This window comes from Mauremys mutica, chromosome 2 (assembly GCF_020497125.1).
Source record: "Mauremys mutica isolate MM-2020 ecotype Southern chromosome 2, ASM2049712v1, whole genome shotgun sequence".
Lineage (NCBI taxonomy): Eukaryota > Metazoa > Chordata > Testudines > Geoemydidae > Mauremys > Mauremys mutica.
The window spans coordinates 222,711,180-222,783,268 of record NC_059073.1 but is presented as its reverse complement, the minus strand read 5'-3'; the positions used below and the strand labels follow the sequence as shown (position 1 = coordinate 222,783,268).

At 41.6% G+C, this 72,089-nt stretch overlaps 1 protein-coding gene across 5 annotated transcripts; it reads left to right on the top strand.

The window, feature by feature from the left end:
• Window positions 1-11,941: 11,941 nt before the first annotated feature.
• LRRC3B (leucine rich repeat containing 3B) lies at window positions 11,942-66,851 on the top strand. Of its 5 annotated transcripts, XM_045007290.1 has the most exons (3): window positions 12,936-13,366; window positions 31,183-32,568; window positions 65,619-66,851. In XM_045007290.1, exon 3 carries the CDS (start codon window positions 65,782-65,784, stop codon window positions 66,559-66,561), a length of 780 nt encoding a protein of 259 aa, XP_044863225.1. In that variant the 5' UTR covers window positions 12,936-13,366; window positions 31,183-32,568; window positions 65,619-65,781; the 3' UTR covers window positions 66,562-66,851. The 5 variants fall into 5 exon arrangements, with proteins under 5 accessions (XP_044863228.1, XP_044863225.1, XP_044863227.1 ...); XM_045007293.1 differs by lacking the exons at window positions 12,936-13,366; window positions 31,183-32,568 and adding an exon at window positions 11,942-11,958; XM_045007292.1 differs by lacking the exons at window positions 12,936-13,366; window positions 31,183-32,568 and adding an exon at window positions 44,711-44,812.
• Window positions 66,852-72,089: the final 5,238 nt, after the last annotated feature.

The window sequence follows — 72,089 nt, the reverse complement described above, 5'->3', positions numbered from 1 at the left end:
TGGGGTGCGGAAGGGGGCTCAGGGCTGGGGTAGGGAGGGTTGGTGTAAGAGGGGATGCAGAGTGCAGGCTCTGGGAGGGAGTTAGGGTGCAGGAGGGGGTTCTGCCCTGGGGCAGGGGGTTAGGATGCAGGGGAAGGTTCAGGGTGTGGGCTCCGGCCAGGTGGTGCTTACCTCAGGTGGCTCCTGGTTGGTGGCGAAGCAGAGCTAAGGCAGGCTCCATGTCTGCCCTGGCTCCGTGCTGCTCCCAGAAGCAGCTGGTATGTCCAGCCCCTGGGCGGATATATGGCTAGGCAGCTCTGTGTGATGCCTGCACCTTCAGGCACCATCCCCATAGCTCCCATTGGCTGCAGTGGCCTGCCAATTGGAGCTGCGGAGTGGGGGCTGGAGGCAGCACATGGAGCTTCCTTGATGACCCCTGTGCCTAGGGGCCGCAAGGACATGCTGGCTGCTTCTGGGGAGCTGCACAGAGGGCTAATAAGCAGAATCTACTATATTTCTCTGGTCCTCAACTGTCTTCTTTTCTTTTAGTTCATGATCAGTTCTCATGAATCACAATGAATGTAGCAAAAGCATCGGTATTCCAGCTTCAGAAATCAGCCTCTCAAGAATCCCCTCATTGTGTTTTTCTCAGGTTATTCCATACAGGTAGCCACACTTGTCCCCATCCACAAAAGGGGCAGCAGTTCTGCTCCCAAATTAGGGTTTATGGGAGATGAGGGCCCACCTCATGGAGGCTCTGTCTCTGCAACAATTTTCAGGGGCCCCCTGTCTTTACCTGGTTCCCTGATAGTGTGGCTTCATTGGAATTGCACGGCTAGAGTTTAATACAACAGGTGTTGCCCCGGGACACCCCTTTGAGGGTGTTTCCCCAGCATGGAGGGTGCTGCAGAAGAATTAATGCAATTCCAAATTAGGTTAACGCTCTGCTAGCTTTTCTGCAGGGCTTGGGAGGAGTGAGGAAAAATGTATGTTTCCTCCCAGCGGCAGCCCTGGCTCCCCGAGGGTGAAGAACAAGACTGCCATGGTGATGATTGACAACCTCTTGTATGTGGAAAGGAGGGAATCTGCATAGGTGAGACTCCCAGTAAAGGTTATACTGGTCAGATGATATGTCCCATAGTAATTACTACACCAGAACAGATATTCATCTAGCCCAGTATCCTGCCTTCTCAGGTGGGAACTAATGCCTGATGATTCAGAGGAAGGTGGAAATACCCCATAATTCATCACACTCTGATGAGGGAAGTTCCTTTCTGAGCCCAGCTAACAGTGATCATCTCATAATAGTAGCAATATAATAGTTCTTTTTGTCCATATGTCTCAAGGTGCTTCATGTAGAGGGGTAAGTAGTATCATTTCCCACATTTAATATGTGTGGAAACTGAGACTCTGAACATGAGTATTGAAAGTCTTTGTAAATTTTGTCCTCCTAGGGTACCAACAGGTGCTATCATTACTAAAATTTCAATCCTGCAAAGATTTATGCATGTGGTTAGCTCTATGCATTCTAAATCGTCCCATTGAAGTCAATGGTAATATTCCCAGGCCCAGATCCTCAAAGGTATTTAGGTACCTAACTATGGGAAGTAGGCACCTAAATACCTTTGAGGATCTGGGCCTCAGTGCATGATTTAGAAAACTTGATGTATAAAGAAAGTTTTAAAAAAACCTGGGTATGTTTAGTCTTGAGAAAAGAAAACTAGGGGGGTGGGGATCTGAAAACAGTCTTCAAATATGTTAAGGGCTGTTATAAAGAGAATGGTGATCAATTGTTCTTCATGTTCACTGAAGGTAGGAGAACAAGTAATGCACATAACCTGCAACAAGGGAGCTCTAGGTTAGACATTAGGAAAAATCTCTAACAATAAGGATGGTTAAGCACTGGAATAGGCTTCCAATGGATGTTGAGGAATCCCTGTTTTAAGAACAGGTTAGACAAGCATCTGTCAGGGATGGTCTAGGTATACTTGGTCCTGCCTCACCCTAGGACAGTGGACTAGATGACTTTCCGAAGTCCCTTCCAGCCTTACATTTCTATGATTCTATAAAGTTAAGAACATAAGTCTTTGCAGGATCAGGCCCTTACGTTGTAAGCTCTTGCAGGTCAGGGACATCTCTCTCTCTCTGTGTGTAATGTGCTATGTAAAGGTATAGCAATATAGACATCTTTAATAAATAAGAACAATTGTGTAATAATGTGGTTGGGTAATAGTTCTCCAAGGAATATTAAACTTTGGAATAAAAAATGCTATAGAACCAACTTGATTGATTTGAGAAGACAGACAAAAACAGACCATGGGTACCATATGAGTTCTGCCTGCTCAGTCGTGGATTTTGCTAGTCCTCTTGATATTACACGCAAAGTAAGAAATCTTCAGTCTCAGATGTACAGGTCTAGAACCAATAGCTTTTTGTTATTGTTAACTGGTGTGGGCCTTCACTTTTTTAAAGCCTTTTTTTCCTGTTCCAGAAACATACTAAATCTATCAAAGTTTCTCATTTATCACCTAGATGCCCTGCACAATAATTCTGGGACACGGTTGGTTGCTTCTTACAGCTCACATCATAAACAATGGCTCTTTAAACAAATATTTTGTGAGCTGGGTGACAACAACAGGTAGCATTATGCAAAATAGAATTCACATGGAAAAGGACTTCAGATGCAAGATGAACTGTATTTGCAAAGTTATTCATATATTCACTCAAGCCGCAGAAGGAAGTTCAGGTCTACTGTACGTACAATACATAAAGCATCCTGATTATGGCACTGATTCAGGAACACATTTAAGCATATGCTGACTTTAGTGGGGCTTAAACATATGCTTAAGTGCTTTTCTTAATAAGGATTCTTTCCTGAATTGGAGTCTATATTCTGGTCCTTTCTAGAGATCCACTGAAATGAGGTGTGGTATTGTTGATATATAAATAGCAATAACTATGTGTGGTCATTGCCCAAGGAACCAGGTGGAATATAGCATTCCGGGTACCTCCATTTCTGGGTCTGAAATTCTGACTGCCCTAAAAAAATCCTCTAATAAGACCCTGGTGACTCTACACTGATTTACCAGGAAAAGTGACTGGATTCGTCTTTTCTGCCAGCCTAGTTCCATGAGCTATATGTTGTACACAATTTAACTTCATGAACAGTACAGCTCGTTGTTTACCTTTCAGATGGGATTCATTAATGTTGTAGAGGGCAGTGCATTCTCTATATTATCCAAGGAACTTTACAAGGGACTCTTTATTAAATACACATGGCATTTCCTGGGTCACTCAAAGTGAACATGTAGTTGTTGGCTAAGGTAGATTTTTACAGTTGCCTTAGAGAGGCCTAAATCCTGCCCCTGTAGTAGTTATTGAAAATCCAGCTGCCATTGTCATTGGGAAAATCCTCAGTACCTCTTTGTTTTTAAAACAACCTAGATCTACTGAATACTATCATGTTAAGAAATATATAAATGGAAAAAAATAGTTCAGTTAATAAGTACCTCATAATGGCATGGGTCATGCTGACTGCTGATAAGGCAGCAAAATGGAGTGGTTTCACTTTTAAAATAAACCTATATTGAAAATAAACTCTGACCTAATGTCCTCACTTCAGTTTTTTGAATGAAGGCTGATAATTTATGCCTGACTTATACCCTTTGAAAGCAAGATACTGAATGAGTTTTGTGGTGTTGAGCTTTATCAAATTGTATATTCCATGCACTATGATCGCCAAGAAGAAAACATTTTTCAGGCTTACATACTATTATTTATTATTTAAGGTATTTTAATGTGTTTAATGACCAATACAATTCTGTAATGTTTACACTTATATTCTATTCAGAAGTAATGAGTCATTTAGGTGTCCCACTGTATTGGTGTTCGTTGTAGCTGTTTTTTCTGCATCATTTCACAAGTCAGAGCTGTTTTTCCCCTCCTCTAATCCTGTAGATAGGCTTTTAGAAATAGCATTCACTAACTGTATAAATACAGGGACAGAGCTTAATTGTTACATTGTAATGTGCTCTATTTGGGGCTGCCATTTACTTGTAGATTGCAGCCACAGCAAAACACAAGAGCCTCTGTTCAAATGCCTTCTCCAAGAGGGTGTAAGTAATGTCATCAAGAGATGCTGAACTGTTGAGCACACTCAGCTGTCATTGACTGTAATGAAGACACCCAGCATCTCACAGCAGGCACTCAACATCTCATAGTATTGGGCCCTTAATTCTTCTTCAGCACGAGGTTTAAGTGAGATTTAAGTGTTATAGATGATTTGTGCTGGCCTTCTGCAAGGGTGGATTTTCTTCAAAATTAGTCTTACTGGGGCAGAGCCTCAGTTGGTGTTAATTATCGTTGCTCCATTAGGATTTACATCATCTGAGGATCAGCCCCCACTAACATCAATATGATTAATATCACTCACTTGAGTAGAGCTGGTCAGAAAATGGACAATATTACAAGGCAATTTTTATTGCACCTTTATGGAAAAACTTGAATTGGATGAATCTTTTCTGACCATCTCCACATGAGAGGAAGCATTTTGAAAGTTGGTGCCCAATGGCTTGGTCCTGAGAAGTCTGGAGCACTTGTAGCTCCCAGGGAAATGAATGTTCAGATACCATGATTATGGTTGTGAGTTAAGAGCCTAGTTAGAGAGCAGCTTGCAGGAGCAGACACGCAAGTAATTTTATTTGGGAAAATGGCTACAATGCAGGCACCACAACTACTCGTCATTAAAAGTGTTAGAAGGAGTTTTAGCATTCCAGTATTACAACATTCTGTGGTTCTTGCTTTAATGGCTTGGCATGGAGCAGACGGAGTCTGTTATTCCTGTAGGCCAGGACCCTAGGAAATGGAGCAGCACCTAGGGATATTGGCTGGGATCCATGAAAGGACTTAGGAGTTACAATGCTGAGCATCATAGCACTTAACTTTTAGGGACCGACACAATCACAGGTACAACACTGTGATCCACAAAGCCTGGTTAGGCTCCATATACAGTGAATGGGGAGAGATGGGTGCCTTAGAATAGGAGCCATAAAAACCAGCATGCTAGCCATGAAGTCACTAAACTAGCCAATGAGAGATGCTGATGACCGAGGTGCGTGCTAAGCCCACTTTCATGGAGATAGATGCTTAAGTCCAGGCTGCAAGGAGCTGTCTATGTCTTCTTGTGATCCATGAATGGGAACCTGCTATCTGGAGAATTGGCAAAGCTGCTTCTTGCAGGAACGACTTAGGTGCCTGACTTGTTCTACACAAAATGGCTGGAGGAGGAGGAGGTGGTTGTGCCACAATCCACATTATTAGACCCATGGTTAGAACTCTTGCCTGGGATGTGAGATACCAAGGTTCAATTCCACACTCTCTGCCAGAGTGGGAGAAGGGATTTATTAAAAGGCTAAAAGTTATGTGGGCAGCATCAGCTCCTCCTTTGGACAGATTTTGACTGGGGCCTGATCATATAGGCCTACCAGCTTGGCCCTACAAATGACTTAGGCAGCTGAATGCCTATCTTCTCCCAGTTGGTGAATCAATCTGGGGCTTAGGCAGGAAATAGGAGTCAGGACATCTAGAGTGAGGCAGCACTGCCTGTGCCCCAGGGCCTAAAACTTAGGCCCCTAGGGACCTTTTACAATGGAACATTAGGTGCTGAGTGAGTTTAGGCACCTACAGGGTTAGGCAGCAGCCAAGTGGCAATTTAATGGATTGCAGTGGCACCATGCCTCGTGATTTAGGCACCTAACGCTGGAGTGTAGGATCAAACCCTTCTGTGCCCATCTTAGGCAAAATCTCTGTGATGCTCCTCCTGGAATACCGTGGCTTTGCACTGCCACCTGTACAGGATTGTGGCACAAGAGCTCCAATCTTGGCCTTAAGCAGAAGAGATATTACTACCAAGTTCTTGAGAACATGTTCCTAGAGGTGAGCCAGTTGGAAGTTTCAGTTCATTAGTGCATCAGCTAGAATATGAATTTTATGCCATTGTTTGAAGTGAAAGGATTAAGCCTCTATTAAAAATGAATAAAAATTAATGAATAAAGAGAAGGTCATTTGGCTTCTCAGCACAGGAAAAAGCTGTATTATTTGCTGACTTCTGCACCCATAGCTATGAATATTTCGGAGGCTAATAGAATAGATTGTATTAGATAGTTCCTTAATTTACCCTGTGAAATAATTTTAGTTAATATTTATAAAATGTTAAGGACAAATCCAGCAAACCCATATTCATATGAAAAATCCTTACTTACATGTAGCCTTGTTGATGTGAACTATTTACATGAGCAAAGCTTACTCATCAGAGTAAGGGTTTGCAGGATTGGACCCTTGAATATTTATAAATAGCAATCATAATTATTTTATGAGGTAAGTTAAAGAACCATCTGTTACCATCTATTATTTTATCCTCTCTAATTTTCATAGTTATGTGTGCAGAAGTCAACATGTATTACAGCTTCTTCCTGTGCTGAGAGAAGCCAAATGACCTTCTCCTGATCCATTAAACTTATATTCTTTTTAATAGAGGATTAATCCTTTCACCTCTAACAATGGCATAAAATTAACATACTAGCTGATGCGCTAATGAACTAAATCTTCCAAGAGGCTCAACTCGAGGATCATGTTCTTAAAAATTAAGTATTTTCTTCTGCCTAAAAGAACAGCATATTCCATCTACTCCATACAGAGCCAAAGGAGGGATCATGACATGGGCCATATTTAACTACTAAAAATCCGTATGATATTTTTAGCACTGCAGCAGCTAGCTCTGGTGCTTACACTTAGTAATTTCCCCATATTACTTTTTTCTCTAGAGATGCTGAATGCTCATCAACTTCAACTCAAGTTAAAATGCTCAGCTCCTATCAGGAGCAAGTCCTGGAGTGCAACCCTGAGAAACCTACACTCATGTAGAGATGGTCAGAATATTTTCACTGAATTGAAATTTCAACAATAGAAGCAGAAATAATTAATTTAGTTTTGACTATTTCTACTCATGTGAAAAGTCCTTACTCGTGCAAATAAAATCAATTCAAGTGACTGGATTAATTGTATGAATTAATTGTATGAGTGTTAATCTGGTGAGTCAAATTTTGCAGGATCAGGTGTGTCACCACTTAATTTTTATTTATTTTTTACAAAATCATAGAAGTTGATTAGATTGCAGCATACTGGCAGAACTGCAGTTTCAAAGGGACACTGCCACATTGGTAAATTATATTTTTACCATTCAAGGAAACTATTTCTTTTCAGCCAGCAAAGAGCATATATGATTTGTTTCTTTACAATGAAGGGCTTCCGCTTAAAATATTCAACAGTAAGTAGGCTTGGAAGGATTAGCTTTTTATTGGTAAATGTCAAACATCAATTTCACTATAAACACAGGAACCAACTGACAAATATTTTATTGATGATCAAAATTTACAGATAGGCAGAGTTCTCAAGTAACATTTTTCTTACTTATTAGAGTTTGATTTAAGGCTAAAATTTGACCAAGGATGTTGACAGTTTGTGTTTTAATGGTTATAAAGCTTTAATATTTTGAATCTCAATGTCTGTCATTAAATGATGTCTGACCACCCCATTTTTCACAACTGTGAAAATTTAAATTGATAAAAATGAAACCCCATAATTTTGCGCTACTGTGAACATTTAAATTGATAAAAATTGATTAAAAACTAAATATAAACATTGATATTATGTCAAAATTATTTTAAAAAATACAAATTGAATTCTGCCAAGCCTATCACTAAGCCACACTAAAATAGTTTTGAAATTTTTTGATAGAGGTTCTCAACTTTTTTCTTCCTGAGAACTCTCTTTCCCCCCCCCCCCAACACACACACACATGCTATAAAAACTCCACAGCCCACCTGTGCCACAACAACTATTTTTCTGCAAATAAAAGGCAGGGCTAGTGTTAGAGGGTAGCAAGCAGGGCAATTGCCCAAGGCCCCCTTTAGTGTGGGGCCCCGGGCAATTGCCCTGCTTGCTAAGTTGCGCAGGCTCTGACTTCAGCCCTAGGTGGCAGGGCTTGGAACCCCAGGCTTCAGTCCCATGCGGTGGGGCTTCAGCTTTCTGCCCTGGGCCACAGCAATTCTAATGCTGGCCCTGCGTGGTGGACCGCCTGAAACCTGCTCAGGCCCCCCAGTGGGCTCTGGGCCACTGGATGAGAACCACTGGTCTATGCTATGAATACCAGGGACGTGAGCATGAAAAGGTATTCCAACTGAATACATACATACATAATGGGTGTGGTACACATTTGTCCAGTGCTGATATCCTGGAGACTGAAAACCTAAACACAAGCTGGATTTTGCTGCAATTGTCCCAGTATGCTAGCTTCTGGTTTGTTCTCAATTTTGATTAATATTTCTATACTTTCAAGATTGTCTTAAAACTGATCCAAAATCAGTGAGTCTCAGTCCAAATGAATGCAACTTGGCAGGTCTGAAAATCATTTAACATTTAGGGTATGTCTACACTACCAGATTAATTCGATTTAACTTAATTCGAATTTGTGGAATCGACCTTACAAAGTCAAATTTGTATGTCCACACTAAGGACACTAATTTGACTTTGTGAGTCCACACTAACGGGGCAAGCGTCGACATTGGAAGCGGTGCACTGTGGGAAGCTATCCCACAGTTCCCGCAGTCCCAGCTGCCCATTTGAATTCTGGGATTTCCCCACAATGCATGCTGGGGGGGAAAAATGTGTCGAGGGTGGTCTTGGGTAACTGTCATCATTCAATGTGCTTTCGGACGTCTCAAGGGGAGATGGAGGAGCTTACTGACTCGCTCGGATCTCAGCGAAACCAATATCCCCATTGTTATTGCAGCTTGCTGTGTGCTCCACAATCTCTGTGAGAGCAAGGGGGAGACCTTTATGGCGGGATGGGAGGTTGAGGCAAATCACCTGGCTGCTGATTATGCTCAGACAGACAGCTGTGAAATTAGAAGAGCCCAGCGGGAAGTGCTGTGCATCCGGGAGGCTTTGAAAGCTAGGTTCCTCAGGGAGCAGGGTAACCTGTGACTGTTCAGTTTCTTTACAGAGAAGCTGAACCTGCCCCTGCTTCAGTTACTGTTGACTTTCTTCTGCGGTTACATACCCCGTACACCACGTTTCCCCCCTTCCAACACATGTTTAAAAATAAAGTTAATGGAACATTGTTAATTAACAACGTTTTCTTTATTAATGAATTCGCGTTAAAGGGTTGAAACAGGGACACAGACTGTGGTGGGTAGGGTGTGCAGTGATGTTAACACCGCTTCTACACTTGAGGAATGATAGGCTCCTGCTCCTAGAGCGGTCTGCAGTGCCAGACTGGTTGTTTCAACGGAGCCTGCCATCCCTCCTTTTCGGGACTCTGTGTGCCGGGGCTACGTGACCTTGTGGCGGGGGAGGATGGTTACAGATTCCCCTGCTGCGTGGCTCTGTGGTCCGGGACAAGGACCGCTGCATAAGTTCTGTAACCGCCCTCCCATGCCACAAAGTCACGTACCCCCCACCCACCCAGAACATGGAAAACACCTCCCAGACTGACCAGGGTGCCTACTGACTGCACTGTCTGTGTGACCTGCTGTTGATCCTGCCCCCGTGTCTGTACCCTGATAAAGGTGACTGTCCTATGCAATTAACAACCCCCTTCCCCCCCTCCACTTCACAGACAGTCTTCTGTAGAAAAACTTGACGGAAATAGTAATTAACAGCAAACTACTTTTAATAATCAACTACACAGTTAGGGGATGAAACTGGGATTGGGGCTTCGGTGAACCAGGAAGGGAAGGACTTCTCAACATTTAGGGAATGAGAGCCTTCTTGTATTTGTGCACTCTGCAGGGGTGCAGTGACAGTTTTCACGGCCCCTGTCGCCCCTCCTTGTTACTTTGGGTGAGGGGGGTTTGGGACTTTGTGGCGGGGGAGGGCGGTTGCAGATACAGTGCAGGGGGGCTCTGTCCTCCTGCCTGCGGTCCTGCAGAACATCCACAAGGCGCCGGAGCGTGTCAAATTTTCCCTGGGCATTTCCTGTGTGGCTGGTCAGAACATCCAAGCTCGGACTGCTGTCCAGAGCGTCAACAGAGTGGTGCACTGTGGGATAGCTCCCGGAGCTACTAAGGTCGATTTCCGTCCACACATAGCCTAATTTGACATAGCCATGTCGAATTTAGCGCTACTCCCCTCGTCGGGGAGGAGTACAGAATTCAAACTAAAGAGCCCTCTAGGTTGAACTAATTAGCTTCCTGGTGTGGACGGGTGCATGGTTAAGTCGAATTAATGCTGCTAATTCGACATAAACTCCTAGTGTAGACCAGGCCTTAGTCACCTAAACATTTTTTTTTCAATCAAATGATGACCACTTTTGGTCACTACCTGCCTAGAACAAGGACTGAAGAGGTGAATTGAAGGTTGAAAGGATCTATAGCCCTTTGTGACTAGGCATTCCCCAAAGCATTTTAGTTTTAATGATAGCAAAGCACATCAGCTAGGCAAAATCTAACAGAGTTCTAAATGAGAATGCATATTCATGTATTTTTATACTGGGCAAGTTTTTTGGGATAAATGAAGGCAAGGAGTATGAAGAAGACCTAAGAATTTATTTCTTATTTCTCATGCAAGCTGACAAAAGTTATATCAATGCCCCTCTTATTTATCATTTAGTTTTAGTGTACATAAGAGATGACACATGGCCAGTTTGGACTTCATTAGGACTCTTCACATGAGTAAAGTAAGTATGTATCCCACAGTTTTTGACAGAAAGAATTTACAATCTAAAGACCTGATCCTGCAAACCATTGCTCAGATAACTCAGAAGGACTAATCACATGATAACTTGTGTGAAGATTGGCAGTAGTGACCTCTAAATTATACAATAACCAGATGAAGGAAGAGAGAAGATCCAGTTCATATGATCTAACATCTGGGATACCTTGTCCTCTAGTCAGCAGGAACATAGGAATTGGCATAGCAGTGGTCTATCTACTCCGGCATCCTCTCTCTCAACAGTGGCCAAAGTATATTTAATGAAATTATTATATAATTAGACTAGAGGCAATCAACTGCATGTATCCAAACCAATAAACTTTTCCATTAACTTTATTTAACATTTTGTGAAGAGCACACTTAAAAACAAACAAAAAAAGCATCTTCCTCAGCCCTTTCTAGGCAGATGCAATAAACTAGCCTCAGACAACAAAATTTCCAACCAGGCTGTGCAAAACATGGCAAATATGAGGTTTATATTGCACGGTACTGAGTAATAATTTGAAAAAGTCAGGGAGAAATAAAGTGTTTATTGGGGACAGTGAACACAAGAGAAGAAAATGCCGTGTTTTGGTAAGCCACGCCATGTGATGGGCCATGGGTGGTGCACTTCAAAGTATTTTCAGGAGCTAGGACTGAAAATCATCCCAGGCGGGAATGGACTCAGGAAGGGGGATGAACAGCAGGGCTCGGGGTCACTTGCACCGCTTTTACACCAACACCGGTGCCGTGAGGTTAGCGGGGAAACCCTTCCCCTCCCCCGGGGGAACCAGAGGAGGTGATTCCCGGCGCGGGCTGCGGTGGAGGCTGGCACGGTCCTGGGGAGCCGCAGGGGGCGCTCCTGGCACCCCGATCACCCCGGAGCCTGGACCAGCAAACCCCACCCCCCAAAGCCAGCCGGGCGCTGGCATGTGGCAGGCGGGGGCAAGCAGCGCGTGCCGCCCGCAGCCTGGGAGGCAGGCTCCTCTCCATCGCCGCCGCCGGCTCCGGGCTCTGCAGCAGCCCTCGGCTCGCTCCCTCGCTCGCCCGCAGGCGGTGGCAGCTCCCCGCCCTTCAAGATGCCAGCGCGGCTGCTGCCCGCATTGCCCCTCTCGCCGGCCGGCTGAGGGGGCCGCGCCGCGGGGACAGTCCGTGCGCGGCCCTTGCATCCCGGCTCGCCGCCGCCCCGATGGAGCCGCGGCTGGGCAGGCACCGGACGCGCCAGGCGAGGTAAGGCGCCGCCGCCGCCGCCTGTTGCATTGCCCCGCCTGGCTGCCCGCCGGCTCCCGAGCGCCCTTTGCCCTGTCCCGGGCACGCGGCGCGCGGGGGCGCTCGCAATGCAACTCCGGGAACTTTTGCAGGCAGGCTCGGCTCGGCTCGCTGCGCCCGCTGGCCCCGCTTCCCCCCCGCTTCCCCTTTCTGTTTAGTTCTTAATTGGATGTGGCCGAGCCCTGCCCCAACTCCGGGGGGCGGGCGAGCTCCTGGGGGAGGCTGGATGCTCAGGGCTGGGAGGGGCAGGGGGACGCTGCAGGGAAATGGAGCTGGCCTCGCCAAGGGCTAGCAGGGCTCGATTGGTCTCCACCAGTAGCAGCCAGGCGAGCCTGGGGAGGCTGCAACCGGGCTGCTCCCTTGTGAGCCGGGGAGGATGCTGGGGGCTGTGTCGGGGGAAGGGGGCAATAGCAGGGAGCAGGGCTCTGTGACCGGCAGGCTTGGGCGGGGGAGGGGGGCTGGGTAGCTAAGCGGGGAGGAGGGGGGGGGGCGCGAAGAGCAACTCCGGGAGTTGGTCTCGAGGGGAGAAGAGCGAAGCCCGGGGCTGTGGGAGTGGGTGGGCTGCAGCCCCCTCCCCCCAGCTCTAGCAGCGGCTGGGGGGGAGGGGAAGAGGGCAGGAGAGCGTGTCCTGGGAGGGCTGATGAGGGCACATCCCCCCACCTGGAGTGAAAGGCTCTGGGGAGAGGAGCAGGTGGAGTCAGACACCCGCCGGCCGACTAGTGCAGCTTGCAGCTCTGCGGGCCACCTAACTAGCCATCCGCGCGTCTCCAGCGGGAATCCCGGCCAGCCCTGCTGCAGCCGGGCCGGAGCCCTGCTGCTTCCCAGAGCTAGCTGGGGCTGCGGGTAGAAACTCCCCGGAAGGGCCCGAAGGCGGTAGGTGGGCTGAAAGGGTGGGGTGGGGCTGAATAAAGGAGCGGAGTCTGCAGGAACTAGGGGTACTCCCCATCACCGGCCTTGGAGCAAGAAGAGATCCCCCCCCCCCGAGCATTTTCAAGGCGTGTCTTGTTACATTTTTTGCAAGCTGGTGGCACACAGGGGTTGCAGAGTGTCAAGCTGATCAGCATTCAAGTGGCGATGAGTGAGCCAAGTGAAGTGAGAGAGGCGCGTGCAACTGGCAGTGGAAGCTGAGGATGGTGCATGGGGAAAGAGAGAGAGAGATGGGAAGAAGCTGTTTGTGTTGCCTTGGGATTTTTCCACTTTGAAACCTACCAGGACCAGTTGCTACGAAGCATGAAGCAGGCGGTGATGGTTGTGATGATGAGGAAAGGCTGTTTCTAAATGATCGGGCTGCAGCTCCCTCAGAATACAAGCAACAAATGGCAGCGGGCTGTGGCCGGGCTGCAGCAGCAGCAGCAGCTGCAACTCCCAGGTGAGCTGCAAAGGCTCCACGCTGCAGCTTTCCATGCGTGCGCCTCGCATTCTGCTCCTGCTTCACCCCCAGACCCGGACCCCCTAAGGCACTTGAGCTGGGAGCCTTTTTCCTAACCTATGGGGTTAGTCTGTGTCTAGTAGTGGGTGACCAAGGGATTTGTGGGTGCTGCTTCTTTTGATGTTTGCATATTGCACTGTACCCCCTTGTACAGGAAAGCCAAGGGAAGAGAGTGAAGTCTGTGCTAATGTGTACCCCGTCTCTGTGATGCAGTAAAATAATAGGATAGGACAGTACTCTGAGCAGGACACTGTCATGACCTTAAAGCTTAATGTTTAGATAGAAATTTCATGGCTATTTGTAGTAAGCAGGTATAGAGATGGTCAGTATGTGGAAAATTGTGTATGTATGTTTAAAATTTGATAACATCATTCTGTATGTTGTTGCTTTAATGACCATGTACATATCCAAAAACTGTTTCTTTAAAATTTGGAACTCAATACTAAGCCAAATGCAATAGTATGTTTTCTTTCCTTTTTTTTGGCATCTTGCCATAAAAAAATAAAACATTTTTAGAATTATTATCTCTTAAAAATACCCATGCAGTTTGGACTGCAAGTTATCAGTCAGTATTTGCCAAATGGCCCCTTTCACTAGACAGAAGATATGGCGTGATTACAAAATAAAAATAACGGCGCACAAAATACATCAATTTACCAAATATTTACACAACTGAATTGAAATTGGTCAAATAGCATATCAGGCTGGTATCCAGGAATTAAGCATACAGCAATTTATAGATCTGTAAAAATGACAACTGGGTTATTGCTTTTAAAAAGATGTTGTTTTTTAAAGTAATAGCTTGGAAAAAGTGCTCCAAATACTTGCACCAAAAGAGAAAACAATACCTTTGAGTATCAAACTTTGGATGGGACAAATCTCATCTCAATACCGAAAAATTATTGGCTACAATAATTTCTAGGTGCTAAACCATTTAATGATTTATAAATTCAGATTGCAAGATGCCTGTTATGCCTTGTTGGGAGTGGTTCTTTGATACAGAGTACAAGAGTGTTCACATAGTTTATACCATAGTTAATTACTCTAGCCGTTGTCTCCAAATCAAACTATAAACTCATTTTGCATGTTTCTTTCTTCGATGACATTATTTAAAATATCAAAATGTAAACTAACTCTCAAAACCCTTCACCATTCTCAAAGTGACTCAGTTTCTTAATTTTCTTTTGTAGGATCTAATTTAGTAGTAATCTTATTCAGAGTATCAGTAATATTGAAGGAATTATTAGAACAACTCTGTAACCCTTATTCACACAGGTAGTTTTGGGTTTCAGTGGGATTACTCACACGAGTAAGGGTTATCACTTGACTAAGGTTTGGGCCTATTGTCAACTAGTTATGATGTGGTGTTAAATAGAGACCTGATTTTGTTGAAACTATTGAGAAATCTCTCATTTGACTTTAAGTAGAAGCAGAAGTGAGGCTGAGTCCTTACCTTCTCTTCTTTGTCCATATATTACTGAGGGAGAATTGAGACCCAGACCTGCTCTCAATGAAGTCAGATGCAAAACTTTCATTGACTTTAATGTGAGCAGGATGTGATCCTTAGGGTGCTAATTTCGATTGATTTTTAGTGGCATTGACTGAGGCTGCTTAGCACCTTGCAGGAGGTGTTCGGAGCCTGATAAGATTGAGCCCTTGGTGAGCTTTTGTTTACCAGCAGAAATATCCTATCTGTAGCTTTCTTGACAGTGAGAAATATTTAGTCTTAAGCCACATGATTTGCCACTAATGGAAAAACAAGACATTTCATTAGCAAGAAATAAGAATGTATTCATAGGGAGGGCCCAGTCCTAAGCCACAGAAGTCAATGGGAGCTTTGTCATTGATATTAATGGGAGCGGGAGCAAGATCAAGGCTTGTATTTTGGTTTTGTTATACATATATTGCCTTGGTCGTTTAATGTAAAAACGAAAAAGGGAACATGGAAGAGCTCAAGGTCTAGTGCTAACTGTACTGTTCTGCTCCCACTGAAGTCATAATACTTCAGGGCAATCAGGAGCAAGCTCAAATAGCTTGTCAATTCAAGAAACAACCTCAAAACTGTAGAATTGAAATCTAGAAATTAAAGATGACTGTGGTCAGTGTCAACATTGGTGTTTGAACCAAGAGAAATGTAATATAAAATGGTCTTACTGGATTTAATAATCAAGGCACCAAATTCTGCTTGTGTTACTTACGTAGTGGGTTCCATTGACTTAAGGGGGTCACTTGTGTAAACAAAGCATGCATGATTTAGCTCACTATCGGTAAATTTGGAAAGATTCTAAACCTAACTGAGAATGAAAAGAAGATGCTAAATGTTTGTAAACATTAGTTATCACTAACTGCCTAATGTAGTGAGAGGAACAACTGTTGGTGGTACCTTTTTAGAATCAGTTAAAGGTATGTACATGATTTTAAATATGATTTATCTATTTATTATAGGCTGATCTGTAGCCCATTGAAGTCAGCTTAATTGACTTCAATGGACTTTAGATCAGTTCCCTGAGAAAGAAACTTCATTTATGTTCCACTGTTAATATACATGTATACTTTATACGTTTTGTTTTTCCCAGTATAATCAGTTAGTAAATGTAAAGCAAATGTCTTGCTGTGCAATTCATATTTGTCTGGAGCTATAAAATTCCTAAAACAAAATGTCAAAAGGAAGAAAGGAATCTGATTTTTAAAATGATAGTATGATTCTCAAACACCATGATTAAACATTTTGCTTTGAACCAAGAATGAATTAGCAGAGTTCATGGAGTTTGTAGTCACTTATTCTGGCCTCCTTGAACAGTTTTACCAAACAAGCTCTGATATTTAAAAAAAGTTACTTGTGGAACATACAGCTTTGGTAGGACATTTGTGCTCTTGTGTGAACCAAAAGTCAGCATGTCCACAGATTCTACATGCAAGAAATTAAAGAAACCTGCTAACTAATATAATAAACTTTTTTTAAAAATGATGGCTAACTTTGTAAATACATACATGAATGTTTGTATGGTAGTATTTAAACATAATACATCATAGGTAGAACACTATTGAATTTGGAGGTCTTTTTTTCTGGTGATTGAGTCTCTATTTTGTTGGCTTTAGTCCAGTGCATTTGATAAAGTAAATTATTTCTTCTTCTTTCTCCATTTTTGTGGCCACTTTGTGAAGGTTGTTCTGGATGTGCAGCACATACATGAACTCATCCAAAACAAAACATACGTTCAATCAGATGCAATATCACTTTTCCCTTAACGCTTTTTCAGCTCTTCATTTATACAAGTAGTAATTGCCAAACCCAGCACAGGGGAGGGTCTCCTTATTTAACAATGATTACGGCGCATGCTGTTGATTCGTTAGGATTTGTAATTGTAATAGTTGTCTGTAAGTATAGTTGGTGATTTGCATTGTAGACTTCTGTACAGTATCGATTGACTTGGGCCACAAGCATATTTTATGTAGGGACTTAGGTTGAACTTGAAAGGTATTATGCACAATATTTGCTGCTAGTTCACATACAAAATTCCAGGCTCTACCAGCTTTTATTCTTGTGTTCTCTTTTGAGTATTTACATCACATAGAGATTATAGCTTGGTTTATTTTCACACTGATTTCAAAAGTAGACATGGGAAAACTCTTTCACCATACGGGTGGGCACAACTCCAAAGTTCTGTATTCTGTTACCAAGGGAAAGGCTATAGCCAAAGTAAAATGGCTGTTCTATCTCTGGATGGTATCCTCTTGTTAGGATGAAAGAAGGAAAGATAAGAGAGACTGGGAGAGGAATGGGGAAGGGATGTGGCAATAGAAGACGAAGGAAAGGGGAAAGTGAGAGATATCACAGGAGTTGTCTAGTTTGGGAAAAGAGGCTATGACCTTATTACGCTATTATCTAATCCTTAGAGAAGAACGATGGTCCAGTACAAGCCGTACAAGGGTACAAGCCCAGAGTTCTGGCTTCAGTTTCCTGCCCCACCACAGACTTCTTTTGTGACCTTGGGCCTTGGGCAAGTTAGTTCATCTTTGTATGCCTCAGATCACTATCTGTAATAGTACTTCCCTACCTCACAGTGGTGGTGTGAGGCTAAAATATGTTAAAGATTGCAATGTGCTTGGGTGCTACTGTAATGGGGGCCATATAAGTTCCAGAGATATAGCATGTCCTTTTCCTTAGTATAGATTTGTGTTAACAGTTTTTACCTCAGTTATCTGGCCAGGTCCACTTTAGGCTCCCATTTCAACTAGCTAACACATGTGGCCAGGGCAAGTTGTATTTTAAACATGAATTTTTAAAAAATGTGTTAACTAATATTAAACAAACAAAATACACCATTTATTTTAGTCTAGACAAGGCCCTAGCCGGCTAAATTGAAGTGAAAGGTGTAGATACAAGGGATAAGGTCGTGTCTGGGTCAGGGAGAAGTGGAGCAGGAAGGAGATAGCAGGGTAGGTGGAAGGTGATAGAGAAAACAGAGGAAAGTGAGAGACAGCATGAAAATAGGATGCTACTGTGGCCTGAAAACAGAAAGTATTAATTAAGGAAAGATAAACCAAGAAACAGAATGAGAGAGACCCAACAGCAAGAGACCAGAGAATATAAAAAAGTTGAAAAAGAAAAAAGTAGTAGAAAGAAAGTGTGTGGAAAAAGATGGGTGGAGGGAGAAAAAGAAAAGTAAGAAAAGATGCATAGAAGTTTTAATCTGGAGAATGTTGCCTTATTTACTCATATTGCAGTACTTCCATAGTAACAGATGGCCCACATTTCAGTCATGTTGTGGAAGGCTGACAGAATGTTCTACTGTTGGGGGTCGAGTCACATTTCTGCTTATAGTTTCTGTTGGTCACATAACTCAGTTAGTGGGATATGTATTTTTAAAAGTGACATGACCTAGTAGCCTGCCATCTTAAAGAAATAGTTTTGTGGATATTGTTAAAACTATCTTCATCAGCACTTACAATGAATATACTGTAAATCAGTTTACAGTGAAGTTGCATTCAAGTAGTTCCATTGTCTTCATTGGAAATACTTTAATCAAAAAGGATTTGGTTAAATTTGTGAAAGTGACTGAAAATGGTTTTGTGTGTAAAGATAGTGGGAGTTGAGAGCGCTCACTGCTTCACAGCTGTGCTTGTGGGATTGAGCCATTAATGTGTTTTTATTGGGGGCTAATGGGACACATGAAAGAGTCTTAATTTTTTAAACTGGAGAGTACATATATGCAGATTGCTTGGGCATATTGCAGTCTTTCCCCCTCAAAATTATTTTAATTAAGTTTTATGCATAAATTGAAAATAATTACTTAAAGCCCAAGTATGACATTTAGCAAAGAGTAAAGATATTTGACATTCAAATGAATGTATATGGTTGAGCTTGATAGGGGACGTTATGTTAAAAAGAAACAGAATCATCATTGCTTTTATGAATTATCCTATACTTGGATTCTTCAGGAAGGGTACAGACTAGTTATTGTATAGTGGAAAGAGAACTCTAACAAGATTTTTGAATCATTTAGGTTACTTTGAAATTAAAAATTATATATTATGTAAGTATATATTACATTAGATGAATAAATGATGAAATTGAAATGCAGTTTAATGGTCACTGGTTTTTTTTTTAATTTCCTTGTTTATTTCTCTGTTGGGACAATGAAAATCAGCACAGTTAGTTTCACTTTTGTTTATAATCAGTTTCAGTTTCAAATTCTTAATGCTGTAATATTTGGGTATCAAATACTCCAAAGTGGTGTACATTTAAAAACTAAATTTTAATTGAATTTTTAAAAGCAAATTGTGGAAATGTTTCTGTTGGCCCATTCATTTTAATAGGATTACTCACAGTAGTAAAATTAAACATGTGCATAAATGTCTGCAGAATTGGAGCCCTAGAGTCTGCTCTACACCTTACTTCCTGTGTGAAGTCACTTAACTCTTGTGCACCTCAGTTTCCCCATTTAAAATGGGAATATTGGTAACACCTTTCTTTTAAAAGCATCTCAAGATGTATAGCTGAAGATCGTTGTTATTATTACTATTCATTAATAAACACCTCTTTTGTGATAGTAGCTATATATTCTTTCTGATGTAGAATGCATGCTAGATATTAATTTAAAATGCAGAAATGATAGTCGTGAAAGAACCAAGACAACTTTTAGCAGCCTACTGATTTCAGTTTGTCTGGTTTTGTACTTTCCTGTTTGGAGCCTTTGGTTGCTCGTTTGTTACAATAATACTAATCTGTGGAATGACAGGGAGACTTCTCAGTCTGTCAGTGATTCAGCATTTCATTTCCATGTACCCATTTTCTGGGATACTCCACAGTTTACCTGTCTTTGTCATCACACTATCAAGAGGTAACACACATTTGATGTCATCAATGATGCTGGGTTTACTTGATTTAAAAAACAAAAACAAAGCCTTAGTCAATATTTGTAACTTGGGTTGACTACTGTGATAGAAATCTCTCTTTACCATGAACGGTAGATGGTTACTTGGAGAAGAAATTTGATAGCTATGATCAGGTGGGCTTTAGTAGCAGTATTGTTATATCAACTTTGCTATTCTCAGATACAAACCTTATTATTACATTGTAGATCTCTCTTTACGAGCCCAATCATACAAATACCGTTCAACAAAGAGCTTGCTACTGCAAATAGCTCCATTAAAGTCTGAGAGATTGGCCCCCGTATTTCCATTTTATTTAATATTCTTTAGATTTGGTTTTTTTTTTACTATGGCAAACACTTCAGTAAATGTGTCTAAACTGGCTTTGAAAATAATTGGCTTGATTTGAATAAGTCAGGAGAAAATGCAATAATTTAGTAAAGAACTATAAAAAGATGTTTTGGAAGAAAGAATTTACCTGGAATAAGGAAATTAATAGTGAGCATATCCAGTATTACATTCAGATTTTTAAAAAATGAAGTGTAAAATAATTTACTTACTTGGCTTTTTTTTCCCTTTTAGATGCCAGGTTGGCAATACACTTTAAAAGAAAACCTGAAACCTTTCTTTATTTTCCAGTCTTCACTTTGTGAAAATTGGAGAACACTGTATAATATGCTCCTTATTGTACTATAAGGATATGGGAAATAGTGTGGTGACTAAAAAACATTGTCACCTTAGATTGAAAGATTGATACCCTGACTGTACACAAGTAGCATAGGTGTTGCATTGGTGTGCTGGAGATTCCAGTGGCTTAGTGGATGTGGATCCTAGTTCTGGAATGTGTGCCCAAGGTTCCAGTGTGTTCATGGTGGTGGCAGTATGCCTTGATGTTGGTACTGTGACGTAGTTGGATATGTCTGTATCAGCTTACGAGCCCCCGTTTGTTTTTAGAGCACTGTTTTCTTTCAGGAGCTCCGCTATGTATTGTAACCTTCATGTTGGAGTGTGACCCTTATGTTGTATTGCAGCCTTCCTTGTGTGTTAGTGCATTCATTTTGTAGTGGGGTATTGGTAGCCTTTTCCCTGTGTATGCATTAGAAGCTGTGACAGAGCAATCTAGGGCCATCAGCTGTGATTGTCTGTTAACTACCAGCCCATCCACAAGAACAATGAACTGTGTACCGAAACCTGGCTGTGGGAAAGGGGCAGATGTTGTTCAGCCTGGGTATGCAGCCTAAAGGATCAAAGACTATGTTTAAAGAAAAAACAAGGAGGAGTCCTTGTGACATCTTAAAAACTAACATTTATTTGGGCATAAGCTTTCGTGGGCTATAATTCACTTCATCAGATGCATTGAGTGAAAAATACAGTAAGCAAGTATAAATATACAGCACATGAAAAGATGGGACTTGCCTTACCAAGTGGGGAGGTCAGTGCTAATGAGGCCAATTCCATCAGGGTGGGTGTGGCCCATTCCCAATAGTTGACAAGAAGGAGTGAATATCAACAGTGGGAAAATTACTTTTTGTAAGGGGAATGCTCTCTGTGAAAGGGAGCCAGATCACCACCCCATGCAAAAAGGCCAAGCTAAGGAGAGAGAAGGCAAAAAGGCTGCCTAGCCGATGGGTGCTGGCCAAACCCACGACTCACAGGAGGGGTGAGATCTGACATGAGGGGAGTGTGTTGTGTTCCCAAAGATCTATAACTCTCTTGTGCTATTTAAAAGAAAAGTGCCTGTGGTTAAGAAATTCCTTTAAGCCTTCCTTGCCTGCCATGCTGCCCCTGAAGGGGTTAATCAAGAAACTCATATTGCCTGCAACGAGATAGAACTCTAACAGAACATGTGTAAGCAACTGGGGGCTCAGGAGGGTTAAGGAGCTCTGCATGCCAAAGAAGGGGCGTAGACACAGGTCTGCACTTGGGACTGTGCCTGAGAGACCCAGAGTGAGGAAGAGTGATGCTCTCTCCATACCACATAGGGGATCCAGCAGTTCGGTCCACTCACAACTGAATGGTGTCCTTCCAGAGAGGGGGACTCAGCTAGGTTGTGAGAAACACGTTGATTAGTTTTCAGCCCAATACGTCGGCAACATTTCATAATTATAATTAAGTTTATCACACAATTAAGATATCATTTGAATTTTCAGCCTCAATGTTGTCATTGTGGCTTAAAGTTATTTCCAACGACTGTAGTTGCCATGAATATGAAGTTTGAAAGTTTTGATGCAAGATTGCTGAAGGCTTTGGAGAAGTCCCTGGAAGCATGGTATGAAAAAAGTATTGATCTTTTCCCCACATAGTTAGCTATACAGCTTTTGAACTTCCTCTCCTCCGCCATCTGAAGCTCTGTTAGGTGTCTTTGGCGGGTCAGAAGGCAGTTGCTGAAATGTCCACCAGTGCCTCATGGAAACTCTGCCCGTTTTCCGACACAGGAATGAAAGTGCAAGCAAGAGAACTTGAAAAGGGGCTTCCTCCATGTCGCTCCACAGGATGTGTTGGCAGGCTGTTCAAAATTGCTGTAAAGTGCAGGGTGGTCAGTAAATTTTCCCACAGTGCACGCAGGTCAAAGGGCTAGAGCAGCCACGTTTTGGGAGGGAGCTAGGAAGTCTTGAATATGGTTGGTTTGACTTGGGTCTTAGTGCTGCAGTGTGGCATCCAGAGCCCCAGTTTCTAGCCTGGGTTAAAAAAATTCTCAGTGTAGAGTTAAGAATCAGCGTTGAGGCTCGAGCCCTGGGTTCTATAATGCAGATCGGCTGACTTGAGAGGTAGCGCAGGCATCAATAGTAATATAGCCACGGTAGCACTGACAGCAGCAGCAAGACTTAGCCATGCTGAGTACCTACCTACTGGTTTCAGGTGGGTTTGTACTTGGCATCAAGGGTGAAGAATTGGAGCTATATTTGTGCAACTTATGAATTCTGACTGATATTGTGAAATTGTAATATGAAAATCTGCAATGTCATGAGTAAAAAGAACAGGAGTACTTCTGGCACCTTAGAGACTAACACATTTATTTGAGCATAAGCTTTCCTGGGCTACAGCCCACTTCATCGGATGCATAGAATGGAACATACAGTAAGAAGATATTTATACATACAGAGAACATGAAAAGGTGGAAGTACCCATACCAACTGTAAGAGGCTAATTAATTAAGAGAAGCTATTATCAGCAGGGGAGAAAAACTTTTGAAATGATAATCAAGATGGCCCATTTCAGACGGTTGACACGAAGGTGTGAGGATACTTTAACATGGGGAAATAGATTCAATTAGTGTAATGAACGAGCCATTCCCAGTCTCTGTTCAAACCTGAGTTAATGGTATCTAGTTTGCATATTAATTCAAGTTCAGCAGCTTCTCCTTGGAGTCTGTTTTTGAAGCTTTTCTGTTGCAAAATTGCCACCTTAACCTCTGTCACTGAGTGATTAGAGAGGTTGAAGTGTTCTCCTACTGGTTTTTGAATGTTATGATTCGTGATGTCAGATTTGTATCCATTTATTCTTTTGCGTAGAGATTGTCCGATTTGGCCAATGTACATGGCAGAGGGGCATTGCTGGCACATGATGGCATATATCACATTGGTAGATGTGCAGGTGAACGAGCCCCTGATGGCGTGGCGATGTGATTAGGTCCAGTGATGGTGTCACTTGAATAGATATGTGGACAGAGTTGGCATTGGGCTTTGTTGCAAGGATAGGTTCCTGGGTTAGTGTTTTGTTGTGTGGTGTGTGGTTGCTGGTGAGTATTGGCTTCAGGTTAGGGGTCTGTCTGTAAGCAAGGACAGGTCTGTCTCCCAAGATCTGTGAGAGTGAGGGATCATTTTTCAGGATAGGTTGTAAATCTTTGATGATGCGCTGGAGAGGTTTTAGTTGGGGGGTGAAGGTGACGGCTAGTGGCGTTCTGTTATTTTCTTTGTTGGGCCTGTCCTGTAGTAGGTGACTTCTGGGTACTCTTCTGGCTCTGTCAATCTGTTTTTTCACATCAGCAGGTGGGTATTGTAGTTTTAAGAATGTTTTACAGAGATCTTGTATGTGTTTGTCTCTGTCTGAGGGATTGGAACAAATGCGGTTGTATCTTAGAGCTTGGCTATAGACAATGGATCGTGTGGTGTGTCTTGGATGGAAGCTGGAGGCATGTAGGTAAGTATAGCGGTCAATAGGTTTCCGGTATAGGGTGGTGTTTATGTGACCATTGCTTATTAGCACAGTAGTGTCTAGGAAATGGACCACTTGTGTGGACTGGTCCAGGGTCAGGTTGATGGTGGGATGGAAATTGTTGAAATCATGGTGGAATTCCTCAAGGGCTTCTTTTTCAAGGGTGCAGATGATGAAGATGTCATCAATGTAGTGTAAGTAGAGTAGGGGCGTTAGGGAACGAGAGCTAAGGAAGCGTTGTTCTAAGTCAGCCATAAAAATGTTGGCATACTGTGGGGCCATGTGGGTACCCATAGCAGTGCCACTGACTTGAAGGTATATATTGTCCCCAAATGTGAAATAGTTGTGGGTGAGGACAAAATCACAAAGTTCAGCCACCAGGTTTGCTGTGACATTATCGGGGATACTGTTCCTGATGGCTTGTAGTCCATCTTTGTGTGGAATGTTGGTGTAGAGGGCTTCTACATCCATAGTGGCCAGGATGGTGTTTTCTGGAAGATCACTGATGGATTGTAGTTTCCTCAGGAAGTCAGTGGTGTCTCGAAGATAGCTGGGAGTGCTGGTAGCGTAGGGCCTGAGGAGAAAGTCCACATAGTCAGACAATCCTGCTGTTAGGGTGCCAATGCCTGAGATGATGGGGTGTCCAGGATTTCCAGGTTTATGGATCTTGGGTAGCAAATAGAATACCCCTGGTCGGGGTTCTAGGCATGTATCTGTACAGATCTCTTCCTGTGCTTTTTCAGGGAGTTTCTGGAGCAGATGGTGTGGTTTCATTTGGTAAAGCTCAGTGGGATCAGAGGATAATGGCCTGTAGAATGTGGAGTTAGAGAGCTGCCTAGCAGCCTCTTGTTCATATTCCAACTTATTCATGATGATGACAGCACCTCCTTTGTCAGCCTTTTTGATTATGATATCAGAGTTGTTCTTGAGGCTGTTGATGGCATTGTCTTCAGCATGGCTGAGGTTATGGGGCAAGTGATGCTGCTTTTCATGAGTGTGTGATGGTCTTTGCTTGTGGGAAGTCTTGCCTAATAGGCAGGACTTAAGCCCTTTGATGTGTAGGGGAGCCTGGGCCCCCACACACCACCAGGCTCCAGCCCACTGCCCTGTGAGGGTGACACACGGGCCTGACGCCCATTTGAGAGGGCCCCCATACCCAGGGAATTTGAGTGTGTGGTACTGTGATCTAGCACACGGGGTCACAACACCACTCAAATTTGGCCTGCCTAGGCCAAACTCGAGTGGCCATCGCAACCCTTTGCACTAGGTGCAGTGGCCAGAGTGGGGAGCTGGGTCCAACCCTATAGGACAGAAGCTGCCGCTGTGGATGAGTGGTGGGCAGGCTCGATTTCCAAGACACCCTCCCCTGTCCCGTTGAGGCCTCTTTGGTCTCCATCAGTGTTCCCTCTAATTTTTTACATCCATGTGCGGAATGAATTTTATTATTTGCACCAATATGGAGTTGATGTGTGACGCATCACCTCCATATTGGTGCACATAACAAAATTCATGAATGTAGGGCCGAGGGGTTCGGGTTTGGGCTCTGGGGAGGGGCTGGGGATGAGGGGTTCAGGGTGTGGAGGGTGGGACAGAGGGTTGGAGTACAGGAGAGTGCAGGCTCTGGTTGGGGGTGGGGCCAGGGATGAAGGGTTTGGGGTGCAGGCTGCCCCGGGGCTGTGGTGGGGAGTGAGAACTCCCCCCAGCCCTCTCTTGCCACAGCAGCTCAGGGAGGTGCCTCTCCCCAGCCACAGCAGCTTTGGTGGAGCTGGGCTGGCTTGAGGGAGGGGCTCGTCTCCCCGGCAGCTCCACTGGGCCTGGGCTTGGCCTGGGCTGTTGTGGCAGGTCCATGCTGGTGTCGGTTGGGAGAGGCGCCTCTCCTGACCATGGCAGGTCCGTACTGGGGAAGAGGCATCTCTCCCCGCTGCAGCCCTGAGCGCCTGCGTGGGGCTTAATGGGCAGCTGCGCAGCCACGCAGCTTAGAGGGAACTTAGGCCTCCATGATGATTTTTTCTTTTTTTTAACGGTGGAGGGATTCAGTTTCAGATTTTGCCCCAGGCCCCCCAAACCTCTGTGCACCCTAGATGGTTCCCCAAGGACTCGCAAGCAAAGAGTGTGATAGAAAGTAAGGGGTATTGCTGTTTCAGATGTTTGTTTTGTACGACCTATGCTTTACATGATTAAGTATAAGAAAGCATAAAGGTATTAGTTTTGTGCAAAGAGGGCATGTTTGTGTTGATTGCTTCACAACCGCTGCATGCCCCTGACAGAGTTTAACTGTAAGCAGATGCTTTACATCTTTAATGTGGAAGAGGGGTGTTTTTATGTAACTGAGGTATTTCAGGGGTCAGTGCTGGTCCTGGAGGACTGTGGCAGGTGGGTTGAGGAGCCCCATTTTGGAGAGAGGTAGCTGACTGAGAGGCAGTGCCTAGGAAATGTGTCAGAAAGGTCAAGAGAGGAACCTGCTGGCAGTCTAGAGGCTTAACATACTCCAGAGGATACAAACCGCAGACACATGGATTCCCCTCACAGCAATCCTAGAGGGTGGCTGTGAAGGGGCATATACTAGGTTACATGACAATAGGTGGTTTGAAAGTGGTACTTAGTATAGAATGTATGTCTGTGACCCCCTTTTCATGTCATACATGGCACCATGTGATATAAAACAATGTTCAACCTTATACAGATAATATGTGCTTGTCTACATGGCAAGTTATTGGGCAGCAAGCCAGAGTATGAATCTGTTATGCATCAGCTTGCCATACAGTAATGTCCCATGTGGCCAGGGTGGATTTGATTGAAATCAAATTGATTTAAATCACTAGTCAGGAAGACTTGATATAATCATAGATTTCTACATAAAAGTGCATTCTTTTTGGTTGTTATAACCTTAATACATATTCTTCACAATTCAGAGATAGATGTAGGTTTCATTTTTAGAAGGTACACACTATACGTTTTTAAGTGATTTATTTTGAAAAAAATTTCAGATTAGTTTTACAGATATATCAGAAAATGAATGATTGTTTGGTTATTTCATTTACCAAAGGTAATTGAAGCAGATATTTATGAAGTCATTGGGAGGTGAACTATCTCCAATTCAACAGGTTAATCATTAATATTTGTCTTGCCATGCTGTATTAGGTGGAGAACATCACCAGACAGACATTTAAATTGTTTTATTTAACTAAAACAACGTTATATATTCTGGATTTTTTTTTCTTCCACAGAAAACATATTTTAACAAAACAAGCATATGAATTTTTGAATTTAGTTAAATATTCAAGTTTTTTAAAATCAGGTTTGTTTTTATTAAAATCGTTTTTAACTAAAATAGTTAAATGAAATATTTTTAAAAAAACAGAAAAAATTAAATCGATTATGTCAGCCAGGTCAACATGAGAAACTTAAAATATTGGCTTCTGCAGCTAACTTAGTAGTCTTCACCTTCATTTTGCTGTTTGTTCATAATCTGGAAAAGAAAAACAAGCTTTCTGCCTTTTCAGGTCCCAAACGATTTCTCAGTTTGGAATGAATTAGTCCAAAGGAAGAAAATATTCTTTCTACACTGGCAGAAGAAGCTACTGCTGTTAAAAGTGAGAGCATCACTTCAACAGTCTCTGAATCCAAGTGCTTAAGTGACTTCCAGCAGTTCACTGGTGTTACTTTCTTTAAAACATCACCAGCAAACATATATGTCTTAAATGGTTCACCCTTAGCTCTGAAGTTTATTATAGTTGGCATTATGGAGGGTTAATGCTGGATGTCCATGTCATAGCCAACTCCTCTTCTTCAGCAGTTAAGGTTTGACCCTGGGACCGAGTATGGAGAATATTTGCAAGAAAATGAGCTGGAGATAGTGCTTGTCCCATTCATTTTTTTTAATGCTTGTAATTTAACTCTGTCGTTGCATATTTCTCTTTTTAAGCTCTCACTCACTTCCTTCTAAATTTCAATGTCATCAGCAATAAAACAGCTATTTCCCTGCATTTTGTTCAAGGCTACAGAAATAGGCTTCAGAGTACTCAGCATGTGTTCAACATTTCTCTTAAGCCCAATGTTGAGAACTTTGGCTATGACAGTGCCATCCATTTTTTCACAATTTTGTTCACAAACTGTCATCAGATTAGGCCAGTTCTTGATATCGTGCTCAAAACAGTCCACTACTGAGTTCCATAGCACATCTTGTGGGAGAGTTAGCTTGGTCCCACCCTCCCCCACCCCCCCCCACACTTTTTTCGGAGTAGTTGCTGCAAAGTGGTTGTTATGGAAGTATTTTGCAATTTCTAAAACATTAGCCTTTATTTATGGAACACTGAAATCTTTGGCTAGGAGGTGCATCGATTTAGCACTTCAACCATATGTTATTAGCTTGGGACTCTCTTCACTCTCTTTTAAATAATTTCTTCACATCTTGGACACATTTGCAGCATTGTCTGTGACCAAGCTGCGTACTAGACATTTGATTTTGTTATAGCTTTTACTGCTACTACTTGTAAGTATTCTGCTGTTTGTACATTTCCTGAGGTATCAATTGTTTCTGTAAGGAAGACATTCCCTTCTTCTGTTGTTACACAAGCACATACATCAGGATCATTGTGGACATTGCTCCACTGATCAAGACTCAGGTTAACAATTTTACCCTCTAGACCTTTTGCACACTGCTCAACTTTTTTCATACACTTTATCCAGCAATTTGCCTGCGATATCTGCTCTGTTGGGTGGACTGTATCCTGGCCTTAATGACTGAATGAACTATGTTAATGAAGTGTGGGTTCTCTATCATGGAGAGTTTGTTGCATAAACACACCAGGCAATTTTTTCATCAATTACCTCTTTTTGTAATCTGCTGGTTCTTATCACAAACTTATCTATGGTTGTTTCTGGATGATGGAGAGATTTTTTTCTCTTTTTGCTACAGGTGATATACTGTGGCGATGTGACTGAAACACTATCATTGGCAGATTACTTTGAAACTATAGAAAATGATGGTGAGCTTGAAGGTGGATAATCTTGGGATTCCTGTATGTTGAGGATGGATTCTTCTAAACAAAATAAGTCAATGCAGTTATTTAATTATTATTACCATACTGCTCATTTAGTATTACTCATTGCATTCACTGACACTCAGTACTACTTTAAAGGTGAAATTGTAAAAGAAACATCTGCCTATTTCAGCTGTTTGTTTTTTTTTATCACAACTGCATCTAAAATGATAGTACCATAGAGTAACAACTATATTTTTTACTCAAACATGAGAATTCAAGAATAGTCCAGAAGGAAGACAGGCAGTCCTTAAGAAAGACGTATGAAATAAAAAAGTTTACCAACCTGAAGATCCTGCATGTTCTTTTCATCATCTTCAATGCAGCTTCCTCCTGAGAAGGAACACTTCTAATGATGTTGTTTCATTCGGGCAACCAGGCCTTGCATTTCTTTGTTGCACTGTTTGCATTTTGCACGCATGCCTATCTTACCCACAGGTAGAGGAACTTCATTAAAATATTCCCAAACTGGGTCTCTTTTACATCCTGCTGCCATGATAGGTTTTCCCTTCTAGTGAGAGAATGATATGGTAGATCTCAAATCAATGAAGGCTACACTCAGAAAGACCTCAAGACTTCTGGAATATGCTGCTTAAACAGTTTCACTTTTGTTACTAATGCCTGTCCCTCCCTTCTTACATTGATCTCCAGATTTCTTCTTGTCCAGATCTATTCTGCTCCCAACAATCTTCTATTCATTGAACTTTTTGAAACGTTTGCACTTTTAGAGAGAGGTAAGGGGTTGACTCTGTGTACACAAATTTGCAGAGGGACTGTTATTTCTCACCTCTATATTTTATTTATTTATTTGCTGTTAATAAGTTTGCTATTAATAGGCATGTTATCTCTGGAGACACAAATCCACAGTTTGAGAACTGCAAAACTAAACATCTCTGGTATCTTCTAGACTTAGCACTGAGTCCCATTGAGTAGATAGAAAGATTAACCTAAATAATCTATACAGAAGCCCCTGGAACCCCATAAGATTGGGGCCCTAATCCATGAACTATTGGAACTCATTTACAAAACTTTTCTTAAACATTACATGAATATATTGTCTCATACTATAGAATTAGAATTTATAATCCGTATTCCATAATGAGATATCTTTGAGCTATAATGTATCTTAATTAAAGCTATCTTTAGAAAGGTTTTTTCCTCAAAAAGCATCTTATAAAAAAAAATCCGATTTAAATACAAAAAATCCATTTTTTTATTAAAATATATATATATATATTTATCCACCCTGCATGTGGCCATTGCTTCACTGTGGACATTGAAAGTCCCAGAGTGCAGTTGGGCTTACTATGCTTTTAAGTAGCCACATTCTGGGGCTGTCAGTGAACAATAGCAATGTCCACATGAGACATTGCTCTGCGGCAGATTGGTGTGCTGTAGATTCACACCTTGGCTTCCTGCACAGTAACTTAAAAGCCCTGTATTATATGGTGGTGTAGCTGTGTTGGTTCCAGCATATTAAAGAGACAAGGTGGGTGAGGTAATATCTCTTATTGAACTAACTTGGTGAGAGGGACAAGCTTTCAAGCTTACACAGAGCTCTTCCTCAGATCTAGGAAACAAAGTGTGTCACAGCTAAACAATGCTATGCTAAATAATCTCTTCCATCTTGTATTTAACTGTGACACTCTGAGTACAGTTCCCAGACCTGAAGAAGTCTCTGGAAGCTTAAAAGCTTGTCTCTCTTCAACAGAAGTTGGTCCCCTTGTCTCTAACTAAGGATTTGTCTGCGCTACGCACCTTTTAACGACACAGCTGTACCACTAAAGCCATGCCACTAAAAAGTGTAGCCGCTGTTCGTTGGCGGGAGAAAAAACTTCCACACCCAATGAGCGGCAGAAGCTTTGTCCGCAGGAAAGTGCTTCTGCGGACAAAGCGCTGTTCACACCATTGCTTTTTGTCGGCAAAACTTTTATCATTCAGGGGTGTGTTTTGTTTTTTTTCCACACCCCTGAACGACAAAAGATTTGTCATTCAGTTTCCAGTGTAGACAAAGCCTTAATCTAAATCTTGTATTAAGTATTTAAGGCCCAATCCTTTGAGACACTTAGCACCCTCAGCTCCTGTTGAGTTCAACAGAAATTGGGAAATACTCATTACCTCCCACAGTGAGGCTCATGAACAACTATAAACTATTATTTGTTTGAATATCTTGTATCTTTGCAGGTTGTTGCTTTTTTCTCAGTGAGTTATATATTCGTAAGTTTGAACAGATTGAAAATACGTTCAAAGAACCCAGCTCTGAGCCAAATTTGGATTCCTTCTCAGTTTTCATCCATTGTGATCCTATTGAGACGACAGCGCTTATGACGAAAAGCGATTAAGTGGAGCAAAGGCTGTAATGAGATGCAGCATGCATTACTCAAGTATCCAGGATGAGTAATATTTATCTGTCTTTATTTTTGGAAAATGTGCAAAATTTGTTCCTTGTGTATTTTTTTTCAGGTTGAATCAACTGAGAGTATGTGACTTTTTACCAGCACTTAATTGGGACTGTGAAGTGGGCAAATGAAATGTAGAAATTAGAAATGAATTATTTATTTTTCCAATTTGTTGTTGTAAATGCTGGAGAAAGGATATGAAAAGCTCTACTGACTAGGAAGTTTACTATGCTGTGATTATGGTTCCAGTTATGGGTTATGTAAACGCTGGACTTTAGCTTTGTGCCATCCAGTTTTAAAAACAAACAAACCAACAAAAAACTGCTCGGAGAGGTAGGTAGCTAGTAGCAAGTGGAAAGTTTTCATAAGCAGTACGGTCAGATCTAGAAGTATGGGGACTCTTACACACATTTACTCCGACCTTCAGTCCCAGAGATGAAAAAACTGCTTTAAACTATTCTACTCTGAAGTCTACTGTGTGTAGAAGAATAAAAGAAGACATCTAATGCCTTAGTACAAAGAGAGTTCCTAAATTTTTAATTATTTTCCCCATATTCAAGGGATTTGCTAGTAAGAATAGAAACATCTACAGAAACAATTTTTATTTATATTAATATCTTATAGTCAGCATGTAGTCTGAAATAATTACAGTGAATATACTCTCTTCTTCAAGCACTCAGAACTTGCATTCATTCCAGGATTTTTACTACACAATCCTGAAAAGATAATCCCTCAATGTATTATGCTTCATTTTTTTGAATTTATCCAACAGTGTCTTTTGTGAGCTTCATTAGCAATTATTTTAGTATAATAAGTGACCCAGTTTGACAAAAGATAACACACATGTTGAAGAATAATAAATTTAAACTTAATTTACTAGATAGTATTTTGTTTCAATAAATTATATATATAAAATGATATTTTGTTTAAAGTTTGACCTCAAAAGTTAAATATTATTTCCCTGACTTTCTTTGTATAGAAAAGCAGCCTCTAACTCAAAGTTTTTGATAGAGGTTCATGGATTCAGCATACACCTCTACTCCGATATAACGCGACCCGATATAACATGAATTCCGATATAATGTGGTAAAGCAGCACTCCAGGAGGGCAGGGCTGCGCACTCCGTTGGATCAAAGCAAGTTCAATATAACGCCATTTCACCTATAATGCGGTAAGATTTTTTTTTTGGCTCCCTAGGACAGCGTTATATCAGGGCAGAGGTGTATTTATTTTGTATTTAAATGTTTTAAGAGATTTTAATAAATTTAGGCCTTGACATATGTTATGTTTAAATTCAGATTTCATTTTAAGCAGATTTATTTTTAAAAATAAAAATGTTTATTATTGAAATTAAGAAAATCAAAAAAATCGTATTTTAAAATTTGTTTTTTCAAATAAATCACCTTTATTTTTTTTATATATATGTATGTGACAGGGTCAGGCCAGATGGCTACAGGAGAGTGTTAGAAGGCAGATATATTAGTCCCAGATTAAGTAGACTTTCCCCTGGATAAGGTAACAGGGGCAGTTCCAGAACAAGCAAGAACTTGCTAGAACGAACTAAGGCAGGCAGGCTAATTAGGACACCTGGAGCCAATTAAGAAGAAACTGCTAGAATCAATTAGGACAGGCTGGCTAATCAGGGCACCTGAGTTAAAAAGGACCTCACTTCAGTTTGTAGTGTGCATGCGAGGAGCTGGGAGCAAGAGGCACTAGGAGCTGAGAGTGAGAAGACATATTGCTGGAAGACTGAGGAGTACAAGCATTATCAGACACCAGGAGAAAGGTCCTTTGGTGAGGATAAAGAAGGTGTTGGGAGGAGGCCATAGGGAAGTAGCCCAGGGAGTTGTAGCTGTCGCGCAGCTGTACCAGGAGACACTCTAGACAGCTGCAGTCCACAGGGCCCTGGACTGGAACCCGGAATAGAGGGTGGGCCTGAGTTCCCCCCAAACCTCCCAACTCCTGATCAGACACAGGAGGAATTGACCTGGACTGTGGCTTCTACCAGAGGAGAAGGTCTTTAGGCTGTTTCCTGACCCACATGGTGAATCTCTGAGGCGAGCAAATCCTCCAATAAGCGCAGGACCCACCAAGGTAGAGGAGGAACTTTGTCACAATATATATAATATAATATATCTATCTATCTATTTCACACACACACACAGATATAGATATAGATATATCCATTCTTGGCCTGGCTATGAAGGAGCTCATCACACAGCCTCATTTAAGCTCCCAGGTGACACTTTGAACCTATCCCATCCTTTGGGTCACATGGCTTCATAGACCTATGTGACACCTTTCACAAAACTTCATCTTGGAAGTTTATAGGCTTGGTTATGGACAGTTTACTTACCAAGCAAGCACAGTGTGGACAAACTGATCTCACTTCCCCCCATAGTTCTGTCAACTTTCTCCTGGTGAGAGAAAAGGGAGACTGTGGTGGTGGGTGGGGGGCATTCATTCCTTACCCCCCACAAAAAGATTGATTAGGGTAGGCAACCTATGGCATGCGTGGAAAATTGAACAAAATGGAGGGTTGGTGATCCTGATTGCTCCTAGGTGACCCAGGCAGTTCTGGTTCTTGAGCATTCTCCACATGTCCTCGTGTTTGTGCATCAATATTCACCTCTTACAGACATATTGACTCGGATCAGACATTTCAGTCCAGCATTCTTCCATTTAACAGTTTGGTATTTGAATGGATGATTTGAATGTGACCTGGAAGAGTCATGCTCAGAGCTACTACAATCCATCATTAGCAATAGTAGGAAAGATTCTACGAGGAAATGCAAAATGGAAAGAATTTTCTACCTTGTGCCAGCATTGTTGAATAAACTCAGAGGAGTGCCATTGATCCCTACTGTTGGGACTACCTCCTCTTTCTAAAAACGTCGGGACTGTCAACTCTTGCCAGCTATTAGCGCCTTTCCCCCTATGCTGGACAGCCACTTGATCTTTGCCCATCGTATTGCAGTATGGATTCTGAAGGGACTTGTCAGTACCTTTCATTTGATACTAAAAGCTACCCCAATTTGCGACCTAAAGCTAGTGCTGTTGGTATTAATGAAGGCTCAGTTTGAACTGTTAACCTCATGTTCCTTTGCCCAAGGTTGCCTTTCTTGATGCTATCCTCTCAGCCAGAAGAGTAGGAGAGCTGGAGGCCCTTATTGCTGATCTGCCTGATACTGTCTTCAATAAGGACAACGTTTCCCTGAGCTTATACCCCAAATTCATCTCCAAAGTAATTTTAGAATTTAATCTGAACCAGGTCATCCACTTCCCTGTCTTCTATTCAAAGCTGCACGCCATCAAAAAAGCACAAGAAATTATTCTCTGGATGTCCATCAAGCCTGGGCATTCTACCTGCAGAGAACAAAATCTTTCAGGGAATCTCCTAAATTGTCTCCTTTGCAGAACAAATAAGAGGGAAAGTGATCTCCTCACAGAGACTTTCCAGATGGATTTTGGGCTGCATCCTGCTTTCTTATGAGTTAACGGTGACCCCTCCCCCATAAGGTGTGAGGGCCCACTTGACCAGAAACTAGGCTGCATCAGTAGCCTTGCTTCAAGATGTCCCTCTTCTGGAGATATGTAGAGCAGCAGTATGGGGCTCTGTTCCCACTTTTGCAAAATATTATGTCCTGGTACAAGCTTCTACAGCAGACACGTTCTTTGGCAGTCCTGCAGTAGGTGATACGGTAGGGTTCCTTGCACCATCCTCCTCAATGAATACGGCTTTGTCACCTCAAATGGAGTACAAATAGGGGCCATCACTCAAAAAAGAAAGAGAGGTTATCTATCTTTAAGATATGTGGTCCCTATCTATATTCCGCTACCCACCCTCCTTCCCCTCTGCTGCAAAGCCTTATCCTCGGGCTGTTTGTGGTAGAAAGGCAACTGGGGAAGGGGGCGGTTCACACTGTCTCTTATGCACTCGATTTCGAGCTCAAGAAGGAGAAGTGCACAGGTGCAGACCAAAATACATTGATAGACAAAAAAAATGGTTTCAGGCTCATGGAGTGCACGTGCACCCCTCAAGTGAAATATAGATAGGGATCACACACCTTGACAAACTCCATTTACTGTATAGATAAATAACCTTTCTTTTGTGAAGATTAAGTAGTTAGCACTTGTAAAGTGCTACATAAATCCTAAAATTACCCTGAAATGTACTGAACCATTCAGTGGTTGAAGCACTAGTAGCCCTATGACTTCTAATTATTTGGACAGCTGTCTCATAGAAAACTTTGTAAAGCACTTGCAACAATGCTTGGATCCCAACAAAAGAAATAGGAATCCACTTCTCTAGCAGGAGACCAGGTGAGATGTAAAGATCATACATATACACATTTTACATAAAGTATGCCATTTAAGTTTTCTCCATCTACCTAAGCAGTTTGGGTGTGCTCAGCAGTATTTGCATATCTCAATTTGAGGTGTATCATAAAGAACCATCTCAGTGCTCTGCCTCAAAATTCTTAAGCCAGCCATGTGCATAGGGGAATGATCATTGGTGTAGATTGAATCGATGGCAGAAATGAGAGGATGGGGGAGATTCACTAGACTCTCTCAGAAAAGAAAGGGAAGAAACTGAGACAAGAGTGGGAAAGATTGAAAGGAAGGAAGATTGAAATGCCAAGTAAAAGGGGGAAATAACTGGCCATAAGAAGGATTTGATGGATGAAGAGATCCTTAAAATCCAAAAGGAATCGAGGAGAGAAGGACAAGAAGAATATTAAGTTTTAAGGAGGAGATTATATTTTTAATTGCATCCAACAAGAAACTCAAAACCAAATCCTTTTTCCTAAAATTTAGGAATCCCTTATTTGAAAGAGCTTATAGGTAAGTGGGTGGGATATCTTTCTCTAAAATGGCATAAACTATACCCCGGCAGCTGAAAAGCTTTTTACCATGTGATCCTGAAAATTTTAAATCATATATAGAAAAGGAACTATTAGAATAGAAGAAAATAAAATTTAAGTTCTTAATGACAGGAATATTATTATTAAATTAATACATTTGTGTCTATTTGAATTTGTCAGTTTGTCATTAACAAACTTTGTTCCAGGGAAAATGTGACATCTTGTTCCAAATGAAGTGAATTTTCAAAAGGCTGAAGAAGCAGGCAAAATATAAAGCAAAAAAGAGATGTTGTCAAAGAGGAGAGTTTGCAGAGGAAGTAATTGACAGTACCCTCTAGACTGTAAAAATTACCTGCAGCCTGCCCTAGATTTCAAGCTCTTTTGATAACACTGTGCATTTGTAGGTGGCTAAATCTGTTTTCCATTTTCTGTCTGTCAAGGGAATAAATTTATTGAGAGTTGTAAAACTAATCATATCATTTTACATAGCGCTGATTTCCAAGAGAACAGGAACATAAACCTGCATTGTTGTATCATTGTGTGCTTGGTGGTAGATCAGTCATTAACTCACAAGAAAGTATACAAGAGGGTATTATTGATTTACTGATAGTAATTCTGATATGTTCTACTTTTGCACTTTGAGATTTTTTTTTTTTTGGTTACATAATACAGATACTGTGAAAAGAGAATTTACAGCTAATATCAGGGTGTACTGATTTAAATCACCAATTTGAATCACAATATGAATCAGGAAGAAGGTCATCTTAATTTAAGTTATCTGTTTTAATCCTGTTTTCCATTTGTACTTTTTAGTTTATTTTCCTAAAGAAAGGTTGAGTCTCATTGATTGCTAACCCTTAAAACATGTTGATTTGCAACTAAATACAGCCTTTTTACTAAAATTGAAACTTTTTTGCTTACCAAGAAGATACACTGTATATATGCACATTTATTTAAGCTTAACATACTTATTCAGATTCTTAATTTTTACATTTTTATTGTTAGAAAATGGTGATTTTCAAATTTCTTGTTTACTAGATGACTAATTTTTTACTCGGAATTTGTGTAAAGCTGCATTTGGATGTAAATTGGAATCCAATTAAAATGCACAAAAATAGCACTTTCAAATAGTTTTATTTAATTTATAAACAATCTTAAATGTGCTGGTTACATAAGGAAAAAACCCTCAGTCTATCAAAACATGCATTTAAAACTAAATTATTTTTTTAAACAAAGGAAGTATTTTCTGTAGTTAATTAATTGAACTGGTTGTATCTGGTCATCATGTCCGTCAAGATTTATGAACTAGTAGAGCTCATCCTCTTAGCCTTGTTTTTATTAATAGATTGGAAGAGGAAAACTAACTTTCCTGCTTCTTAACTTTGAATGAACTTGTCATTAAATTGATCTAATTGAATAAACTGAAATGAAGAACTATTCTCTTGGCACCCACCGAAGAGGCTACTGCTGTCAAAAGCAGGTTTAGCGCTTTTCACAAATTCTGGCTGTGCGTGCTTTGTCTGTGACTTCACCAGTTGGGTGGTTTGACTTTCCTTAAAACTTTAGCAGCAAAAATGTACTGCTAGAATATTTTTGAAAAAATTATTTTAAATGAGCTGAATAGATTATAGTAAGTTTAGACCTAGATGTGGTTGTCATAATTTCACATTTGATTTTAAATAAATTTGTTATAAAAGAAAAATGTATTTAAAGAAAAAAAATCCAACTTTTATTTTTTTTAAATCATTGATTTTTATCCACTCTGGCGAATATGCTTTGTGATCCTAGATATGTATTCTATTCTATTGTAGAATTGAAAATGTCCTTACAAGGCAATTTATTCAAGTATGTAAGTGGTCACAAGTGCTGGAGAATTAGTAATTGTTGCTAAGTGTTGTGAAAACTTATCAAATCAGTGTGCTAATAATATTACAGTCTGGTCTGGAAGCAGCTGTATTAAATGAAGTAGACATCAGAAATCTGGAGGCAGTAGAGATGAGAGTTCTTTGAAAGATGGCAGGTGTAAAGTGAAATTAATTTAAGACCAATGAAGTTAGGAGAGTAGAAAATGAAATCAGGGAACAGGGTTGGCTATAATCAAAAAGAGGACAATGGTGAAGACTTTCCCAAAGACAGACAGATGATGGCATGCCAGAGAAGATAATGCAAAGATAACCAACATCAGTCCAACAAATAGGCCAGGCATTGTTCACAAGAACATGACCAGGCCTGGCTTAATGGAGGAGCAAGCCATGGACAGGAATGAATGGTAACCCTGTACTGTTCCCCGTGTCTTTAAAGATGCTTTGGTATAAAAAGAAGGACGCTTACTGTTGCAAGTGCTTCACTTCTGATCTAGTGAACTGTAGGTATTCTGAAATGCCAAGTTAAAGCTTGCCATGTGCTCTGTACTGAAGATGGTTAGTAGTAGTTTAGTAGAATTTAACTGTGTGTGGCAGGAATGATACAAGTCTCTGTATGATAAATGTGCTGTGATCATAAGTTAGCAGAAAACCAGGGCATGGATCCAGTGTTCCACAATTCTTTGGTGGTGCTCTAAGTATCATAAAAGGGTGTGAACAAGGAGAAACATGCTATATACTGGTGTGAAGAATGTGGGAGATATCTGTATTAATTTTCTGAAGGGTCTCTGTCTCTGGGGTTTGGTTGTTGTGTTGTTGGCTGACAAGTAACAAAGAGCTAAACCAGTCTTAACTTTGGTCTTCAGGACATCCAGTCTAAAAGGGGATTCCACTCTGAGAAAATTACAGGTGTGGACCTGTCACTTGGAAAGGGTGCCCACGGGGAGAGAGAGTGATTGGGTCGAAAGTACAACTAACTTTGGAATTGTAACAAAATGGTAAAGTCAAATGAGTTATTTCTTCATGGGAAAAGTAAGAGGTCAGAGGAAAGGTGTGGCATTTGTGTGTAAAACAAAGGATTTTGGGATGGGTGGTGTGGTTGGGAGGGATAGGTCAGTGGTTTGAGCATTGGCCTGCTAAGCCCAGGGTTGTGAGTTCAACCCTGGAGGGGGCCATTTAGGGAACTGGGGCAAAAAAAATCTGCCAGGGGATTGGTCCTGCTTTGAGCAGGGGGTTGGACTAGATGCTCTCCCAAGGTTTTTTCCAACCCTGATATTCTATGGTTTGTTAGATGTTGAAAGGACAGACGAATTTGTTGTGGCAGTGAGGAGTCTGAGTGCATTTGGCTGTGTGAGGTTTGTATATTTAGGGAATGTATTGATGGTGTTCTGTTGATCTATTTAGTAATTGTGCTTGTGGGATTTACATTTTAAGCAGCTTTAACTCCTAAGCAAATTAATAAAGATTCATGCTTTGGGGGAGGAGAGGTAAATTCTAAATAGCTGTGAAACCAGCATGCACTGTCTCCATTCTACTCCTCCATGTGCCATTGAAATGTTGAGCTGAATTATCTAAATCTACCAACAGTGACCAAAATAAGAACCTGTTGTTGGTCTAAGTTTTGCATGGTGTGGCAAGGCACCTTCTTGGTCTCATCAGCCTCTGCTGCTTTTAGCCTTGGTGAGACAGACTTGGGTAAAACAGTCCCTCTTGGTTGCACAGGGGAAGTCTGTTCCTTCTCTCCACTAGTCTTTTGGGCTTGTTTTTCTCCCTTATGGGAGGGAATGCATCCTCCCCTCCTGGTGAGACTCGCTGTCTGACTGCTCCAAACCTATTGGCAGCATGACTCCTTCTCTCTCTCTCTCTCTCTCTCCCCCTCCTCTCCCAACAGGGGAGGGTTTAAAAAAGTCTCAGGCAGCCCTTAGTTGGAAGAGCTGATCCTAATTGACCTCAGGTAACTCTCTCTCTCAGCTGATCCTAATTGATTCTCTGGTAACCATAACCCCTTCTCAGCTGAACCTGATTGACCTGTAGTTACCCCATCTCAGTTGATGGGGAGGAGGACCTTTTAACATTCTGGGACTGTTTTCCCCCGCCCCCTCAGCTGTCTGTCCTGAGTTTATCACAATGGTTACATTGATAAATCTGGAGTAATAAACTGAAATAATGGAATTACTCAATATTTAGACCACTGAAATTGGAAGCAGAATTTGAGCCTTTTTCTGTCAGTGTGGTTAGTCAGAAATATTCTGGTGTCATTAGTTATCATAATAGATTCTGTTACTACTTTCAATCAAAGAACAAAACAGTAATTTTTTCTTGACTCCAGAATTGGAGAGGATATTTGAGTTATTTTCCTTCTTTAGTTTTTCTCTTTTGTGGAAAAATTGTACAGATGTTAATAGGGATGAAATTTATAGAATTCCATAAAAATTACACCTCTACTCTGATATAACGTGGTCCTTGGGAGCCAAAAAATCTCACCGCCTTATAGGTGAGACAGCGTTATATCGGGTTTGGCAAGAGCCCCGGGCCCTTTAAATCACCGCCGGAGCTCTGGCAGTGGGGCTCGGGTGGTGATTTAAAGGGCCCGGGGTGCCACATGAATTCGGATATTACGTGGTAAAGCAGTGGGGCTGAGGTGGCGCTTTAAAGGGCCCAGGGCTCCCCGCTGCTTTACCGTGTTATATCCGAATTTGTGTTATATCGGGTCGCGTTCTATCAGGGTAGAGGTGTAATTACTAAATTGAATACAGAATGATGCATTCTTTCTATAGAAATTGTAAGCCAGCCTATAGCAGGTAATAGAGAATTATATTCCTGCTATAGAATTCTATTGGCTCGTTTAAGAAAAGTTATCCTTTTTATTCCGTAGGGCTTTTCTGTAAGTGCCTCTCCCCCGCGACCCCCGCACACTGGAGTCCCTTTAAACTGCTTAATTCTAGGCTAGATAGGTATGTTTATGAGTTACCTTCCTAGATGCTTTCTCAGAGGTGTAATTTTATGAACTGGGTTTTCATTCATTACTATGCTTACCTCCATCTGAATTTACAATGTGGCCTATTATTCAACTTGCAGACTGATGACTCATCCTTTTTTGCTTCACTGGATTGTTGCAGGTAATTCTGTCTCTACCTTACCAAAGCTTTAATATGTAGCTAATAAGAAATGTTTACAGCATTCAATGTAGTTCTTGTAATCCCACAAAGAGGTTTGTCTTGCTTTAAAAATTATTGAAACAAAATAAACTATAGACTTTTGATCCACTTTAATCTCTTCTACTGTACATACTCTGGAATTCAGTGTATGGGAAGGAGCTTAAGGGGCAGATGTGCCCCTTCGCTAGCTGTATGCATGAGGAAGGGTGACAGTGTATGTGGAACTGGAGTGGGGAACTCAGAAGAAGATATCCCTAGTTGCAGTGCAGTCCAAAGCATGCTACCCCATAACTTGTGCAAGTCCCTCTGAAGGGAAGACCTCTTGGTTCAGTTTCCATCCACAGTTTGGGATGGGTAGAAACCAAGGAGCTGCTTCTCTTTGTTACATTTCCAACAGGAGTTAATGCCCATTTTCTATACATCTTCTGCCCTCATTAGAAGTAAGGGGTAAACTGACAAAGTGTGGGTGGAGAGCTTACGCTGCATGGCTGTTCATGGAGGTGTAATACCGGCAGGAAGGATAAGGTTAAGAAGCACCAGAGAGGGCTTTGCTCCCTGCATCATTTTCGTGGGATTTAGCTTGCTTTTCCTGTGCCTTCTGGGACTCTGCAGAATTTTCAGGCTGCATCCCCTCCTGGCCCTGCACCAGGGCAAAATCCCTCCATCCTCAAGTGAAAAGCAATTTGCTGCAACCACTCAGCATATCTGCAGGTGCTGTGGTCACACTCCCTCACAAACCACTGACATCCATTTCTGGAGCTGTGGTAGCCCCGTGTACCCTCTCCCTTCAGCATACAGGAGATTACAGGTGGCTTGCATTGCCACAGCCCTCCCCTGGGGAAACCTTTCTTCATCTTGAGTCCAGTCTTGTGTATAGAAGCTGGAGGAAATCAAGGTCTGAATCTACTGTAGATTTAAAAAGGAATATTTTATAATCCTGTAAACCAAAATAAAAATGATACAAATATGTGACTTGGAAAAATGTTATATTTTTGCTACCAACATGTTTCTCTCTGTGTTACTTACTAGTCAGGCTTTTAGTTAGGTTTTGTAACCATGAAGTTATAGGATTATTGCGTAGGTATGATATTCTGCTGAAAAAGTTTTGTTGACCTATGGTGCCTGACATAAAAGCAGAGTGTGGACTAATTCTGTTTATCAGCTTGTGCATACTGTATGTGGGAGTGTAAAGAAAGAAATTGTCACTATTGAATTTCAGGAGGAATCTGTGTAGGAAAAATGTTCAGAATATTTGGAAAGGAAAAAAAAGAAGAGTGCACAAATTGAACATGAGGCATAAAGTTCAAGTTTCTGTACAAGTGATTGAGGAGCATCCAAGTGTTCTTTGGAAAACTGAAATATTAAAATTTGTACATACAGAATAATAGTGTCATACCATGCTGCAAGTTGGCAGGGCTAACTATTAAAAAACCTCCAGCATGTTTAATCTTGTTATATAATACACTGAAATTTGATTGTACTAGTTGCATACAATGAATGAATATTCTGATGAAAGACACAAATGTGTTGTCTGATTCTAGTAATTCTCTTGCAGTTGAGATATATTTTAAAATATTAGTTAAAAACATGAATAAGAAAGTAAAATGCAGTCCTGTTGTCTGAATGAAAGTTTCTCATGGAGTGACCCTTCTGCATTAAAGTCTGCTTTAATATTTAAATAAAAATCTTTAGAAAGACAAAGTGGAGAAAAATGTCTTCAAAGACAACAAACTGCCTAACAAATAGAGTAGGCCTTCTACTTGTCATTCTAAAGAGAAGTGATTTTGCACTTCATTACTTTTCTTTACCAAAAATTGAATCTCATTTACTTTATAAAGTCATGCATGGATAAACCATGTTAAGTAATGTTTTTGCAAACTGCTAGCTAAACTCTTGAATTTTTTATGCATGGACTTATGGGCTAAAAAATGCCTCCTGTAGAAGTATTTTGGCTGGAACTTAATTGAAGGGTCAAAATAATTCATATTACTTGTTTCATTTTTAAATTAATTATATTTCCTTTGCTTGACATGCATTCCCTCTCATTTTTTATTTAATAATATAAACATTTTTTCTTCTTTTCTGTAATGTTGTTAGTAACCAGGGTTTTTTTATTGTTTTAAGTGAAATAAAGAACAGTTTATATGACACGAAAGGTAAGCATATGGCTCAAGTGAAAGAAACTAAGAGAAATAGAATAGAGTCAATTAAAGAAACAAATACATTACATCCAGAAAAACAGTTTGTGGACAGACTCAATTCGTTTAGCTTGGTTAAGAAGACTGAGTAGAAATTAATTATTATAATGTCAATTTCTAAACAGTAGTGATAAGTAGTATTTCACAGCCTTGGAAGGGAAGATGCTGTGAAACTTGGAAGAATTTTATTATGTATTTTTCTTGGAGGATGACTTTAACGTACTAAATACGGATAGTGACTATTGAAGAGCAAACATACAAATGAAACGTAAAAAACCATGTCGGCCCTTGTGCATGGGGTGAGCTCCTTATGGAGCATCTATATTGTCTACTTCAAATCTCTCCTCTCCTTACGACTCACCTCTGCTATGTTGCTTCCAAAACACACAACAGTGGCTGGGTAATGGATGAGATAAGACTGCTGCTTATTACATCAAACATAGTTGGCTTAATTGTTACCTTGTCATACACCCTTCCCCATTTTGTTTTTTTTTCTCCACCTGTTGTTTCACATCAGATGCTGAGATTGTAAACTGTTTGTTTGAGGCAGGAACTTTTGGCCAGATATTTAAAGATAGTTAGGTGCCTTAAAGATTCAGATAAGCACCTACTGGGATTTTTAAAAGTCCCTAGATACCCAACTCCCATTGATTGCCATGGGAGTTAGGTGCCTAGGCACTCCTGAAAATTGCAGTAGGTACCTAACTGCATCATTAGGTGCCTAGAATCTGTTCTTATATGTTTGTACAGCATATAGCACAATGGGGCCTGATTGGGGCCTCAGTGCTACTGCAGTGCAAATAATAACCTTAATAATAATACCCCCCAGACCAAACCCGTACCAAGCTTATCTCAGCCAAAGGTAGCTGAGGAACAATGAGTCCTAAATATCTTGGTAAACGTTTTCAAACTTGGTGTCTAAAGTATGGCACCTAAATCTAACTACATGGCCTTATTTCTAGGGGTGCTTAGCATCCATGGCTCTTTAACTTTAGGAACCCAGCATTGGATGTAGTTTTCAGGCTCTTGTTTTGTTGTCTAGTAATGTAAAAACCATTAAACAATTCTGTATCATCAGAAATTTCTGTTTCCTTTCTAGACAAAATGTAAAGTTTAAAGATATCTGTATTGCGATTAGCTGTAAAATTGGGAAGATTTTGATCCATTTCTTCTGGGCAGTAATTTCAGGTTGTATTGCATAGGGTTGTACACAGAGATAATCCTCCATGCATGTGACTGTGCAGAAGGGGATGGTCAGCCACTTCCATACACCGTCCCCACCCCAATCCAAATAATCTGAACCTGTAGAGTGCAAGAAGAATGGAGTAACGGGTAAGTTGCATTGTCTCCTTAGCAACCTATGGCTGAATTAACCTTCCTGCAGAGACCATTCCGTGTTGGGGATTCCAGAGGCTGCCACATGCAGCAAGAGTTCTAACATGGCTCCATCTGAGCTGTGCTGGAAGATAGGGAGAGAAAACCACTGTGAACCCTTGAGCTATACAATGCATAATGCCTCCGACAAATCCCAGAGCTCTGGATGGTTCTCAGGGACCAGCAGGTTTGGGATGGGCAGAACCTTTGCTTCTTCATAAGGAGACAAAACCTGACAGAAGAACTTAAAGGAAACTCCACGAGTTTTTATCCGTTTTGGGCTCCTCTTTTTTCTCTTCTGTGATGGGTTTTCTCTAGGAGGGCATGAATGTTCTGTTTTCTACAGCAACGTTATCGGGGCGGCTCTAGCTTTTTTGCCACCCCAAGCATGGCAGTCAGGCAGCCTTCAGCCTTTGGTGGCACCTCTGTCTCTCCTGTTCTCTGCCTGTGGCCAGGGACGGCTTTATGAAGGGCGGGGCCTGATTTGAATACCTGGCGGTGGTCCTGGGCTTCGGTAGCGCTTCGGAGGTGGGGGGGGGGTCTGCTCCAGGTCTTCCGTGGCACCGAAGGACCCCCCGCCACAGAAATGCCGCAGAAGCCCCGGAGCGGACACTCCCCCCACCCCCGGCCGCCAAAATGCCCCCAAGGACCCAGAGCGGACCCCCCTCCTGCCGCCAGATGAATTTAAAAAAAAATAAGGTGCGGGGCCCTCTTAGGCGCGGGGCCCAATTCTGGGGAATCGGGGGAATCGGCTTAAAGCCAGCGCTGCCTGTGGCACACAACAGTGTAGTCTTCCAAGAACTGAAATGCTTTAGTCTAAACCAGGGGTTCCCAAACTTGGTTTGTGACTTGTTCAGGGTAAGCCCCTGGCAGGCCACAAGATACTTTGTTTACCTGGGTGTTCGCAGCTCCCAGTAGCTGCAGTTCGCCGGTGCTGGCCAATGGGAACTGCAGGGAGTGGTGACCTGGCCTGCGCTGCTTCCTGCAGCTCCTATTGGCTGGGAACAGTGAACCGCAGCCACTGGGAGCTGCCAACACCCGTACCTGCAGACACTCAGGTAAACAATGCATCTCGCGGCCCACCAGCGGCTTACCCTGAAAAAGCCGCGAACCAAGTTTAGGAACCCCTGGTCTAAACCAATGCAGTTTAATACAGGGGTATGGCAGGGCGCTGCCAGGAAAGCCCCTAATCTACTTCTGCCATCCAGCCCCCAATCAGGGGGAATGGACTGGAGCTGGGTAAATAGCCAGTGGTTGCCTGGGAACTGCCCACACCTGCCGGCCTCATTAGCAGGAGCTAAAAGGCTGGGAGGAAGTGCAAGAAGGCGGGAGGGTAAAGAACAGGAGGGGAAGGTCAGGCTCAGAGGGAGGAAGGAGCCTAATAGTCTGTTGCTGGTCGGGCCTGTGTGAGGCCAAGCCGTGTAAATAGCCTGTAAATAGTGAGAAACTGATGGTGGGAAATGGACACAAAATAAAGATCACGGGGGTTGCACCAGCTGGGAGCGTCCCTGAGTCTTTAAGGAGTGGGGCCAAGGGGCCAAATCCAACAGGGTGTGGCGTGCAACCCATTACAAGGGGGAACTGGGTAAAATTAAATGTTCTGTATTGTACAGGCCATCAGACTAGATAATCTAATGGTCCCCCCTGGCCTTAAGATCTAGTGATCTGTGAAGCACTGCTAGCACAAAGTGACATTAAAGCCATCTTGTCTGGCGACTGGTAGAGTCTCACTTCATTAGGAGAGCCTCAGGTGAAACAGAGCAACAGCACTATTGCAGCTCTATCCTTCATTTTGGCCACCTGTGCAGAAAGCAGGGCTGGGGAAAGGGGAACATGATCTGTGCTCCAGTGATCTTCTGCTGCAGCAATCACTTCTTGGTGCCATTGGTAGCTGCAGTTTTACAGCAGCCTTCAGAGCTAGAAGTGAGTGTAGGGGTCAGACTGTGCATCCTCTCATTTCTAACCCTGCAAGGCTATCCGGTATTCAACTTTAAAGCTGTGACATATTTAGATAAAGAAAAAACTGCTACTGGCCCAGGGCTGAATCTTGCTGGCCCTCGCACTCCGAGATAATTTCAGAGGAAAAAGAATCATTTCTTTGGCATGCTGATTTTAAAGAAGTAGCAGTTATTTGAAGCTGCTCAGGAGATTGGAATTGTAGGGTAAATCCATGGGAGATGGTGTGAACAGAGGTATATGACCAATTGTACAGATGTGTGATACCTTTTCTTATCACAAGCGTGTGCAAATTATGGTGTGTGTGTGTGTGTGAGAGAGAAGATGGATGCTTTTTGTTCTCTTAATTGCTCATTCCATGACAGTGGAAGTAACTTCAGAACAGTTAACAGAGAAACATCAGCAATACCAATCTCCTCAAGATTACTTAGCACAGTATCTTCTAAGGTTTTCATTTAACACATTCTGTTGTCTTTTTATTTTGGAAGGTCATTAGAATGTCATCTTAAAATTGTTGAATTGCTTATTGATCTCATAATCTGTGCTCATGGTTATTTTTTTTAATCCACATTATTTTATATTGCTTTCAAGAATTTTAAAGGCAAAAATAATTTTTAAAAAATGGAAATTTGAGGGCTCTGATTATCCAGAAACCAAGCCTTTAAGTAAATTTTAGGGGTATCATTTGGAAATTTTCTAATTCTCCAGTTTAATTTCTTGCTATTATTTACTGGCTGATTCTAGTCTGATATGCCTTTTGGTTCTTTGAGACCCTCATCATACAGCTAACATAGTCTTCAATGTAGGGCTATGTTGCTGCCTGCTAATGTCTTGTTCTGAGGGTATGTCTACACTACGGGATTATTCCGATTTTACATGAACCGGTTTTTTAAAACAGATTGTTTAAAGTCGAGTGCACGCGGCCACACTAAGCACATTATTTCGGCGGTCTGTGTCCATGTACCGAGGCTAATGTCAATTTCCGGAGCGTTGCACTGTGGGTAGCTATCCCGTAGCTATCCCATAGTTCCCGCAGTCTCCCCCGCCCATTGGAATTCTGGGTTGAGATCCCAATGCAAAAACAGTGTTGCGGGTGATTCTGGGTAAATGTCGTCACTCAATTCTTCCTCCGTGACAGCAACGGGAGACAATCATTTTGTGCCCTTTTGCCCTGGATTGCCCTGGCAGACGCCATAGCATGGCAACCATGCAGCCCGTTTTTTGCCTTTGCAAGGTAGCAGAGACGGTTACCAGCTATAGCACCGTCTGCAATTGGAAATTGGCGATGACATTTATCAGTCATTTTGCACCGTTTGCAATTGGAAATTGGTGATGACGGTTATCAGTCCTCTTGCACCGTCTGCCGGGAATGACCAGGAGTCATTCCCATTGTTGCCCAGGCGCCCCGGCCGACCTCACTGAGGCCAGCCAGGAGCACTCACAGGATGAAGAGGACGGTTTTCCACCATTTTATGCCGTCTGCCATCAGGAAAGGAAGGGGAGGGGATGCTGCTGTTCAGCGCCGCAGCACCGCGTCTACCAGCAGCATGCAGTAGACATACGGTGACATTGAAAAAAGGTGAGAAATGATTTTTTTTTCCCCTTTTCTTTCACGGGAGGGAGGGAGGGGGGTAAATTGATGAGATATACCCTGAACCACCCGGGACAGTGTTTTTGATCCTTCAGGCATTGGGAGCTCAGCCAAGAATGCAAATGCTTTTCGGAGACTGCGGGGACTGTGGGATAACTGGAGTCCTCAGTCCCCCCTCCCTCCCTACCTCCATGAGCGTCCATTTGATTCTTTGGCTTTCTGTTACGCTTGTCATGCAGCACTGTGTGGAGTCCCTGCTGTGGCCTCTGTGTGGAGATTTTTTCAAATGCTTTGGCATTTCGTCTTCTGAAACGGAGCTCTGATAGAACAGATTGGTCTCCCCATAAAGCGATCAGATCCAGTATCTCCCGTACAGTCCATGCTGATCAGCGCTCCACGCTGGGCAAACAGGAAATGAAATTCAAAAGTTCGCAGGGCTTTTCCTGTCTACTTGGTCAGTGCATCCGAGTTCAGATGGCTTTCCAGAGCGGTCACAATGGTGCACTGTGGGATACTGCCCAGAGGCCAATACCGTCGAATTGCGGCCACACTAACCCTAATCTGACATGGCAATACCGATTTCAGCGCTACTCCCCTCGTTGGGGAGGAGTACAGAAATCAGTTTTAAGAGCCCTTTAAATCGATATAAAGGGCTTCGTTGTGTGGACGGGTGCAGCGTTAAATCGGTTTAACGCTAAATTCGGTATAAACACGTAGTGTAGACCAGGCCTGAAGTGCTGTCCCCTTTTATACTTGTATAATTGGCAACCCTTCTCTTTCTTTCATATTTCTTCAGATTAGCAGAAGATCATAGACAGGGACTGCCAAGGGAATTTATTCATTTTTTAATATTTGGTTTATGGCCTGATCTTCTTCCTGGGTGTAATCTCCATGTTTGTTTAGTTACAGTCTCTGCTCTCCTGGTTTCTTTACTTCTAGATTCCTTATTTCAAAGATTATCATTATATACCTTGAGTTTGTTTGTTCTTTTTTTATGCTTTAGCCTTCTTTTAATTAACATAATGATTTAACTATGATATAGGACCAGATCAGAAGGGGGGGGAAGTACAAAGATGGCTTTAAGCCACCTTTTTGGCCCTTTCTCTTCATCCAAATCTGTGAGGGGGCTGGTCTTGAGGTGCAATTAGCCTAGAGGGTATGTCAGCTCTGCACATGGGAGCGAGCCACCCAGGCTGAGGAGACAGACTTGCGTTAGTGTGCTCAAAATAGCAATGTGGCTGTGCTGTGGCGGAGACTAGCCACCCCAGTTCAGTCTCATGGGATTAGGTGGACTTGGGAGTCTGAGCTGCAGTGTCTGTACTGCTATCACTAAGTGGACCCTTTCTACTGGTGCTGGGAGACTCACTCCCAGAGCAGTGTAGACATACCGTGTTGTACTAATGTAGATGGAATATATGGGCTAAAGGTGTTAACATAACCCAGTCACTGTCCAACATTAAATAATATTAAACAAGGTCTGTGGTTTGGTATACAGAGACCTCGACCTGATTAGCGCCATGGCAAACACACCATTAAAAATCCTTTTTAACCTTTTATTAAAGACACAGAAAAGAAGGAAAAAAGAGTTAAAGGATTTGAAAAGTAAAGTATTAAGTAAGTCTTTCTTTTTAACAACATTTCTTGTTCCTTTTCCCTTTAGTTGTACACAGTTTTTAAAAGGAAAAACCCTCTTGTTTGGTAGTGTCTTCAATGGTATGAAAAATGATAATACCTGTCATCCCACTGCAACTTGAGACCATTACTCCTTGTTCTGTCATCTGCTACCAATGAGAACAATCCAGATCCATCCTCTTTGGAACCCCCTTGCAGGTACACCTCTACCTCGATATAACGCTGTCCTTGGGAGCCAAAAAATCTTACCGCATTATAGGTGAAACTGCATTACATTGAACTTGCTTTGATCTGCCGGAGCGCTGCTTTACTGCGTTATAGCCGAATTCGTGTTATATTACATCGCGTTATATCTGGGTAGAGGTGTAGTTGAAAGCAGCTATTAAATCCCCCCTCATTCTTCTCTTCTGCAGACTAAACAAACCCAGTTCCCTCAGCCTCTCCTCATAAGTCGTGCTCCAGCCCCCTAGTCATTTTTGTTGCCCTCCGCTGGATTCTTTCCAATTTTTCCACACCCTTCTTGTAATGTGGGGCCCAAAACTGGACACAGTACTCCCCACCAATGCAGAATAGAGGGGAATGATCACGTCCCTCAATCTGCTGGCAATGCCCCTACTTATATAGCCCAAAATGCCATTAGCCTTCTTGGCAACATGAGCACACTGTTGACTCATATCCAGCTTCTCATCCACTGTAACCCCTAGGTCCTTTTCTGCAGAACTGCTGCCTAGCCATTCAGTCCCTAGTCTGTAGCAGTGCATGGGATTCTTCCGTCCTAAGTGCAGGACTCTGCACTTGTCCTTGTTGAACCTCATCATATTTCTTTTGGCCCAATCCTCGAATTCAGTGGTTCCCAAACTGGAGTTTGTGAACCCCTAGGGGTTCATGAAATATTACAGGGGGCTCTTGGGGGAAAAAAATCCCTAATGGTGGACAGAGCTGTCGCTAGGGACCCCAGGCAGCACGGGGCCAGCAGCCCAGAGCCCCTGGACTTCCAAGAGCTAAGCAGATCAAAGCAAGCATATCTATCACACCGAGGAGATTTAAACTTTAAGACTTCTTATAAGAAATGGAAACGGAGGTGGATATTTTTTGCTGTTTTTAAAATTAAATAGGCAGCTAGTATTGTTTCTAAAATTATTATGAAGAACAAGTTTAAGCTTTGTTGTAACGTGCGTTGTTTGCCTGGACTACTCAATACCTGAATGCTTGTGTAGGAGAAACTCTTTGAGTTGATTTCTTAAATACCTTCATGCAGTTTCACATCTGATATTCCTTGATGAAACATAGGAGCCTTGTCTTATAACAGGCTTATTCAAAGTGATACAAGCTACAAAAGTGAGATCTTGGAAGAGTGTTGCCGGTTTCATAATTTAATAAAAATACGGTAATGATAATATTAATAAAAAAGTGTAATAAGCATGTCATAAAAACAAATTTTATTTTTCCAAGATCACTGCTTTTATAATTTATACTCAGGTAAAGGAGAAAATCCCTGGAAATACTCATTTTTAGGAGGGGGTTCGTGAGACTTGACATTTTAGTGAAAGGGGTTCACAGGTTGTTAAAGTTTGGGAACACTGCTCTAATTTGTCTGGGTCCCTCTGTATCCTGTCTCTACCCTCCAGCATATCTACCACTCCTTCCAGTTTAGTGTTATCTGCAAAGCTGCTGAGAGTGCAGTCCACGCCATCCTCCAGATCATTAATGAAGCTATTGAACAAAACCGGCCCCAGGACTGACCCTTGGGGCACTCCACTTGATACCGGCTGCCAGCTAGACATGGACCCGTTGATCACTACCCGTTGAGCCCAACAATTTGTAGCTTCCATTTGTTCTTCCTTTTGTTCTTAAGTACTTTCTCCATAAAAACTGTTTTCTTTTAAGGCCCCAAAAAAGGAGTGATGGGTGGAGTAGCCGTCCCCTCATTATTTTGATTTCCAGTTAGGGCTAATATCTATCTGACATACTAATTTTGGCTCATTAACTTCTGACTTCACTTTTTAACAAGCATAATTAACAAGCAGTTATTTAATAGGATCAACTAATTCAGTTATTCTGCCTCCCTTTTGTTCTTTTTCCCATCAATATTTGTAGTTATAGGTTATTATAACATCTTATGAACTTTTACATTCTTTTTACAGCTGAGCTCATAGTTGGGGTAAATTTGTAGGCCCAATTGTCACAACAACCCTTATTTGCTTTCAGTTGCACTGACTGGTATCAGTCGCCATCATGGTGGCCAGGGATTGGGTAGATGTTACAGTTCCTGACCATGCTTCCTTTTCCCCCAGTCATGCTTTCTACAGTGGGGTCTATTACACTGGGCCTATGCCAATTCCCCCATGTTTGGAAATCTTGAAGTAGACTGTTCGATCTGGTTTCCGGAAGCTTTGTTATGCAATAGTCAGTTTTATATAGTCACTACTGTGTTCCTTGCTGAATATTCCCTTCAGGTTGGCGGGCTGATGGCTGCCTTACTGACTTTATCAGCACAGCTTCCCCAGCCTAATTATAATGATGCTTTTTCTGATTTTCTTCTCCTGTGTCAGTGAAGTAACTGATACGTGCTGTTCATTGCTTTTTTCAAACAGTCCCACTTTATAAATATTGTGCTAACTAGGCTAGCGAGTGCTTAAACATAGACTATACCTCATTATTCTTCCTGTCTCGTTTTACTTGTATATGTTTTACCTTGTTTGCCTTCCTTTCCACTGTGGATGGTGTCTGAGGAAGCCTGGGTGTAGTGGCTGCATGATGATCTGGACACTGACCTTCAAGAGAAGAGACCATGGCATAGTTAGGTGAAATTTATCAATAACACATTTAAATGCATTCTTAAAAGATGGTCATGCCGAGTCCCCTAGTTTAACCAGACATGGAACTGTACAAGTCTTTACTGTAGCCTGTTCACTGTCTAATAAGATTCTGTAGCATTTGGAAGGGGCTTGGGTAGGCCTGAACATGACAGGATGAAGAAGGGAATGAGTGCCTTTAAAAATGAGATAATGCTCTCTAGACAATTTGGTTCTCATTTCTCTTCATAGGGAAATATACTTACAGAGTCATCTGTTTGGGACAATGCCTTTCTCACCACATATTTTGGAAAAAGAGTTAGATATTTATATGAACAAGAACAGCATCTGCAGTCACTAGCTAGGATGAAATTGCAAGGACTATCAATGCTTATGTATACACAGATCACCATCTGAAGTCAAGAAGAAATTTTTCATGATATGGTTTTGCAGAATTAAGTGCATTATGGGAGGACTTACGCATTTCCTGAAGCATCCACCATTGACCAATATAAAACTAGGTATTGATTAAGTGAACCGTTTGTTTCTTTCAGTTTGGTGTTTGTTCCTGTATCATGTAGGAGAAGTAGCTAAGCAAATATGTGAAGTTGACCTTTTATGTCTAAAATGTTTATTGGATCCTTCTGAAACCTGCTTCAGTGGCTAGCTATCCCAGATACTTCCAGCTCAGAACCAGTCTTGAGAGTGGAACTGGTATTTGGGTTCATCTACCTTAGAAAAAATTGTTTCAGGAGTTTGTCATTTTTCTAGGGTAGATGGACCTAAAGAATGCTGCTGAAAAGGGTTTAATTGCTGGGACAAAATCTTTTTCCACATTGTTACAGAAAATGTGATTGAGATTGTGATGTTGCATTCCATATGTTTTATGGAAATATGTTTAATAAGGGTGAATATGATGTAACTGGAATATGCTTCATGCAAAAGGTCTCTTGTAAGGTATCATTATAAGATTTGTAATCTACTGAGTGTGTTCATCCTATGTATGAATGTATCATTCTTATTTCTAGTTTTAGATACATGAAATATTACTCTCATGTTCTATTGTAATTATGCAAAGTATGCGCCATTATTGGTGGCTTAGGATTTTAATAGCTCTCATTAACTAGAATAATTAGTTGTAAATGGCTCTGTTTACTTGTAAGCCTTCCTGTGAGTCAGGCCGGAAAGAATAGAGGCTTGGGGTCTCACAGGACATGTGACCATGTCACCTGGTACTGGAATCCATCTTAAACCTGGTGCTTTTCCTTTTAAAAGGAAGGGTGGGAACCCAGAGAGACAAAAGATTCCCACCTTGTGCCAAAGCTATAAAAGGGAGTGGAACAAAACAAAGCAGGGGTGCAGTCATGAGAGAACCCCTAGTTACCACCTGAGCTGGAACTAACAAGAACTGTACCAGGGGAAAGGCTTGTGCCCAGACTAAGAAGGAATCTAGTCTGTGAAAGAAACTTATTGGAACATCTCTAAGGGTGAGCTTTACCTGTATTCTGTTTCTTAAATGTATTAGGCTGAGACTTTAGTGTTTTGTTTTATTTAGCTTGGTAACTTACTTTGTTCTGTCTGTTATTACTTGAAACCACTTAAATCCTACTTTTTATACTTAATAAAATCACTTTTGTTTATTAGTAAACCCAGAGTAAGTGATTAATTCCTGGGGGAGCAAACAGCTCTGTGTATCTCTATCAGTGTTATAGAAGGCGGACAATTTATGAGGTTACCCTGTATAATCATTATACAGAGTAAAACAGATTTATTTGGGGTTTGGATCCCAGTGGAAACTCGGTGTCTGGGCATAGGTGCTGATTTCTGCTACCACTAGTGGGTGCTTGACCTCCCCCTTGTCCCCGGCCCTGCCCTGACTCCACCCCTTCCATGAGGCCCCACCCCTGCCATGCCCCCATTCCAACCCCTTCCCCAAAGTCTCCACCCCTCCCTGCCCCTAGTCCGACTCCTTCCCCATATCCCCGACCCTGCGTCTTCCCCGCCTCCTCCCGTGAGTGTGCCATGTTCCTGCTCCTCCCCCTCCCTCCTGGAGCCCCCAAACAGCTGTTTGGTGGTGGCAGGAAGAGCTGGGAGGTAGGCTGAGGAGCAGGGATGCAGCATGCTCGGATGTGGGGGCGGAGGCAGAGGAAGAGGTGGTCGGGGAGGGAGGGCAGCTTGGCGGCCTGTAGATACAGAGCACCCACTAATTTTTCCCCCCTGGGTGCTCCAGCCCCAGAGCACCCACAGAGTCGGGGCATATGTATTTGGGTGCTGGAGGTAGGTGACTTGCTGAGTGGTTTTCAGTTAAAGCCTGCAGCTTTGAGGGTGTGGACCAGACCTGGGTCTCTGTTGCAGCAGACTAGCGTGTCTGGCTCAACAAGGCAGGGTTCTGGAGTCCCAGGCTAGCAGTGGAAAATGGGCTCAGAGAGAATCTCAGCACATCAGGTGACAGCCTCAAGGGGGTCTCTGTGACCAAACCTATCACAGAGACCTCATAGTCTCAACTTCTGTAGTGGTACTGAAAATGTTTTTGTCTCATCTACACTACAGTAATGAAACTGTCCTCCGAAGCAGTTGAGATGGGAACAGAAAACTCGCTTATAATCGCTGTTAATAATGGGCCATTTCTCCATCACCTGAAAGAACCCTACTGATGTGACTGAACATAATGAAAGCCTGTTTTTAGAGTCTGTTTCATGAGTAATTGCTGAAGTGTCCGAAAATTTATCCTGGTAATTAAAGAGTTACACTTGTAAAACCTAGTTAGTGAGAGTTCAATTTGTATTAAAAGTTCACCTTGCATAATATTTCCACTCTTATGTCAAATTGCATATTGAAATCTTGCTTATGTTTATTTATCTATTGAATATATTGCTTGTGGGAGATATAAGAGAGATGATTAGCCTGTTATGGTCCACCTAAACCAGGGGTGGCCAACCTGTGGCTCTGGAGCCACATGCGGTTCTTCAGAAGTTAATTTGCGGCTCCTTGTATAGGCACCGACTCCGGGCCTGGAGTTACTGCTTTCCAGTGTGCCAGGAGGTGCTCACTGCTCAACCCCTGGCTCTTCCACAGGCCCTACCCCCACTCCACCCATTCCTGCCCCCTCCCCTGAGCCCTCGCTCCTCCCCATTCCCCTCCAGAGCCTCTTGCACCCCATGAAACAGCTGATTGGGAGGGAGGGGGAGGTGCTGGTTGGCGGGCTGCTGGTGGGTGGGAGGCGCTGGGAGCATGGTGGGAGAGCTGATGTGGGGGCTGCTCATGTATTACTGTGGCTCTTTGGCAACGTACATTGGTAAATTCTGGCGCCTTCGTAGGCTCAGGTTGGTCACCCCTGATCTAAACCATAAGAAAGGGATACAGGAGAGAATCAGGAAAAGGTAGATATCGCTGAATAGCTTACAAAGTAAAGGATGGTAGCAGCAAAACAATCAATTAAAGCCCTTTTCGATCTTTGCCAGGATTCAAAGATCCCTAACAGCAACCCTGGGCAGCTGTTTTGGTTGGTGGGTGGGTTTTTTGTTTTTGTTTTTTATTGTGCTTCTCCCATTAAAACCAATTCTCATTCTGACCTATGTGTTTTCCACAAAACACTGCCAAGATTAGAAGCAACATACAAAGCCTGGAAGAAAGAGGTAATTGCTTTTTTCCCTATACTGAGCTTTTCTTGTATTTGCTTCACACAATTTTTTGTCAGTTCAGAGTTATAAAATTAATTTCTGACTTCAAGAGGAAAAAGAAGAAAAGTCAAATACGTTTTTAACATGAACCCAACCCATCAGTCTAAAAGTGCTGATTCACTTGCCCACACAGTATAATTAAGCAAGCTGTTAACCTGTTCAAGAGCAATACATTCAGTGATCTTGCTATCAGAAAGTAATTATAGTTTAAAATATTCATGCAGGCTCTCCTTAACTATTTTTTATTACTGCATAATTGTTAAGAAATAGTATTCATACCCAATGATCTATTAACTGTTTCTTATAACAGATACATCTATAACCAAAAATGTTTAGTGGACAAGTATGTAGTGTTAAAAAGATATTTATAATGGAAGTCTTGAAGAGCTGAGAATGTCCACTGACATTTCAAGTCCTGTATTAAGAGAATATTATGGTGTGGGTACATTAGGTATATCATTAGATAATGAATCTGTTATGTAATTAAGTTCAGGCTCACACTGATTAATCATGACATTTCTATTATTCATTGAATCAGTGATCTCTCCTGAACTTTATCTCTCCTACCTCATTTGCTGTTGGCTTTTATTCATGATTTTTCTAACTGCATAAGGGCTTAGTTCTGTAAGCTGCTGAAAATACTCTAGACTTTCATTTGGGAGCTTAGGGCACTTAGCACCTTCTAAGCATCTCTTGGCATCTCTCTCAAGATTGCCCTATGTAGTAGTACTACTGATTACCTGCCTCCAAGGCAGCCATGCACTTGTGCCATCAGCTAGGTCGGGTGGGGATTGACCACAACTGTCATCTCTCTCCTTCGCTGTTGATGCTCATCTAGAAACAGCCCATGATGTCAGACTCCATTGCCCACTTGCTAAATTTTCAAAAAAGTGCCTGTGTGCTTTCTCCCATGCTGCCCCATATCTTTGGGAGGTGCTCCCTGCAAACATCTGCAAAATGATCTCATTATACACCTTTAGATCCTTCCTTAAATCTCTCCTTTGCCTTAATGCCTACAAAATCTTGACAACGGTGAGGCTGCTGGTGTACTGAGATCACTGGCTATTATGTTGATTCCTTGTATCCCCCTGTCCATCTATATCCATCTGTTGTCTCTTGTCTTATATTTAGATTGTAAGTTCCTGAGGGCAGGGACCACCACTTTGTTCTGTTAGTACAGTGCATAGCACAATGGGAACCTGGTACATGACTAGGGCTTCTAGACACTACAGTAATATAAATAAATAATAATATGATGTTTGGTGAACCCATCACCAGTGAAAGCTGCACTGAAAGCTAAGGTTGCCAGTACCCTCCAGACTGAAGACCAGAATCTAATTTCTTACGCTGTGTTCTTGCTTTACCTTCAGAGCTCCTCTGGAGCTCCAGTAGAAGATAAAGCTGCTTCTCCAGGCCAGCCCACCAGAAGGGTGTATTTTACTTCTCTCTTTCAATTAATTTTAATTTACCTGGCCCCAGCAATTTAGGTGCTCATCACCTAAGGAACTAGCAAGTTTGAGACAAGACCAAAATGAGTGTTTCAGTGCACTCCTGATTCTAGGCTGCCTCTAACGTACACTGTGAGTTTTCATTTGCAATTGTTTTAGTTTATCAGTTGTTAGATTTAACTACTTATTACTTTGTAGAGGATCTCAACTAGGGTGACCATATGTCCCAATTTTATAGGGACAGTCCCGATTTTTGGATCTTTTTCTTATATGGGCTCCTATTACCCTCCCACCCCCGTCCCAATTTTTCACATGTGCTGTCTGGTCTCCCTAATCTCAACAGACATGAGATGATCATTGGTAATTTTTGAAATCACAGCCATGTTACCAGCTCACATTGTAGTTTTGGCCTTCACAACCTATCCCCTGGCAACAAGTTCCACAGGTTGACACTGCATTGTGTGAAGAAGTGCTTTCTTTTGTTTGTTTTAAACCTGCTGCCTATTTAATTTCATAGTGACCTCTAGTTCTTACGTTATATGCAGAGGTCACTTTCTTATTCACTTTCACTTTTGCCATACCATTCATGACTTTATAGATCTCTTTCATATTTCCTCCTGGTTGTCTGTTTTCTAAACTGAACAATCTGTCTTTTTACTCCCTCCTCAAATGAAAGCTGTTCCATACCTCTAACCATTTTCATTGCCCTTCTCTGTCTTTTTTCCAATTCTAATGTTCTTTTCTGAGATATGGAGACCAGAACAGCATGCAGTGTTCAAGGTGTGGGCATACCATAGATGTATATGGAGGCATTATGATGTTTTCTGTTTTATTATCTATCTCTTTCCTAATGGTTTTTAATATTCTGTTAGCTTTTTTGACTGCCACTGCACATTTAGCAAATGTTTTCAGAGAACTATCCACAATGACTCCAAGATCTTTCTTGAGTGGCAACAGCTAATTTAGACCCCCATCGATTTGTATGTATGGTTGGGATTATTTTTTTCAATGTGCATTGCTTTGCACTTATCATCCTGTGTAGCTTGCAAGGTGTTGTGGATACAGGCAATTGGAGGCTCACCTGGGCTTTGCAGAAAGGGTGCAGGTGGGTTCAGAGGCAGAAGATCCATCCTCGTCACCAAAATGTTGTATCAACCAGGCAAGGTACGAACAAACTTCAACAGGACTTTATTTTTAAAGTGGAAACCTCTTTACCAAGCTGCTGCTGCACCCTATGTAACTCTCACTCTGCCTCCTCAACTCCTCCCCCTTCCTTCCTCCTTCCTGTCCTGTCAGACTCCCAACAGCCAGTGCTCCCAGTTCTAATAATCACAAGCAACCTCTCAACACCACACTCAGGTCTGGGAATCGCTCTCAGATCCTGTGCAGTGAAGACTGATGCATATAATCCATTTAGCTTTTCTGCAATGGCCTGGTCTTCTTTGAGTGCTCTTTTAGCACCTCAAATGTCTAGTGGCCCCACTGATCATTTGTCAGGCTTCTTGCTTCTGATGTATTTTAACAATTTTTTGCTGTTAGTTTTTGTGTCCAGAGCTAGTTGTTCTATAAATTATTTATTGGCCTGCCTTATTATACTTTTCTTATTATACTTGAGTTTATATTCCCTTCTATTTTTCTTACTAGGATTTGAATTCCAGCTTTTAAAGGATGCCTTTTTGCCCTAATTGCCCCTTTTACTCTTATGTTTAGCCATGGTGGCATTTTTTGATCCTTGTACTGTTTTTCTTTGCAGGTATTCATTTAGTTTGAGCCTTTGTTATGGTGGTTTTTAAATGGTCTGCATGCAATTTGCAGGCATTTCACCCTTGTAACTGTTCCTTTTAATTTCTATTTAACTACCTTCATCATTTTTGTTTAGTTCCCCTTTTTGAAATTAAATGCTGCTAAGGTGGGTTTCTTTGACATTTTTCCCCCAACAAGGATGATAAATTTAATTACTTTATGGTTGCTCTTCCGGAGTGGTTCCACTATATTCACCTCTTGGACTACATTCTGTGTGCTCCACTTAGGACTAAATAAAGGATTGTTTCTCCCCTTGGATTCCAGGACTAGCTGCTCCAAGAAGCAGTCATTAATGGTGGCTAGAAATGTTATCTATGCATCCCTTCCTGAGGTGACATGTTCCCAGCTAATACGGGGATAGCTGATATCCCCCATTATTGTGTTTTCTGCCTTTTGTAGCCTCTATAATGTTCCTGAGCACTTAACAATCAGTCACCATCCTGGTCAGGTGGTCAGAAGTATATTCCTACAGCTATACTCTTATTGTTTAAGCATAGAAATTCTGTGGTATAGTTTGATTCATTTAAGATTTTTACTTTATTTGACTCTATGCTTTTGTTCACATTTTTTCACAGTGCCACTCCCCCAGCAATGTGACCTGCTCTGTCATTCCTATATATTTTGTACCCTGTATTACTGGTCCCATTGATTATCCTCATACCACCAAGTTTCTGTGATGGACCTATTATGTCAATGTCCTCATTTAATGCCAGGCTGTTTAGTTCACCCATCTTAGTATTTAGACTTGTAGCATTTGTATAGAAGAGAATGGGGAGGAAAAGGTACAGCTAAGGACTGTCATCCCTAGCTAGTCATTAATTCTTAAGAAATACCATTCACTGAGATTGATTGTTGCTTTTATTAGCTGATAATGAATAACACAAATGTGTGGAAAATTCTTTGTATGAATAAAGTAATAAGAATTAATAAGTTTAGGACATTTCTAAGGCATTCATGTCCTTTACATCAGTCAGCTACTTGGATTAAATGCTTTCTCTTTATTATTACTTGTTTGTTTGTATTTCTGTAGCACCAATAGGCTCCAATCAGAGATCATCACTCCATAATGCTAGACACTGTGCAGAATACTTAAAAAGTCAGTATGTGTTCCAAAGAGCTTACAAAGTAGGTTACAAAAGAACATAACTGGTGGATGAAATGGACTAATGAGGGGTTAAGTGGTGAGGGAAGAGGTGTGGAGGATGTAAAGTTAAAAACAAGCATATCTTAGCACAGAGGTGGGCAAACTACGGGTCCTGCCTAGACCTTGAGCTCCCAGCTGAGGAGGCTAGCCCCCTCTCCCTCCTCTGCTGTCCCTCCTCCCCTGCAGCCACGCCGCCGCGCGGGCAATGTTCTGGGCGGCGGGGCTGCGTGTCTGGCTCCTGCCGGGTGGCGTGGCAGCCAGACACGCTGCTCTGAGCAGCATGGTAAAGGGGCTGGGAACAGGGGGCTTGATAAGGGGCAGGAGGTCCCGGGGACAGGGAGCAGGGGGTGGTTGGATGGAGCAGAGGTTTGGGTGGGGGCAGTGGTTGGATAGGCATGGGAGTCCTGGGGCGCCTGTCAGGAGGCAGGGGTGTGGATAGGGGGTGGGCAGTCAGGGGACAGGGAGCAGGGAGGGTTGGATAGGGAGTGGGATCCAAGGGGGAGGACAGGGGCAGGGGGTCCCAGGAGGGGGCGGTTAGGGGACAAGGAGCAGGGGGGTTGGATGGGTCGGAGGTTCTGAGAGGAGCGGTAAGGGGGCGGGAAGTGGGAGGGGTTGGATAGGAGGTGGGGGCCAGGCTGTTTGGGGAAGCACAGCCTTCCCTACCCGGCCCTCCATATAGTTTTGCAACCCCAATATGGCCCTCGGGCCAAAAAGTTTGCCCACCCCTGTCTTAGCACATTGAGTAGTAGTCATAACAAGCCTCCTGCATAACCTTTGTCAGCAATCTCAAGAGTACATTGAGCTTAGAATAACGATCACATTATTTCTCAAGTTGCAATTTGTACGGTTGTGACCACTCTGGCCAGAGTCACTATAGAGTAAAGTTCAGGGGGCAGAAAGGTAGAAACATTTGCTGCTATTCTGCACCGTGATGCTTATCAGTGTTCTTAGAGTTCAGCATGGCAATTGTGAACCTGTTTGCCTTGGTGGACTCCAGCTCCTAGAAATGTGTCACTCACCTCTTACTTTCCTGTACACTACTCTCAGAATCTTAGATATGGAGACATAGCAGGAATCCTTTTGGAGAGCTATATAAGTGGTCTTGCTCACAGACTCTTCCCATTATAATTAATATTCTGCATTCGTTAAACAGTGGTCAGGTAACATCATCTTAGAAATTTGGTGCCATGCATTTGTTGTCTGACAAATTATTTTTTATTGGATTGATAACTATCAAATGCTTCACTGTTCATAAAGTAAATTCGTGCACTTTCATAAATGATATTAACGCATGTTATGGAAAACACTGATGTAGCTGTACATCCAGGTATATGCTAGCAATCAATTTATGCTTTGTTTTCCCACCAGGATATACTGAATACTCATTTCAATACAGGCTAATAAATGCATTGCCTGAGCCTCAGGCCCTGGTGAGGAGGACAATGACCATACTTAATGTTGCTGTGAAATCAGCAACTGAGATGCCTGCAGGCCACTTGAAACAGCTTGAGGGAGGAGTTTTATTGCTGTTGGGCATTCCTGTAGTAAGGATTCCAGTATTACTTATTAGTAAAAAGTTGCAGTGTATGAGCAGTAGGTTGTTTATGGTACATGGTATGCCTCACAGGAAAGAGTGAAGAAACAGTCATTTTAATAATTAAGAAATACTTGGCAGGAAGGAACAAGTTTATGGTAAAACTGTGTGTGTTAGTGTCCACTGCTTATAGGGTTCTCTTTCTTTGGCATCCTCCTGTTTCTGTGAGGGGTGAGGTTCTTGTGAAGAGTGGTGTGTATTCTAAGAATCAGCACCTGTTCCCCATTTTTGGAGAATGTTTGTGCACTGTTGAATTTAATTTGAGCCCAAATACTGCTGTGATGGGAATTCTCTGTATAGGTTTTAATTCAACAAATGGTGAGACAAAAAAATGAAGGAACATAAATCTCTCCTACCTGTTATGTGGTGGGAAAATGGGTCTGCCCTGACTCCTGGGTGGGCAGGGAAGGTCAAGGCAGCCGGTTTTCCCTTAGTAATGTGCAGGGCCTGTGTCAACTCTTCATGCTCCAAGCTGGAGCTGGGCAAGCAGGCTCTGGTGGGGAGAAGAGGGCTGCAGTTACTCAGTGCAGTAGTAGCTTGTGCACCTCCTCATGTGCTGCTGGAATAGCTGGCAGGGACCATGGGGTTGTTAACTAACCTCAGGGCCAGCTCCAGGCACCAGCTGAGCAAGCTCCTGCTTGGGGCAGCAGATTCTACGGGGCGGCATTCTGCCCAATCCTAGGGCGGCACGGCCGCTTTTTTTTTTTTTTTGGTTTTTGGGGTTTTTTTTGGTTCGCCGATCTGGCCACCCTGTAGGGAGTGGCGGTGCGGAGGAGGGGAGCGCCCTACTGGGAGCGGGCTGCGCGCTCCATCTGCCCCAGCCAGTGCCAAGTCTGCAGGAAGCCTGGCAGCCCGCTGAAGCCCTGGCCACCCCCCTTCTCTTTCTCCTCCCCTACCTCTCCGCTAGCCGGGGCACGTCTGTAGCGCAGGGAGTACCCCTGCACCCTGGCTCCGGCCGCCCCGCTTTTTTTTTTTTTTCCTTGCTTTGCCGCTCCGGCCGCGCCGCAGTTTTGGGTTTTTTTGTGCTTGGGGCTGCAAAAATGCCAGAGCTGGCCCTGGCTAACCTAGTGGAGAAGAGATCCTCTTGCAGCAGCTCCCACCACCACAGGCATGGTGGCAGACCCACACTATGGAGCTGCCAATGTTAGCACTTTCCTGTTCCATCTTAGCCTCAGAAAGGGCTCAACATTGTAATCAACACTAAGCTCTTCTGGGCAGGCTAATGAAACACATTTTTTTTGCAGCCCATAAGTGTTTTCTGCCCTCCATGATAACAGCATTGTGCACAGGACTGACCTAAGGTTTTTAGGGAGGTTTAGCAAGATGATTCTCAAGGATACACCCCAAACATAATGGACTTATTTTACATAAAGTGTTTGTGTGTACCTGGTCGTTTAGGTTCTGCCAAGCCTCACTTTGAAGACTGAGAGCCCAGCTACTGCTTTCTTCAGCCTTAGTGTTTTTTTTGGGGGGGAGGTTATTTTTTTCCCCCCTTCATTTTACATTTTCATGGCTAGCATAGCAAGAAAAAGAGAGAGATTTTTTTTTCTTTTAATGAAAACTGAGATTCCTGTTCATGGAGCCCAAATGCCAGCTCTGTTAACAAGTGGCTTGTGCAAACCCTTTCCCAGCTCACTAGTGCAAAAGTGAATGTGTTTAATTGTCTTGCAGATATATTCTGCAGGAGGCTGCTGTGGAATTCTTCAGAAGTTCCAATGTTCTACTGAAGCAGCAATGGAATACTCACACGTAATGTACCTGATACACAAAGCAATACCGGAAGGCGTGTTTTGTCCTGACGTAACTGCAGCAGCAAAGTGGTTAACTAAAACTCATGTGTTGGGTTAAAAATATTCAGTAATCTAGAGAGTCAATGCTGTGGTGAGCTGCCGGAAAGTGTGGTTAGTTTATGGATTCTGCAGGATCCATAACTGCAGGCAGAAGAGATTGCAATATAGATATCCTCTGTTCTCCGTGGAATCTCACAAATCCCTCCCTATAGGGATTTCAGTTTTCATTGGACTCCCCTGCATGTTAAATATCATGTATATGTAAATATAACTCAGAAGGCTTGAAAATGTCTGAGCTGCTAAAAGACTAGAAAGTGTGTGAATAAAAACAAATGGGTTGGAATGGTTAGCAATTCATGGTTTAGCATAATGCGGCGAGGGGAAATAATGAGGTGGTCTGTGAATCCTCATAGGTCAACATTTCATAGTCCGCATTTGTGTTTCTGTTTAAAGTAATACGCTTCTGCATATTTCCATCTTTTCCCCCCTGAAGATGGCTTAAGAGAGATTAATCATTTTCTTATCTTCTGTTGGGATATAATATACCTCAAGTGAGTTTTTGTTTATTGCACAGACATGGTACTGTGTGTCTCTTTTGTTTGTATTTGCTTTATTGCTGTTTTCTGTATGTTACTTATATACAATAAATCTTTTTAGACAGAAAATGGAAGATGAAATTTATTTCTTTAGAACTCTCCAGAAATATCTAGCAACATTTCGTGAACTAGAAGACTCAAACATTCAGAAGCAAAAAAGGAATTGAGGGGGGAAATACACACATGAAATATGGATTTGTACTGTGCCTTCCAGCAATATTTGTCTCAGTTGTTTTTATAATGAGTGCATTCATTCAGAAAAATGTTTCCTCAAGGAAATTCTCTAATTTGGACTTAAAATAGGAAGTATTTCATTTTGAGGTCATTAACTACAAAAATATTGGCCTTATTTGTCACTGTTGCTGGTGTTGAACTGTAAATCCTGTTAATGTGCCTTCTATTGTAACTTAGAAAATGTAATTACGTTTTATGGCTGTTATTTTAGTAAGTCTGTGATAAAAACAAACTACTGTTTCTTGTAATAATTGTCTGATATTAAACCCAAACCTCTGCAGTTCAGAACTGTTGTGGTCTATCTTTTTAAAAATGTGCTGCAATTTTAGTATTAAACTGAGATTAATGCTAATAGGAGTTAGATGAGTAAATCCCCTGTGCGCTGATAGGATAATAGGCCATTGTGCAATACTTTTCAGTTAGATTACATTTATTTCCTTTGAAATGAACTAATTTGTATTGTATTGTACGATCTAAGGAACCTTTTTCTTCTCTCCTTAGGTGTATTTTTAAGACGAATACTGACCATGAGGAAGTCCACTTATTAGTCCACTTTTGCTAATTCTGCTGAAGAAAATGAAGCTACGCTTTGGCTGTACAGAATCTTTTACCACCACTGTTGGGTAAATGAGAAGTGGTCGTGTGATTATGCTGACATCCCAGCATGCATTTGGTAGACCTGTGGTTAACTCGTTCCCTCTCCATGTGTCTGCTCTTACAAAGTTTTGTCCTCATGATACTGTGCTTTCATTCTGCCAGTATGTGCCCAAAAGGCTGCCTTTGTTCTCATTCTGGAGGTTTAAATGTCAGTTGTAGCAATGCAAATCTCAAGGAAATACCCAGAGATCTTCCTCCTGAAACAGTCTTACTTTATTTGGACTCCAATCAGATAACATCCATCCCAAATGAAATTTTTAAGGACTTGCATCAACTGAGAGTCCTCAATTTATCCAAAAATGGTATTGAATTTATAGATGAACATGCCTTTAAAGGAGTGGCAGAAACCTTGCAGACTTTGGACTTGTCCGACAACCGGATTCAAAGTGTGCACAAAAATGCTTTCAATAACTTAAAAGCCAGAGCCAGAATTGCAAACAATCCTTGGCACTGTGACTGTACTCTGCAGCAGGTCCTGAGGAGCATGGCATCCAACCATGAAACTGCCAACAACGTCATCTGTAAGACTTCTGTGTTAGATGAACATGCTGGGAGACCATTCCTCAATGCTGCCAATGATGCAGATCTTTGTAACCTTCCTAAAAAGACTACTGATTATGCCATGCTAGTCACCATGTTTGGCTGGTTCACCATGGTGATATCCTATGTAGTTTATTATGTGCGGCAAAATCAAGAGGATGCAAGAAGGCACCTCGAGTACTTGAAATCCCTGCCAAGCAGGCAGAAGAAACCAGAAGAAGCTGATGACATTAGCACTGTGGTATAGTATCCTGAATACAACTGACTTTTAAGATGGCAATTAGATTTGGATGGCACTAAAACCAGAGGTTTACTTATAACATTCATTGTAAACATTTAAGACTTTTTTTTTTCAATTTAACTGAATTATGCCACTGTTGATCTTTCTAACAAAGGTTTTTGTTTGGGTGGTATATGTTAATTGTTTCTCTGGTGGTATTCTAAAGCAAGTAAACTAGTATGTAAACATTAGTTAGACCCATTTAATAACAAAATTTATTTTTTTAATTTAAAACCGAATAAAAGCTTAACTTTGAACCATGTTAAACAGAGTAATTTATTGATCAGAAATCTGTCTAGTGACTAAACCTGTTTAGTTTGTCAATATTAATGAGATAAAAATAGTAGTAATACCATGGGTCATAACACTCATAAAGTCCCAGGAACTCCAGTTCACAGCCAGGGGCTGCTCCTGATTTACTCGGAGGAAATCAAATGAAGAGCTGATGAATAGTAGCCCTTTTGTTGTTTGCCTTTCAAAAGGAAAGGGGAGTGCAGGTTGGGAGAGCAGGTAGGCAGTAAGTTCCTGTGGGCTTAAGAAACGGAAGATATGATGGAGCTCTGAATAGCACTTCAACTGAGCTAAGGAGCAGCAGTCATGAGGAAGCCTGTACTTCAGGATGCCACAGTCAATTGGACAGATATGTAAGTACCAATGAGATATGGGAATAATAGTGTCAAATCAAACCTTAAGGATTGATAAAATGAATTTATATGTAAGCAGGAATACAGTCTGAAAAACCATGCGCTTATAAACCTGTAACCACTAGAGTCTGTATTTTCATACTCCTTATTGAGCATGTGTACTGTTTCCACAGGTATTCTAGTTGCTTTGCCAAGTGAAAAAGACAAGATGTGGTCCTAGTCTTGAAAAGCCTGAAGATAAAGGGCTCAGTTATGGTTTTGTCATGCACCCTGAGCAAGGAGTAGCGGGAACAGATCAGGAGCCAGATTGTTGCTTTGAGAAGCCCACTGTTCCCTTTGATAAGCTACCTGCATTTCATGAAGGTGCAAAGGGTTGAGCAGCGTCTGAGGGCTGCTACTCTCTTTTCTGTGTATTCGGGCAGATCAGGATAGGGTATAGACAAAGACTTTGCTCTGCTCCACTCCACACTCCAGCCAGCAAATCTAAACCAGTGTGTCTGGGGAAGTAATCCAAACCTTACACCCACTTACTAACTTGCACAGGTCTGCAGACTTTCTCACTAATAGTTGGGGAAAAATAGTTCATTTACCAGCTACAACCACCCAAAATACAGTATGCAGTTTGTACACAATTGTGATAATATGCAGGACATATCATATTTTAATTAGGGCTGTCAATTAATCGCAGTTAACTCACGTGATTAACTCAAAAAAATTAATTGTGATTAATCACACTGTTAAACAATAGAATACCAATTTAAATTTATTAAATATTTTGGATGGTTTTTCTACATTTTCAAATATATCTATTTCAATTACAACACAGAATATAAAGTGCACGGTGGTCACTTACATTATTTTTTATTACAAATATTTGCCTCTAAAAAATAAATAATATCTTGCAGTTCACTTCATACAAGTACTATATTGCAATCTCTTTATCATGAAAGTGCTACTTACAAATGTAGTTTTTGTTGTTGCATAACTGCACTCAAAAACTAAAGTTTTACGTTGTTTTGAGCCTACAAGTCCACCCAGTCCTACTTCTTGTTCAGCCAATTGATAAGAGAAACGAGTTTGTTTACATTTATGGGAGATAATGCCCACATCTTAATTACAATGTCACCTGTACATGAGAACAGATGTGGTTGCATGGCACTGTTGTAGCTGGTGTTGCACGATATTTACATGCCAGATGTGCTAAAGATTCAGATGCCTCTTCATGCTTTGGCCACCATTCCAGAGGACATGCTTCCATGCTGATAATGCTCATTTAAAAAAAAAAAGTGTTCATTAAATTTGTGACTGAACTCCATCGGGGAGAATTGTATGTCTCCTGCTCTGTTTTACCTGCATTCTGCCATATATTTTATGTTACAGGAGTCTCGGATGATGACCCAGCACATGTTGTTCATTTTAAGAACACTTTCATTTCAAATTTGACAAAAAGCAAATAAGATACCAATGTGAAATTTCTACAGATAGCTAAAGCACTCAACCCAAGATTTAAGAATCTGAAGTGCCTTCCAAAATCTGAGAGGAATGAGGTGTGGAGCACGCTTTCAGAAGTCTTAAAAGAGCAACACTCAGATGTGGGAAAATACAGAACCCAAACCACCAAAAAAAGAAAGTATCTGGTAGCATCTGACTCATGATGATGAAAACGAACATGTATCGGTCTGCACTGCTTTGGATCATTATCGAGCAGAAATCGTCATCAGCATGGACACATCCTCTGGAATGGAGGTTGAAGCATGAAGGGACACATGAATCTTTAGCTCATCTGGCATGCTGCAAAGCCAGCTACAACAGTGCCATGCAAATGCCCGTTCTCACTTTCAGGTGACATTGTAAACAAGAAGCAGGCAGCATTATCTTCTGCAAATGTAAACAAATGTAAACAAACTTGTGTGATTGGATGAACAAGACGTAGGATTGATTTGGACTTGTAGGCTCTAAAGTTTTACATTGTTTTATTTTTGAATGCAGGTTTTTTTGTACATAATTCTACTTTTGTAAATTCAACTTTCAAGAGATTGCACTACAGTACTTAGGTGAATTGAAAAATACTAATTTGTTTTTTACAGTGCAAATATTTAATAAATATAAATTGTACACTTTGCATTCTGTGTTCTAATTGAAATCAATATATTTGAAAATGTAGAAAATCTAGTACAATGAATAAAAATTGATGATTTTAAAAAAATCAGATTTTTAATGTAATTGGATGTTTTAATTTAAATTAAATATTTATTTTAAAAAGTAAACCCATTTAAAATTATACTATATGTCCTAAACTTACTATTATATTATAATATATATAAATTAAATTAAAACATTCAAGCAGTACATGTATGCTGCCAGTTTTAAGGATAGTCAAACCATTGAACTGGTAGTAGTCACTGGCTAAGCACCTGAAGCCAGAGTTTAAGTGCTGGACCAGTAATAGATTCTTCTGCATACAGAGAGAATATTATCTTCATTTTAGTTTTTGAACCAGATCAGTTCAATGACAAGTTCATTCAAAGTTGAGAAACACATTTGGATTTGAAAAAGCAGGAAACTTTCTTTTACTCTTCCAATCTATGAATAAAACAAAGTCTGAGAAGATGAGATCTACTAGTTCTAAAACCTTGAAGGACATGGTGACCAGAAACAATCAGTTCATTTCACTAACTACAGATAATACTTTTGTTTAATAAATCAGTTAATTTTAGATACAAATAATTGTTTGGATAGACATTTTTTCTTATGTATTTAAGGTAGTTTTTATTTAACTAATAACAATTGTAAAATAACTATTTTTTTGCATTTTAATTTAATTTAAATTTTCATCCAAATACAGCCTGATACAAATCATGAGTAAAAAAAGATTACTCAAATAGTAAATAAGAAATGCATAATTCTTCATTCAGTAATATATGATAAAAATGTAAAAAATTCAAATCTGAATAAATGTATGTTAAGGCATATATATATATATAGAGAGAGAGAGAGTGTATCCTGGTTAGCAACAAAGAAGTACCATAGTCAATATAAAGACTATCTTTAGTTGAAGATCAACATGTTTTAACGGTTGGTCATTCAACCAGCCGAAGAGAATCAACATTTATTTAGGAAAATAACTAAAAACTATAAATGCAAAAGAAGATTAAAATCAGTTATTCACATCAAGGATTCCTGCTTGCTCATTTAAATTACTTTGATCTAAATCAATCCATCCTGATAGCAATGGCAAAAATTTTCAGACTTGAGTATGTAAAGTTTGGCTCCTAAATCTATATTTAGGAACTTAAATAAAAAGGACTTGTTTTTTTGCAATGCAAATGTCACTGAATAAAAATTTTGGCCATGGTGTTTAAAGGACATGCAATATAAGTGATTGTGTGGATAGCCCATGTCCTACTACATATTGGACTGATGGTGTTTTTTAAGGTGGCTTTATTAATAAATGTGTATGAAAAATAAGAAAATCATATAGATAGACTCAGTCTTTAATATAAATTAAACATTTTAAGGGACCATAATCTTTAAAAACAGGATGTTTTTCTCTTTTCAGATTGAACAAATGCACCAGAATGCATTTCTGATGTCATAATAAAACAATATTTGTCTAGGAACCCATATAGATTCAGTTTCACTGAGCATGGAATATTTTGTGGCCTTAGTGATTAAGTGTTTACAAACAGGTGCTTTGGAAAAGCAAGGGTTAAAGGACAAAAAAGAATGTAAAAAAACTAAAATAGTAATAATATCTTAGAATTATGAGGACATCAGTTATTTCTGTTAAAGCACATGTATAGTTATGATGGGTTGGGTCACAGAATCCCCTTTGGGACTGCCACATGATGTGCTGAGACTACCTCTGAGCCTGTTTTCCTGGCAGCTTGGGACTTCAGTACCTTGCCTTGTTTGAGCCAGACACGCTTGCCTGCTGCAAACACAGATCCAGGTCTGAACCATGTCTCCCACAAGCTACAGGCTTAACTGAAAACAGCCTAAGAAGTGCTCCTGTCTCCAGCACTCAGATACCCAGCTCCCAATGGGGTCCAAACCCCAAATAAATCTGTTTTACCCTGTATAAAGCGTATACAGGGTAAACTCATAAATTGTTCACCCTCTATAACACTGACAGAGTCATATGAACAGCTGTTTGCACCCCCACCCCCTCTCAAGTATTAATACTTACTCTGGGTTAATTTAATAAGTAAAAAGTGATTTTTATTAAATACAAAAAATAGGATTTAAGTGGTTCCAAGTAATAACAAACAGAACAAAATGAATTACCAAGCAAAATAAAATAAAACACACAAGTCTAAGCCTAATACACTAAGAAACTAAATGCAGGTAAATCTCACCCTCAGAGATGTTCCAATAAGCTTCTTTGACAGACTAGACTTCCTCCTAGTCTGGGTCCAGCAATCACTCATACCCCTGTAGTTACTGTCCAGTCCTTTGTTCCAGTTTCTTTCAGGCATCTCCTTGTGGTGTAGAGGCTATCTTTTATGCCAGCTGAAGACAAAATGGAGGGATTTTCCAGGGCTTTATATAGTGTCTCTTGTGGGTGGAAACCCCTTGTTTCCCTATGCAGCATCACAGCTACAAGATGGAGTTTTTGAGTCACATAGGCAAGTCACATGTCCATGCATGATTCCATTCTTTACAGGCTGATGCCATGGCTCACATGTTAGCCCATTCCCAGGAAAGCTCAGATGTGGATTGGCGTCTTATCAAAGTCCATTGTCAGCTTAAGCGTTTCTTGATTGGGCACTTACTGAGAATAGTCTTTTCTCAAGAAGCTGACCAAATGATTCACTGAGGCTACTTAAAATGCATTCCAAATGAAGAAAA

Coding starts and splice junctions, on each gene's coding strand:
- LRRC3B (XM_045007293.1), top strand. CDS start 65,782: ATGCATTTGGTAGACCTGTGGTTAACTCGTTCCCTCTCCATGTGTCTG.